At 33.2% G+C, this 69,590-nt stretch overlaps 4 protein-coding genes and 1 long non-coding RNA gene across 5 annotated transcripts; 1 reads left to right on the top strand and 4 right to left on the bottom strand.

Moving 5' to 3' along the window:
- Positions 1-5,613: 5,613 nt before the first annotated feature.
- On the top strand, positions 5,614-7,328 carry LOC112781164 (large ribosomal subunit protein eL6z-like). Its single transcript, XM_025824536.3, has 4 exons — positions 5,614-5,941; positions 6,214-6,320; positions 6,745-6,926; positions 7,015-7,328. Exons 1-4 carry the CDS (start codon positions 5,682-5,684, stop codon positions 7,168-7,170), a joined length of 705 nt encoding a protein of 234 aa, XP_025680321.1. The 5' UTR covers positions 5,614-5,681; the 3' UTR covers positions 7,171-7,328.
- Positions 7,329-31,934: 24,606 nt separating this feature from the next.
- Positions 31,935-34,639, bottom strand: LOC112791223 (uncharacterized). The gene is made up of 3 exons (XM_025833959.3): positions 34,164-34,639; positions 33,087-33,347; positions 31,935-32,146 (listed from the first exon to the last, which is right to left on the bottom strand). Exons 1-3 carry the CDS (start codon positions 34,179-34,181, stop codon positions 32,099-32,101), a joined length of 327 nt encoding a protein of 108 aa, XP_025689744.1. The 5' UTR covers positions 34,182-34,639; the 3' UTR covers positions 31,935-32,098.
- Positions 34,640-42,323: 7,684 nt separating this feature from the next.
- On the bottom strand, positions 42,324-43,624 carry LOC112771264 (uncharacterized). The gene is made up of 2 exons (XR_011880297.1): positions 43,214-43,624; positions 42,324-42,801 (listed from the first exon to the last, which is right to left on the bottom strand). It is a non-coding gene; the product is annotated as an uncharacterized lncRNA (long non-coding RNA).
- A 755-nt stretch (positions 43,625-44,379) lies between these two features.
- On the bottom strand, positions 44,380-47,575 carry LOC112791222 (small GTPase LIP1). The gene is made up of 7 exons (XM_025833957.3): positions 46,937-47,575; positions 46,282-46,373; positions 46,044-46,185; positions 45,594-45,898; positions 45,165-45,218; positions 44,889-45,073; positions 44,380-44,800 (listed from the first exon to the last, which is right to left on the bottom strand). Exons 1-7 carry the CDS (start codon positions 47,019-47,021, stop codon positions 44,605-44,607), a joined length of 1,059 nt encoding a protein of 352 aa, XP_025689742.1. The 5' UTR covers positions 47,022-47,575; the 3' UTR covers positions 44,380-44,604.
- An 8,990-nt stretch (positions 47,576-56,565) lies between these two features.
- LOC112791221 (probable WRKY transcription factor 51) lies at positions 56,566-59,159 on the bottom strand. Its single transcript, XM_029297155.2, has 3 exons — positions 58,716-59,159; positions 58,467-58,613; positions 56,566-57,129 (listed from the first exon to the last, which is right to left on the bottom strand). The coding sequence occupies exons 1-3, from the start codon at positions 58,991-58,993 to the stop codon at positions 57,000-57,002; spliced, it is 555 nt and encodes a 184-aa protein (XP_029152988.1). The 5' UTR covers positions 58,994-59,159; the 3' UTR covers positions 56,566-56,999.
- Between the last annotated feature and the right edge of the window lie 10,431 nt (positions 59,160-69,590).

Here is a 69,590-nt window from a genome sequence, read left to right as displayed (position 1 = left end):
AAATTATGTGTATTATAGCTTGAACTTGTGATTATTGGATATTGTTGGTGATTGTTAGTGCTTGATTGGAGTTGATTGGAGGCTTGGATTGTGGTAGAAAGCTCACATTGTGCTCAATTGGGGTTTTGGAACATATTGGGAATCGGTCAAGGTATGATTTTGGTTTCCTCTATCTAGTATATAATATTTCTGGACACTTAGGCTAGTGACCTATAGGACATGATTGAATTAAATTGGTTGTTGGAAATTGTGGGATGATAATGTGTGGTAATTTGATGATTTGGAATTGTTGATGAATTGATGAGTTTTGGCTATTTTGATTAATTATGATGTAATGTTGATAAAGTGATATTGAAGAGTGAAATGGAGGTTGAATGAGTTTAATTATGATGATTGATAATGATATGATGGTGATGAATGATTGTGTGGATTGAAAAATGATTCAGTATGATATATGTGATGTTGAGGTTGATGATATGGTAATGTGGGTGGAAATTTTGAATAAGGGGTGAATTATGACAAAAAAAAAGGGTAGATTTTGATGTAAAATTGAGTTTGGAAGGGTTTTGGTTTGATTTTGGTTGAGGATTGTGGAAAATTGAACTTTGTGAACTTTTGGTAAAATTAAAATTTTGGTGAACTTCCATGAATAATATCTTGAGCTACCTTGCTTGAAATTCAATGCTTTTTATACCAAATGAAAAATGATTGAACAAGCTTTAAAATGGTTTAAGTTTTGTGGAAATCCAATTTTGGTAGAGGAAGATATGATTGTGAAAAGTTTGGTGTCAAAATCTGAAATTCTGCAATGTTGCAGAATTTTGTGATTTCTGGTATGTGCGCACGCACAGCCTTGTGCGTACGCACACACAGGGGAATGCCTTCTGTTTAGAGCGCTAGCACAATCTGTGCGCGCACATAACCAATGGAGTTTTACAACTTGTACGCACACACAGCCCTGTGCGCACGTACACGTTGGGAAGGGCAGTCTGTTGAGGGCGTTACACAGCGAGCGAACAGAATTGTGAAATTTTGTACTTGTGCGTACCCACACCTCTATGCGTACGCACACTTTCTGAAAATCTCTTTGGGCGTGCGCACGCACACCCCTGTGCGTACGCACATGCCCTGTTTTACAACTCAAACTTTGTTTTTAAACTATTTCACCTTTTCAACAAGCTTGTACACTTCTGAGACACTATTTTAAGACTCTTGGGCTTAATTTTGGGTATCAAAACATGGGGAAGGTCCTAGAAGAGTTAAATTGGTATTATTTTAAAAAGTTAGAGAACGAAGGCTTAGGTTTTTGGTGTACTGAGGATAGGTTTGGTGGAGTGAGAAGGAAGAATGGCATATGAATTGAGAAATTGATGAACTACTGAGTTTGGAATGAAAAATTTAAACTGACAGTGGTTGAAATGAGCCGAGGATTCAGATTGAAACGATGGATCCATGATATACTAAAAATGTTTTTCTAAAAACCACTGAATTATTGTTTTATACTGAGATTGTTGAGACGCTATGTGTCCGGCAGGGACGGCTGTTGGATCCCACCTGTCGAGGTGGCAGCGGCGGCGTAAGGGCAGTGGTTCGTCCCGCTTGCGTTGAGATATGAGGTCGGTGGCAAGAGTATCCCGCTTGCATCCCTTCGAATCAATAGAGTGTGCAGGCACAAAATCCTGGGCGGTGTGGCGAACACCATATCTCGGGAGTTCCCAATGATGATTCCGAAGGGCGACATCTCCATGGAGATGTGTTGGGTTGGCAGTTGAACCGACAATGTGATATCACAGCCAATAAGACAGGCATTCATCATGTGCATCTTCTATCTGTTTGTTTGCCTTGCCGACTTGTAATTGTTTGCCTAATTGTATAACATGCCTAATTGCTACTTGAATTACTTGCCTCACATGCCAATACTTGTGTTTTACTTGCATTGTACATAATTGTACTTTCTACTGGGACTGAGGAGGCTCGGAAGGCGGTGGCAACGAGATCGTACAGATGATAGGTTGGTGAAGGATGTGGGACAGCGGATAACTGTTAGACTAGAAAATCCCTTAAGTTAGATTGCCCCTTAAGTTATGTTAAACTTTTAAGTTATATTAGGGTTTTATTTATGTTTTAATGTTTTAGTTATGTCTTAAGATGAATTTTGTGATGAATATGAAGTTTAGGATTGCCTTTGGCGTCTCAGAATCTTATATCTTACATCACTAGGCACTGTTACCATACTGAGAACCTCCGATTCTCATACCATATTCTGTTGTTGTTTTTCAGATGCAGGTCGCAATCCACCTCGGTGAGTTACTCTGATGGTGACAGAAGTGGAGGATCATGGATACTTTTTGGAGTCCTTTTTTTTATTCTGTTTACATATCTCTCACTTTTGTATCTTGCTTTTGCCTAGAGGCTTGTATTGAGAGAGAAAAACTTGTAAAAGCTATTTTAAACTTCAGATTCTGTTTTGTCTGTATATATGACTAGCCGGCTTAAACTCCACGAGCCCTGGCTAGGTTCTTATACTATCATACTCTTATCTTTTGTTATATTATATCTGTTTCTTGTGCTTTAAGTTAGAAGCTCGTTAGTACGTTTTGCGCTTTTAAATCCTGTTTTGTACTATATCCTTCATCGGGCTCCTAGACTATATTAATTCTTCCTATATATTATATGTATGATCTTAGTACTGTCGTAACCTTTGATTAACCTTTGCTTTACGATGCGAGGTAAGGCTTAGGCTAATTAGGGTGTTACAAGTAATGGCTATCGTTATGTTCAGTGATTCACAAATCTTAACATCCCAATTTAACGGAGAATATCAGACAAGAAATTTGTTGTTACAATAGTACTTGAAAAAGGTACAACAAGAGGTACAATTATTTGACTCCTTTCTTATCAAACATGTGCCAAAGGAACAAAACACACAAGTTGATGTGTTATCTTAACTGACAAGTACTAAGTCCGGAAGTGGAAATCGTAGTTTGATACAAGTGGTTCTTACAGAGCCTTCTGTAACAAAACCCGATATCACGATTTCACACTCTTCCGGTGTTAGTGCTTGGATGGACCCTATATGCACGTACTTAGATCATGAAATTTTACCTGGTAACGTTAAGGAAGCTAAGAAATTGCGATTTAAAGCAGCTAAGTATACCATGATACATGAACAGTTATACAAAAGAGGGGTGTTCCAGTCACTGTTAAAGTGTTTAAATCCTCAACAAACAATATATGTGTTACAAAAAAATTATGAAGGCTGTTGTGGACATCATTTGGGGGGTAAATCGTTAGCTCATAAGGTAATTCGAGCGGGATATTATTGGTCTACCCTTATCAAGGATGCCATGGAATATGTGAAGAGGTGTGAAAAATGCCAACTACACGGAAACCTTCATCAAGCACCCCTCACAAACTTGTATCCATTATTCCGACAAGGCCATTTGCCAAGTGGGGCATGAATTTGTTGGGACCCTTTCCGCAAGGGCCTGACCAAGTGAAATGTCTCATAGTAGCTATAGATTATTTTACAAAATGAATTGAAGCCATGTCACTATCAAGTATCAACTTGGCTCAATGTCGTAAGTTTATTTGGGGGAGGTTATTATGAGGTTTGGAATTCCAGAGGCCGTGGTTACAGATAATACAAGTCAGTTTTTAGATTCCAAGTTTTGAGAACTGTTAACCAGGTTAGGAATTCGGCAAATATTCGCCTTGATTGAGCACCCACAAGCAAATGGACAAGTTGAAGCTAGAAAGAAAGTAATCCTAAAAAAGTTAGAAAAATGATTAGACGAGTCTTCAGGTTCATGGGCTAACGAGTTATGGTCAGTGCTATGGTTATATCGAACCACAGCTCAATTTTCTACCAAAGAGACACCCTTTAGACTCACCTATGGTGAGGAAGTAGTTATCCCAGTAGAAGTTGGTGAATTTAGTCCGAGAATGCTCTCAGGGAGTTCGGAAACTCATGAAAGCATGGTTTTGATTGATGAGATAAGAGCTACAGCTAAGTCAGCTAAACAAGCCTTGAAGCAAATGGTAGCCAAACGATATAATAATAAAGTCCGATAAAGGAATTTTCAGGTTGGAGACTTAGTACTGTACTGAAACAGGCTGAGGCCAAAACCTTGGGAACTTAGGAGAAGCTAGCTACAGCTTGGAAGGGGCCCTTTAGGGTGAAGGAAGTTCTAGAAAAAAGAGACATACAGGTTAGAAACCTTGAATGCCACTGTGATTTCGAGAAGCTGAAATGTAGTTCATTTGAAAATTCGATAAAATTATAAGGACCTACAAAATAATTTTTTTTAAAAAATTAAAAACAGGGCTTAAAGCTTAAATCCACATATAAAAACAAACTAGATAGAAACTAATTAAGATAGCTCCTCTCTCATTTGGTAACTTTCGAAAAAGGTTTATCTCATAACAAAATATTTCAATATTTTTTTTACTAAACAATAAACACATTTATTATCCTCTTTATAAATCTATACAAAAATAACATATTATCTATACATAAAAAGTTATTTAATAATATAAAATATATATTAAAATATAAAATACATATTAAAAATAAATTGAATAATACATATATTAATACACAAATACATAATAATTGATTCAATGGTTAATTTTTAGTATATACATAACATTTTTTGTTGACAAAATATATTTCATCTTATCAGGTTGAATTCGGTATGTGCGTTAGGAACCGGAGTGTGGTAGTTGTAGAGACATATGTGTAATGATATTTTTAATACTGAAAATTATTGAACAGATCACAAGGTGGTTACTCTCATGAGAAGAACAATCACAGATCTAAGGTTATATATGAACATATCTACTTCTTTTAGTATCTTTAGAAATCGTTTGTCTTGGAAACCTCCTATAAGTAATAACTTTAAAGTTAATTGTGATACTAGTTTGTTTACTGATTTGAGTTTGGCTAGATTTAGTTGTCTTATTAAAAATTCTAATGGGATTGGATTGCGGGTTGTTCTGATAGCTTTCCTCCCTGGTCTATCATCCGATGTGAGTTTTTTTACAGTTTGGAGGGTTTTATTTTAGCTTGGAATTGCAGATTGAGAGACATAATGTGTGAAACGAATTATCTGGATATTCTTCATCTTTTGTATGACTCTCGTGATGGGTGTAAATCTTAAATTGTTGATTTAGTAAACAAGATTTAGAAGCTGCTTTCAAGACCCTAATACGTGTAATTTGATTGGATATGTAAGGAAGCAAATAAAACTGCAGATGAAATGGCTAGATATGGAGTTAGAAGTAATCCCAATCATGTTATTTGGTTTGTACTTTATGAAGCTTTCCTGTAATTCATTTTGACTGATTTAGGATAGGTGTTTTGCTTTGTGTTTTTCTTTGTTGTTTAGACACCAAAATAATTCAGTGTGTGTGGATTTTTTTGGGGTCTTGTGTGTGGATTCATTTACTTAGTAAGATTTTTGGTCAGAAGATTTGTTTTAAATAGTACATAGATAAATGAAAACAGGCCATGGGCTGGAGGTACTAGACCCTTTGAGTTTCGGGTTAAAGCCCATTAGAGAGAGAGGCGTTTTATTACTACACAGAAGAGGGTACGTAGAGTTTCATTTGCGTCTGCGTTGAAAAAAAAACTAAAACTAGGGTTTGTTGCAGCAAGCGCGAGCGGGAGTGGAGCAGCAATGGCGCCGAAGCAGAGAACAGCGAGGAAGGTGAGCCAGAACCCCGAACTGATTAGGGGAATCGGAAAGTACTCGAGGTCCAAGATGTACCACAAGAGGGGACTCTGGGCCATCAAGGCCAAAAAAGGCGGCGTTTTACCTCGCCACGATCCCAAACCTAAGCCTCAAGCACCTTCTCAGAAGCCTGCCAAATTTTATCTTGCTGATGACGTCAAAAAACCCTTTGTCAACAAGCACAAGCCCAAACCTACCAAGCTCAGGTGCCTTTTCCGTTATCAATTTCGTTTGGATATGATTTCGTTTACTTTTCTTTGTTTCGTTCATTTTTGGTTTTGTTTATTAATTAATTAGGATCTGGATTAAGCTTTAGCCATTTTATTTTCATGAGTAGTGTACATTTCAGATTGCTCGTGATACAATGCACTCTTATATTACATGTTCTAATTTATTATTAGCTTTTTATTTATAAAAAACTATTTTGGAGCTTGTGACAATACAATTTTTTTTTTGGGTATTGTTTATGTGAGTTCAGGGCTAGCATTACTCCTAGAACAGTGCTGATTCTTCTAGCCGGCAGATTTAAGGGAAAGAGGGTAGTGTTCCTGAAGCAGCTTCCTTCGGGCTTGCTTCTTGTTACTGGTTAGTTATGTATTAATCTTTTTTTTATTTTCTGTTTGCATGATATGCTTTTGTTAATTGCAATGCTTCATATCTTGTGGTCATGAGTTGGTACTGCATTCTGTTTTATTTCTCAGTTATTTATTGGGATTTTACTGAGTGATAAATAATTGGTTTATGAGGGCTTTTTTGTTTCCCTACATTTACATGCTTCAGTTTAAAAATTGGTCTAACTGCTGTCATTTATCATTATCGCTTTTCTTTTTATTTTTTAAATCCCTGCATTTGGACTTGGATGTTGGTGCAAATGTTGTTTGTTATATAGTGTGTGCTTTGGCTTCAGACTTTTGATGCCTACTGATTTCAAGATTGAAGGGCACATGGGTGTACTGATTAGGTTCTAGGTGTAGTTCACTATCTTATGTATTTTTGCTTGTCCCTTCAGGCCCTTTCAAAATCAATGGAGTGCCTTTGAGACGTGTGAACCAATCCTACGTCATTGGTACATCAACCAAAGTAGATGTCTCTGGTGTTAATGTGGATAAATTTGATGACAAATATTTTGCAAAGGAAGCTAAGAAGAAGAAGAAAAAGGAAGAGGGAGAGTTCTTTGAATCAGAGAAAGAGGTTGGATTGCTTGCTGACTTTTCACATGTTATTCTCATTTCTCAATTGATTGTGTCCGCTGATTCTGCTATTCTTTTTGGTGATTCAGGAGAAGAAAGTGCTGCCCCAGGAGAAGAAAGATAATCAGAAAATGGTGGACTCTGCTTTGTTAAAAGCCATTGAAAGCGTTCCAGATTTGAAGGCATATATTGGTGCTAGGTTTTCCCTCAAGCAAGGCATGAAGCCTCATGAGCTAGTTTTTTAAAAGCGTTTTACACTTGTTTTTATCATATTCTGTTTTTTATTAAATTTTTGTCCTAATAGTTTTGTTGCTATAATTTTATTTCTGGTAGACTAATGAAGAACACGGTTATTTTTGTTAGGCAAAATATTTCGGGAATGTTTATTCAAGTATTCAACCAATTTTACTCTTGCGTGTAAACTTCATTTAAGTGGAACCATTAATTAGGATTTTAAAAGTTGTGATTTTTATACCTAGATTAATTGCTATAATGAGTTTTGGTTATGATACAGTTAGATTTTAAGATTGGTTTTTCTCCTTTTCTCTTTTTTCCAGACACGTTCACCTTTCTAGTGTTTCCGCTAAAATAGAAACTGTCGTGTATCAGGAAAGAGATGATCATCTTTATATGCATCATTACTTTTAAATCTAAGGTGTTTATCGAACATTAGTATTAATGGATGAGATTAAGTCATTAATAATTTATAAATAGTTACAATTAGACTATAATAGAAGTTTAATTACAATAAGGGGAGTCTTTTATGTTTGGATCTTTTATGTTTGGATGTAATTTTGTTTTGGTCTTTAAAGGTTAAAGTATCTTATTTGAATTTAAAAAAGTTTCATTTAGATTTAATGTAGTTTTACCGTAATGTCAAATTAAATAACAAAATGTCTATATGACAACAATACAAAAACAAGGTGGATAATTTAGATAAAAATTACAAGCTCTAGAGGCACAAAATCAACTGTAGATTCGTCAATATATTTATTTATCATTCTTCTTACAATTTAAATGAAATATTTTTTATCGAGAATGTTAAATAAATGTATTCATGTATCCACGGTTGATTTTGTGCCTCTAGAGTTTGTACTTGTTCTACAGATTATTGACCTTATTCTTGTAATGTTGTTATGTAGGACATTCCGTTAATTATTTAACTTTGATCTCACGATAGGACTACATTGAAGCTAAATGAAATTTTTTGGATTCAAATAGGACACTTTAAACCTTAAGGACCAAAACAAGATTACGCCCAAACGTAAGGGACCAATTTAGTACTTTACCCTTACAATAAACTTTTAACATTTTCCCACTTGGCCTAAGTGTAATTACATTTTCACATGTTATATAATTGTTTCAATATGGTAAAATATTTTGCGAGTTATGGTAGTCATGTATTAAATATGAAACGCATTTCCTTCCATATACTACAACCACTAGTATCTTACTACACAAGCTACATATATAACAATTTTATATCGGTCCCATAAAGTTTTTAAATCATTATGTTATAACATATAAAAATAATATTACTTTAACTAGAAACAACAAACTATCAAGTTCAGTAAACACATAAGTAAACATAATGAGCTCAGAGTGTTAGTATCATTCAAAAGAACCAAGACCCATTCTATGTACATCTTCCTTAAATATCTTTGGTTGCAATTCTTTAGTCAATGGATCAGCAATCATAAGTTCCGTTCTAACATATTCTCTGGACACTCTTTATTTTTGAACTTTCTCCTTAACGTCAAAGTACTTTATTTTCATATGCTTGGCACCTTTAGAGTTTCTATCATTTTTGGAGAAAAATATTGCTATAGAATTATCACAATAAATTTTCAATTGTCTAGCAATTGAGTTAACAATGCCAAGTCCTGAAATAAAATTTCACTGCCATAAAGCTCGATTTGTAACTTCAAAATAAGCTACAAATTCAGCCACTATAGTAAATGTTGCCTCAACACTTTGTCTAGAGCTTTTTCATGATATGACAGCTTCTCCAAATAAGAATAAGTAGCCAAATGTAGACTTTCTTGTGTCAACACTTCCACCAAAATCTGAATCTGAATAACGAGTTACTTCTAATTAGCTAGATCTTTTGTACACGAGCATATAATTCTTTGTACCTTGAAGATACCTTAAAACCTTCTTTGCAGCTCTCCAATAATCCATTCTAGCATTACTTTGATACCTTTCAAGTATTCCTACTACAAAGCTAATGTCCAGTATTGTGCAGGTCTGCACATATATAAGACTACCCACTACAAAACTATATGGAATTGCTTCCATTTGCTTTCGTTCTATATTATTTTTTGGGCATTGCGTAAGACTAATTTATCCCCTTTTTAAATTGGTGCAATTCTTGCGGAACACTTTTTCATATTGAACGTCTCTAGAACCTCATTTATATAGGCCTTGTGAGACAATCCTAATAATTCTTGTGATTTATAACGGAAAATTTCAATTCCTATCACATAGGATGCCTCTCCCATATCTTTCATTTTAAAGTTTCTAGAAAGATATTATTTAGTCTTTCGCAACATTTTCATATCATTTGTTGGAAGCAAAATATCATCAACATATAAGACTAATGAACTTATGTAACACCCTAATATTCAAATCCTTATGCTCGAGTCATAAGTCAATGATATTACGGTGGTACGACTCTCAGGTGGATTTTTAATATATAAACATAGGTAATTTCGAAAGGAGTATTAATCGAGGAGCCTGAAAAGAGTAGAAATAAAATCGCAAAGACGTATCACTCACGATTCGACAACGAAAAGATAAAACGTGAAGCCGAAAGCGATATACGGACAAGGCATAACGGAGATTAAGAGATAGATAACAGATAGATATATATAACATAAGTAAATAGCCACTAGTCGCGACCCGCGAAGTTTAGGCCGGCTAGGGTACAGTATGAAAGTAGTTGACAACAGAACATCCTAATCCCTCCCAAAGGAAACATAAGAGCCTCTATAGGCAAGTTCCAAAAGAGTTCAACACATAATATAATATCTTCAAAACAAAGGTGGAGAGATTCTAAGCAAAACACAAAGTAGAGAAAATAAAGATCTTCGCCGGCTCTCAGACGAACCACAGCTCACTTCTGAGCACCTGGACCTGTATCTGAAAAACAAGAGATATATACGGAATGAGAACCCCGAGCCCATGGGTTCCCAGTACGGTAAAAGTGCCAAATAAATACAATGCACTGCAATAAAAACTCACTAAGCATCCTAAACTCCTTTTCACCAAGTATCCAGCCTAGATTCTCACTAATCCATAAATAGGCATCTGTCGTAAGGGGATACTAAATCTAGTTCATGTTACACATGTTTCCCAACTCGCTGATTCTTACACGAATCAGACTCAGAATCATAAGCAAAACCATCACCAGTTGTTCTGTCTCAGCAACTCTATATCAATACATCATACCCTCGTCTGGAGCTAGTGAAATCACATCACTGCGTCTACCCAGGGGACTCAAATTATCTCATTCAAAAATCATCATCATCATGCAATCGCATTATCAATTCATCTCATCAAGAACAGCCACCAACATCCACCGACACCAACATGAGGGATCTCTCAGTTGTACAAACACAAGCAATACAGACAAGTAATACACAAATAAGGTACAAGTAGAACAAGTAGCACGTAATCAGGTAACATAGCATGTATGATATAGAAATCCAAAACAAATACCCAAACAATTCAAACATATGCAAATGATGTATGCCTGCCCTATGGCTGATAATATCATCTGTCGGTTATATAGCCAACCCGACATGTCCTGGTAGCTAACCATTGGACAAAAACACCCCTTGCGGAGCAAGTAGGTTTGAGCTACAACCCCCTTGCTACTACCCGCTCAACCCAGAGCCAGTGGAACAACCACTACTGCGGCTACTACCCAGGCGGGTGTTTAAAAGCTCAACCTGGAGCGAGTGGATTCACTACTACTGCCGCTACTACCCAGGCGTCACAATCTCTGACCTGGAGCAAGTGGGACGAACCACAACCCTTGCTACTGCCCAGGTATCTTAAGCATTAACCCGGAGCAAGCGGGACGGACCACAACCCTTGCTACTGCCCAGGTATCTCAAACATATATTCATTCAATCTCAATTCATATTGTCAATCCTCATTGTTATCAGATCTCAAACATTAACCTGGAGCAAGTGGGACGAACCACAACCCTTGCTACTACCCAGGTATCACAAATACATTTATTCAAAACTCCATAATTAACTCATTTATCATAAACATCCTTTTCCGTCTCATACCCGGAGCAAGTGGACAACGCCACTGCCTACTACCCGGGGTTACACACCACATTTCAACATCTTCCACTATTATCCATTTAACACATTCATTCATTAATCATATATGCAATTATTCTCAGCCATAATCAATAATGGCTTTGCCATGACCTGGCAATAACTCAGCCATCCGGCTCATGGTCCAATCAAGAACCAGCCATTTGTCAATAAATATAGCCCTTCGGCTCATGGCATACACGGTACTCCCACCGTCATCCTCCATATCTCATATAATCATCGTTGATCATCATTGATCATAACTTTTCCCCTTGCTTCACTCACAAGTTACCACACCCCCTAGCTCCTTTCTCATTGCTAGGCATATCATAATGATTTAATACATAAGGGGTGAGATCGGAGGCTTAGAAGTATGAGATTTGGCTTTTAATACTCAAAAATCAACTTTGGGATGAAAACAGGGCCACGCGTACGCGTACTCCACGCGCACGCGTGGATGGCCACAAAACTCATCGGCGCATACGCGCCATTCACGCGGACGCGCGGATTGAAAAATAGATAACGACGCGTACGCGTCAGCCACGCGTACGCGTGGGTACACTTGCGCCCCAGGCACAAGACTGGCACAACTCTGGCACAACTCTCGGGAAAATGGCTGGGCAATGGGTGTAGCGCATCGACGCGCACGCGCACACCACGCGCACGCGTGGATGGTGCCTTCTCGAAGAACGACGCGTACGCGCCAAGTGCGCCTACGCGTGGAGGGTCATTCTGCTAAAAATTTTCTAAGTTAAAAGCTGCAGAATTTACAGATTCAACCCCCAATCTTCCGACAGACATAACTCTCTCATTTTAAATCGCTTTTCACCCGTTCTTCGAACGACATGGACATCCCGGGTCCAATTTCATTTCTAAACAGATTTGGCACAAAACAAAGATCCGTAGTCCAAGTTATGTCCCGTCAAAGTATGCCCAAAAACCATATTTTTCATACAAAACCACAAAGTGCCATTTTCAAAACAAGTCATTTTCAACTCTTTTCAAAATCAACCAAAACATGCCAATTTTAACCCTTTTTGAAATCAATCAAAATATGCCAAAATCAACATCAAGCCTCCTCAACTCATACATTAATACTTTACCACGATTCACAGAACCGCCATATGACCATTTTTACCCATTTCAACAAATGGCGAAATTACAACACATTAACATGTCATACATCCTTCCCCATCCCAATTTCCAACAATACTATTTCCAATCGGTCATCATTATACATAATCAATATCATACTCACTATCACGTGGTTTCACCCACAAATCAACCTTAATCATTCCTCAAGCATATATCACAACATACATATCTCTCATGCATCATCATATCCTCAAGGCATCAATAATCGTAATTACATATATGACCACATAATATATCTCAACCAAAACCAAATATACCTCATCTACATAATTTCACCCAAAATTACCAAATTTCATACTTCAACTCCTCAAACCTTATTATTCAATAACCAACCCAATCATTCATACATTCATTATTTAAAACTCATCCAATCACTTGTGTCATCATACAATGCACATATCAACTTACCTTCCTTACCTCTTCTCGGCCTCCGGCCCAAAATTCACGGCCTCCGGCCCAATTTCACAATTTAAAAGCATAAACCACAAATCAATACTCATTACCCCATACATTCAATTCTCAATACACCAAACATACAAGGCCACACAATTCTCAACCCAATCATTAATTCACATTACATACCAACTATGCATATTAGCATCAACCATTTACACAATCCAAACTTAATCCTAGGGGCATCTAGCCTAGGAATTCTCATCACACCACACGGTACTTAAATGAAACTTAAACCGTACCTCTTGTAGCCAAATCAATTGAGCCTCTTCTTTGGGAGTCTTCACCAACCTTAGCTCCAAACCTCACCAAAGCTCCTCAAGCAACACCAATCTCCCAATTGTGCACCAAAACCATCAAATGCACTAACATAACCAATATTACATACATACATTAACCTAGGGCTCATAAAGATGATAAATCACAAGGGTTTGAGCACTTCTTACCTCAGCCCATATGAAGTAGGGATAGAACCCACTTAGAATCCATGTTGGAGTATCCCTAAACACCCAAAATCACAAGATTTCAATACTAACTTCCCAAAAACGTGTAACAGTGGGGAATTTCGAAAACTGGGTAGAGATGAATGGAATACTCACCACAAAACTTAAATAGAATTGTAGAGGATGAGAAGAGCGACGCGTGACCGCAAACGGCTCGTCAATCGGAGCTCCGTAGCTCAAGTTATGGTGGTTTGAAGATCAAAGAGAGTTAGGTTTTCTCTCTTCTCTTCTCTCTTCTCAATTCAGCGCCCCACACACCTTCTTTAGGGCAAAATGAGCTGAAATGCTCATAACTAATGTTTATATATGTTGGGTCTTGGGCCCACTTAGGCCCGGTTCACTTATTTTTGTCCGTTTGCCCAATTTTGGACCAAAACCTTTAAGATTAGCACTCTAAATCGCACTTCAAATATTTCTACCTCTCCTAATTATAATCCCTCATTTCTTAATCTTATTTACTCATAATCAATTTTCTCAGCTGCAGTACCAGACAGGTCTCAGCCGGTACTGCCGGTCAAAATTCCACTGCGCGCTTTTACGCAGAAAACTATGTCTTCTGACTCGGAAAAATTCACTGAATCCAAAAATCATATTTAAATCATCAAATTCCAATTGCCAAATATTCCAACCATATTCGCTCCTACTTAACTCATTATTTAATTAATTTCGGTTAGACCGGGTATTACAACTTACTCCCATTAGCTTTTCGGTATATGCATACATCAACAACATTTTCTTCAAGATCAAAAGAAAGAATGGTATTATTCAACTTAATATACCATTATCAATATACCATTATCGTGAGGTTTGTTTCAATCCATATATTGATTTCTTAAGTTTACATACCATATGACTTTTTTCTTCATTTGGAAAACTTTCAAGTTGATCCATATAAACTTCTTCATCAAGATCACCATTCAGAAAGACAGTTTTTACATCGATTTGATGTAACTCTAAGTCATAATGAGCCATAAGTACTATAATGATACGCAATGAATCTTTCTTAGAAATAGGTGAAAAGGTTTCTTTATAATCAATACTATTTTTTTGTGTAAATTCCTTGGCAACAAGTCTAACTTTATATTATTCAATACTGCTGTTTGAGTCTCACTTAATTTTGAAGACCTATTTACAACAGATTTAGCATCCACTGGCAATTCAACAATATCCCAAACTCTATTAATTTCCATAAATTTTAGCTCTTTTTTCATGGCATCAATTCATTTTTCTAAATCATCATTATTTATAACTTGTGTAAATGAAACTGGATCTTTAGATATTCCAATGTCTTCTTCTTGTAAATAATTCTCATAATAGTTTAGAATAGCTGACTTTGTTTTTCTTTGAGATCTCCTCAATGGTATTTCTAGAGACTCATTTCTTTATAATATTTGTAAGTTAGTTTTTTTATTTGGAATATTATCATTCAAATTTTGTTCGTCACTACTAATGTGTTCAACAATAGTTGAAACAACTCTTTAAGTAGGTGTGAATAAAGAAACACTAACATATATAGAAACATTAACTTTAATTTTTTTTATTTTTACATTTTGATGATTTTCACTCCCACTAACTTCACCATTTTTAAAGAATTTGGCATTACCAGTTTTTACCATTCTTGGACTATGATTTGGATAATAAAAATATACCCTTTAGACTTTTTTGGAAAGCCAATAAAATAGCCACTCATTGTTCGAGAATCTATTTTTTTCTTCTAGATTAATTCTTTAGAATAGTTTTATTAGGAATTCTATTTAGCAAATACACAACAGTCTTTAATGTATACATTCACAAGAATTTGGGTAAAAAAAATTGCTCGTAATAATTCTAACCATATCCATTAACGTTGATTACGCCTTTCTGCCACACCATTTTGTTGCGGTGTGTATAACATTGTGTATTGTGCACATATATTATGTCTTTCTAGAAGTTTTGCAAATGGGCCAGGACATTATCTTGTTTCATTATGTTTTTCATAATATTCACCGCCTCTATCTGACCTAACAACTTTCACCTTTTTGTCTAATTGTCTTTCAACTTCTTTAATATAAATTTCAATAGCATCAACCTCTTGAAACTTTTCTTTAAGCAAATAGACATATCCATAATGTGAAAAGTCATCAATAAAAATAATAAAATATTTTTCTCCACCAATAAATGAAGCATCAAAAGGTCCGCATACATCAGTGTGTATAATTTCAAGAAGTTGTCTTGTTGCACCTTTCTTTTTTGTTTGGTTTGTTTTTTCTTAATATAATTAACACATAAGCCATGATCAATAAAATTTAGATTTTGTAAAATCTCATTCTTTACTAATCTTTTCTTTCTTTCTTTGGATATGTAACCCAAGCATTGATGCCACAAAAAGGCAGAATTTTCTTTAGGCATATTTAGTCTAAATATGTTATTCTGGCACTCAATCAAAAAATTGATCAAGAAGTTTTAATCTGTATAAGCCATCAATTAGAACAACATAACCAACAATATCAGAATTTCTAAATAAATTAAAACAACCATGTTCACCATTAAAAGAAAAATCACAATTATCCAACTTTAAAAGAGAAATTAAATTCCTAGACGTTGAAGGTATATAAAGAGTCTTAGGTAAATTTAAATGAAAGTGTGTAGCCAACACCAAACGATAAATTTCCTATTCTTTCAATGTTTTCACACGATTTTTCATGTAGAGAAACATCTTACTTTGACTTGTGGTTTGAATAGTAAGGACTCGCTGCATTATATTAGATACATGAGTTGTAGCACCAAAATCAAGCCACAAAAAATTATGAAGAATATCAATTAAATTTAATTCATAAGTACATACATATGTTTCAAATATACATTTCTTTTCGAACCATATTTTACGTTTAGAACCATCTTTTTGAAAATATCCTTTCTTCCTATAAAAATGATACTATTTTGCATTAGCCTGTCATTTCTTCTTAAAATTCTTGGGCTGTCTTTAATTTCTTTTCTTATTTGCCAGCTTCTTGAACCAAGTTGACAGAATGACCACTACAGTTTTTAAATCTATTTTTTTCCTGTATATTTTTCAATCAATTCATTAACGTCCTATTTTTTCTTCATAATATTCTAATTAATTTGAAAAACTCCAGAAGATAGTGAATTCAGAATGAACTGCATCATAAGGAGTCATCAACTATTATACCCAATGATTTTAATTTTGCAGTAATATTAGTCATCTCAATAGTATACTCTCATATGCTCTTAGACCCATCAAACTTCATGGCCGTGAGTTGTGACATTAATATATACTAGCGAGTGACTCACCAATAGAACAGAAGCGCTCTTCCACAAACGCAAGATATTCTTTAGCACTTTTTGTTTGTGGAAGGGTAGTCATTCGAATGAATATAAGACTCAATCTATTAAAACGTTGCTATGTCTTAAGTGCATACTTCTCATCCTCATCATTATCATAAGTGACAATAGATTTTTCTTTCAAAAGTGAAAATCAAGTTCCAAAAGATCTAAATAGAATTTCACTTGCTCACTTCATTAAAAAAAATTTAAGCCATTAAAGATGGTAAGAAAGGAAGCTTGTGAATGAATTGAAATAGTAATTTAATCGTACAATGCTTATATTAATTTTAATTTTATCATCTATTCAAATTACAGAACATAACAAAGTATATTATAGTTCATCTTTGGGTAAAATTCTATAATATACTAACATACAAATAAATGTCATATTTATCATACTTGAAGATTGAAATTCTCTGTGAAATACATATATCATTTTTGAACAATATATATATATATTTGACTCAAGAATAATAAATTTTCTCTTTCAAATAATAGGAAAGATTTTTATTTGGATAAATCTAATTCTAAAATTAATTAACATATTATTAACTGTATTGGCATTTTATATTATAACTTGGTCACTTTGATATACACAAGTAATAAATAATCAAAATAAATTTAATACTATAAATAAAATATTTATATATTTTTATAAAACTAGAGTACATCATGTACTCAAAATAAATTCATAGTTGTCATCAAGACTAAACATGAATTCAATATTAAATTTATACATGAGTATAATTTATGGTCAAATTAAAATTTTCAAAAGAAAATATGTAGAACATATACAACCACAAATATCCAATTTTGATGGCTTGAAAAACTGAAATCTACTAAATTAAAATTCTACTATACATAATTAATCAAAAAACACCGTGGACATCATAATTTTTTTTGGTGGAAAAAGTGGGTCAAAGACCCGAAAACGAAACACAAAACTAAAACTACTTTCTTATTCTAGGAACACTCGAGTAATCTAATAGTAAAGTGTGATGAATATCTGAAGGGGCTATATCAAAGATGTGGAGGCCAGTAGGTAGATCGTGGTCTTTTCTAGCAAGAGGTCTGCTATTGCAGTGTGAGTCCAATCAACCTTATGAAGATGTCTGTCTGGTAAGTAGTTTATTATCTTCAACAAAGGCAGAGCATGGGTGAGAAGATGGGCATGATAAATCTCACTGCTGTCAACAAATCAAATTCAATAATGAGTTGTTCAAACCCATTTGCAATGGCTATTTGTAGACTTTTGATAACACCCTAAAATTTAGCATGGTTTATGGAGCAACTTTTAACATTGTACGCAAAACCAACGATATATCTGGACATATGGTCTCTAAACACTCACCGGCAGGTGGCATTATTATTATGAACAATGAGAACCATCAACATTCAACTTGAGGTAATGATGCAAAGGAGGATACCAATGGATGAGTCGATCACCAGTCATAGCCTATTTCTTTAGTGGCAGTTTGGATGCATTAAAAATTTTCATACTCCAAACTTTAATGGAATCAATTGCTGCTTTAGGTAGAGTAATCTTATTATCGGATATCAGTTTGTTTTGATAGAACCATAGGGAAGATAAGGCTATACCGAAGAGGCATGACCAGTCCTCTTTTCTAGTAGTGTTCCTGATGATCCAATTATGAAGGTCTAAGTTAAAAAAAATCATGGTTCAGGCCGTGCTCAAAAAGGATCTACCAGACTAGCTTCGTGAATGGGCAGTTGTAGAGAACGTGCAGGGTATCTTCCTCTCTTCTATGGCATCTCGGACAGTCTGACATATTTGAGAGGTGTCTTTTATGCTGTTCTACATTCGTTAGAATGGCATCATTAGTCCTCAACCAAAGAAACATATGACCGCACTCCAGATTTTTCCACTTCCAGATGAGTTTAAAAATTTGCTTCGGGGGAGGTTGGACAGCAACAATATACTAGTAAGCTATTTTCAAGCTGAAGCATCCATCATGCGTGTTTTTCCATGCAATTCAGTTAGCTTCTTTCCAAGGGGAAGGTGGAGCCATGGCCAAAATCTTCTTAATCACCGTGTCTGGCAGCCATTCCTCTATTTTTCTTGCATCCCAAGACCCTGAAATGGTAAGACAATCCATGAGTGAAGCCTCTAAATCCACATTAGAAATTACTAGGGAATTGCACTGACATAGGCTCCCCATGTTGGCACCCAATTATGAGTCCAGAATTTTATTTGAGACCCATCTCATATCCACCATATAGAATTCTTCTCCACATCTTTCCATGTAGCTCCGATCCCCTTCTAGAGTTTGGACATGCAGTTTTTCCTAGAAACTCTTACTAAAAGATCATTCCCACATCTATATTTGGATATGAGTATTCTAACTCACAAGAAATCTTTTTTCTCAACGAAGCCCCAACCAAGTTTCATCATGAAAGCATGGTTGACATCCTTCGCATGACGGATTCCAAGGCCTCTCGCGCTTTTAAGGTTGCTAACCTTTTTCTAGCTCATAAAGTGAACTTTCTTTTTCTATTATATTTCTCCCCACAAGAAATTTCTACATTTACGATCAACCAACTCATAAGTATATGAAGGTAAAGCAGTTTGCATAGTATAACTAGGAAGAGAGGATAGGATAGACTTCACCAGTGTCCGGAGGCCAGCAAGGGAGAGAGTAGAAGCTTTCCATTTGTTGAGCCTTGAGTTCATTTTATTAATGACATCACTATACGTGTCCTTATTAACTCTCGAATGTAACAGGGGGACTCCAAGATATTTTTCTAAATCACCCGTTCGAAAAAAATGCAGGTCATTGCTGATCTCACTCCTGACATTATGGTCAACATTATTAGAGAAAAATATTCGAGTTTTGTCATTGTTAACTTTTTGTCTGGAACTCCTACAGAACTCCTCCAAAATCTTACTGATGACCTCTGGTTGACACATATCAGCCTCGAAAAAGGGGATAAGATCGTTTGCAAAGCATAAATGAGAAAGTTCAAGCCCATCCCTTTTCAACTAGATAGGTTTCTAAAAGCCATGTTCGCAAGCCGCACTAATTAGCTGGGACAGCCTATCGATGCACAGGACAAAGATGTAGGGTGAGATTGGGTCTCCTTGTCGAAATCCTCTGGTAGGAGTGAATTCGTCCAAGGCTTTCCCATTTCAAAGAACCCTCATCCTTGTAGTAGCGATACAGTAATAAATTAATTCAATACAGTGAGCCGGTAACCCAATATCCAATAGCATATCCTTGGTAAAATTCTATTTCAGCCTATCATAAGCTTTCTCAAAATCAATCTTTATTTCCATCCAGCCTTTAGTGCCCTTTTGTGTCTCATGGAGTGAATAACTTCTTGGGATATGATAATATTATCGAAACTGTGTCTCCCAGGGACGAAGTTGCATTGTGTTGGTTTGACCAATTTTTCCATCACAATTCTGAGTCTATTGGCAAGAATTTTAGTGATAATCTTGTATGACACATTACACAGACTAATCGGCCTCATTTGCTTCAAGTTAGTGATCGTATCAACCCTAGAAATTCGCATCAACATTTAGTGATCTCAATATCTTTAGGATTGTTGAAGATCCTTCCCACTATGTTGCACACATCAGAACCCACTAGATTTCACTTGGTTTGATAGAACAGAGCTTGAATACCATCTTTGCTTGGCACTTTAAGATTACCTATGCTAAACACCGAGTTTTTGATATCCTGAACAGAAAGAACACAGCTAAGAAAGTCAACATCAGTAGTGGATAGGGCAGGAAAGGAATTTTTAAGAATAAAAGGAATATCTGGAAGATTGTCAAATCAAAGATTAGAGAAGAAATACTTAGCCATGTCCTGAAGGATGGAAGTATTCAAGATCTAGGCACCCTCATCATTTTGAAGCAAGATAATTTTGTTTCTTCTTCTTTTGGCCATAGTGGTTCCATGGAAGTACTTGGTATTTCTGTCTTCCATTTCCAACCACTTCCACCGAGATTTTTGGAACCAAAGAATTTCTTCCTGATTAAAGATCTCTTTGTACTCCTTCCACAACTGGGTCTGAAACTCATCGATAAAATTGTTGTTATCGTTAGATAAGGAGGCCGTGATACCCTTAAGTCTTCTTAAGATTTTGTTCTTACTTCTCTGAATATTTTTGAACACAGAATAATTCTAATCTTTAAGAGACTTCTGGAACTCCTTAGTCCCATTAGGCCATGAATTTTGCACTTTCCAGTTAGTGGAGACCATATTGTGTAAAATCAGGGTGGGTGAACCATGCTGCGAGAAAACAGAACGGACGACGACCTATATTCGGAGAAGGAAGGGGAGACAACTGAAGGAGAAGAGGGGTGTGATCAGACTTTAACATAGGAAGGTGCTTGATTCTGGCCTCAAAAAATAAAATCTGCCGGTCAAGGTTACCAAGCCCTCGGTCAAGTCTTTCCATCAGGTTGCCTCTTTTCCAAGTGAAGGGTCAACCAGAGTAACCAAGGTCAATAAGTCCACACTCCATAACACAATTTTGAAAGTCAGAGCATGGCATTAAATTCCCCAATTAAGTACCAAGGACGATTGATCCCGGAAAATAAGGTTTGAATATGGTCCCAAAGATCACAATGGGTATTTCTCTGAGGGTTGTCATAGACAGTAGTAAGATTTCACACATCAGAGTTTCTCCCAGCGACTTTCATGTGAATATACTGCTTATGATGATGAAGAATATCTACTTTCCAATTATCCGTATCCCACAGACACCAAATCTCTCCGGAGAAGCCAACAGCTTCTTCCACAAAACATCCATCAAACCCCAAATTCTTTCTGATCTTGTACCCCTTATCGCCACTGATATGAGTTTTCAAAAAGATGAGGAAGGTAATATCATGCTCTTTCTTGAGATCACGAATGAGAAAGGAGAAGGATTTACTCCTCGCACCTCTACAATTCCACAGTACAAGATTCATTAAAAAAGTTTGTAAAACAAATTGGTCACCAGAGACCAAAACTTGCTTGGGGGCAAACCTCCACTCCTCTAAACCAGCCTTGTCAATTTCGACTTGCATATCTTCCTTTTCATCCCAGTGTTACTATTCATGGCTTCATTCGGGAGTTTCTCTTCCTGTTTCTCCTCAATAAGACCTTCCTTCGATATCCCAATCACCACGTTTTTACGCCGAGAAAGGGGTTTGGTTAAGGAAGCTATTTTTGACCACAAAAGAATCAAGGACATTATTAGCTATTTTAGAGACCTCATATGCTTCTCTTTGTTCACGCTCAAGTCTTCTCAAATCTTTCAGCATCTCTCATTCCCGAAATTCTATCTCTTCATTTCTAGAAGCAGAGCATTTGGGTTGGGTGTCCTTCTTCTCTGGCTCGGTGCAACAAGGGTGGAAACCACAAACTTACCTTTATTTTTAGTGGTAATATTAGAGGAGCTTGGGCTATATTTCATTTTTGGGTCTTTCCTTTGGGTCTGAAGATTCTTACCTACCCCTGGCTCAATGATCTTTTTATGAATACGGTTTACAGTAATTTGGACTTTTTTAGCCTTTTTTGTTTCAACTCTATTAGGCTCATTTTTGCATGTTGATAGGCAGTGACGAACCAAGAAAATTTTAGAAGTGGGGGCAAAAATATATACACTAAAATAAATTTTGTTAAATATTATTAATTATATAAATAAATAAAAATTAAAAAGTTAATAAACACTTTTATTCTTAAAATACTATTTATTATATATAATTTATAAAAATTAATTTTTTATTTCTAAAACTTGAACTTAAAATATTTTAATTAAATTATAGATGACTTGTTATCTTAACTATTTTTTTTATACACATTTAATAATAAAAGACTGACTCAATTGATACATTAGTAACTAGTGATACACTAGTATAATTTAAAACTAGAATTATATATAAATACTAAAAAAATTAAATATGTATATAAAAGCATGTTTATATAAAATAATATAACCTTAATTTACAATTTTTTTTCTTTTTTTTCTTTTTAAAATAATCAAATTTGTTATATATTTTTTTAATTTAATTTTGATATAATGTTAGATGAAAAAATTTATTCATTTGTTTAATTATGTATTGTAATTAAAATATTTTGTCTTTACTATTTTCAAAAATAAAAAATATATTCTAAATTAGTAAATTAATTTATTTATTTTAAAATTTTATATGCAACACAGGTACATATAATAAAACAAAAGATAAAAAATAAATAATAAAGATGAATAAATTGAGAATAAAATAAAATATATAAAGTCATGAAGAGAAATATTAGATTAATACCTAAACTATAATTGTTTGAATTAAAATTTGTAATTGAAAATATCAAAAAGAAAATTAATGAAATTAGAAGATACATAGAGTTATAAAAAGTTATAGAAAAAAAATATGGAGAATTTAAAATTTATCTTTTGATGAACAGAAAATGACTACTAGATAAGGAATAAAAAAATATTAAAAATATAAAAATAAAAAAAGAGTGTAAAAGAATAAAAGAGTGACCATACAAAAATTAAATTTAATTAGTTAAATAATAGTAAAAATAATAAAAAAATAAAAAAATAAATTTATAACTTTAGCCAATTGAGTATAATTTATTTAACGTGGAGTCATTTAAAATTTAAAATAAAGATACATTATTATATATAACTATTTTTTTTTAAATGAAAACCAGTGGGGGCAAGTGCCCCCTCATGGCCCTTACTGGGTCCGTGCCTGTTGATAGGAGTAGATCATTCCTCATGCATAAATTTTGCATTTAAATCTTTAGCATTCACCGAATCATCTTGATAAAGAGCATTAAATCTGGATCCTTTCTCATTTGAGGGGACAATAATAGCGTTATCTCTTTCTAATTCAGGTTGATCATCCTTAACTATAGTAAGACCTTTAAATCCCGTCTTACCTTTTTCAACCTTCTTTTTATATTGTTTTCGTACACTACAAGAAAAAGTAAAATTTGTAATAAAAAAATTGTTACAAAAAATTGAAATTTTGAAACAAAAGAATTTTGTAATAAAAAAAAGGGATCGTTGCAGTATGTCCCATTACAAAAAAATTTTGTAATAAAAAATGGAACTGTTACAATTCAAAGTGATATTTTGTAACAAATTTTTCTGATACAAAAAACCAGAAGTCGTTATAAAAGTGATAATAAATTTTGATCTTCAAAATATTTTTTGTGACAATCTAATTTTTTCTATCATAAAATTTTGTTACAAAATATAACTTGATTTTGTAACAATTTTTTAATACAAATTGCATGCATAATTTATTAAATTATTTTTTAAATTAATTATTTTACTAAGCAAGTCTACATTTATATAATATGTAAAAACATACATAATTCAAACATGTCTCATTTTGCTAAAATTGTTTTAAAACAAAATAACATTAGTGAGTACATTGATTAGGTCTACAAGTTATATTTCTTGCACAAGTTCAACCAAAAGTTAAAAGTTCTAACATAAATTAGTGTCTCTATGAATCAAAATATTCTTGAGCCCTCAAGGTAGCATGTGGTCACCATTTTAGCACTCCTGTAAATAAGAAAAACCGAAACAAAAAATTAGAAACAAGATATAACACTAATTATAATTTTTTCCATTAAGTTTTATCCAAAATGTTTAGAAAAATTTTGGCAGAACCTCTCCTAAAACTTGGATATTTCCACCATCTACGGTTCTAACAAAAACAACCAATTCACAACTTATTTTTCAGCCAATACACAACCAAATTTATTAAACCAAACAATAGGACATTTGTCATTTCTCATCCATGACATAAGTAAAATGTGATAAATAGATCCATATACAAATTAAACTATACTAATAATATAGGAATCATCTAGGAATATGTATTAACATCATAAGCAATTTTAGGAGTAGCTTTAGTTGTCTAGTTTCTTTCATTGTCAAAGCGCGCTATGAAAGAGTTCATCAATGACTTGTTGAGCTTCCAATTGAGCTTTCATTTGAGCTAATTCTTCTTCTTGCCGTGTTTGTTTCTCTTCAAGTTTTTCTTTGAGTATATCTATTTCCTTTGTTAGCACCTCACAATCTTGCATTGTCTCTTGAAGTTGTGCTTGAATCCTTAACTTAGATTTTGAAGCCTTTATGCCATAACTTGCAACACTTTTCTCACCTCTCACAAATAAAAATAGTTCATTTGGAGTGATAGGATTTTTCGAATCATAGAATTCATTGATCATACAGCTAATATCATCCTGCACAATCTAATTTGTGATTTGAAAATAAAGATAAAATTTAACTTCCGTGCAACAGTAAAAGGAAAAGGTTAGTAATATTACATCAATTTGTTTAGCTTTTTCATTGACCCATTTTCAGTTATTCTTTCGATGAGTAATTTGCCACAATTCTTGAATGTCAAGCTCGACACCAGTTCTAGGAGGGCGCTGCAAATTTTTTAAAGTTTAAAATATCACATGTAGTTAAGTGCAAACGTGACATAGCAAAAAATATAACACCAAATTAAAACTTCAAGACTATTTACCTGATCACGTCTAACAACTTAAAATGATCTTCGACCAGCAATATGTGGTAAAACATGATGCTTTCTATTATCTTTGTTTCTTAAACTTTTTTCCTATAGAAGACCAAACTCACAAAAGACAAAAGGAGTTAAGTTATAATTATTTCATTGACCTAAAATAGCAAAACAATATAAGAACACCTCAATGGTTGTCACATTGAATTTTGTGACAAATTAATTTTTTGTTACAAAATAATTGGAATTTTTGAAATAAAAAAAATTGTTACAAAATATTTTGAATTTTTACAACTTATTTTTTTTTGTTACAAAATATTACAATATTTTGTAACAAAACACCATCTCGTTACAAAAACTAACATAATTTGTAACAAAATAAAATAGGTTGTTACAAAATATTATCATGTTTTATAACAACTTGTTTCCTTTGTTACAAAACATTATTCTTATGTAACAATCACTCATTATTATTACAAAAGACTATTTTTTTGTAACAATTTTAAATTTGATACAAATTTTTTGTTACAAATGTTCCATTTTCTTGTAGTGGTACCATCATCTACGGCCCAAAGCTTGGGGGATCTTGGTTGATTTTTTTGGCATGATTCGGAATAGGTTCACCATGATCTTTGCCCTAATCCTCGGGTTCCTCATTATTCTGGTAGGTCTCTGCTCCACCCTTACCACTGTGGTAATGTCCTCTTGGTGTTCTCATTGCATAGTGGTGATTCTAGACACAAATAAGCTATATGGCCGTATTTTTCACATCCAAAACAAATCAAATGGAGACCTTCATATTCTATGTTGAGTTTACTCTCGAGAACCGAGATATTGGGAACTAGTTACTTTGAGAGATCTATTTCTACATATATTCTTGCGAATTTATCTCGAAAATGAATCGACGTAGTCTGATCAATTTTGAGCATAGTACCAATCATCGATATGAAATGCCATAAGAACCGATGGTTGTATAACTCAATCGAGAGTTTAGGAATCTGGATCCAGGCTGCTATCTTCTTAACTGCTTTCTCATATTCGAGGAAGAAAGGCCTTTATCTCTGCACGATAAGATAGTGCCCTGTTATCATTCAGGGACCTCCAAGGAGAGCATGAGAATAGTCTTTTTCATCTAAAAAGTGAACAAGAAAGTAATCACAGTTCATATGAATTACATTCATCGTAACTTTCCTTACCCAATCACATTTAAAGCGTTGTTCCACGTACCCAAGCGCCATCCTCTTCCCAATAATTTTTACTATAAGCGCAGCGTGCCACAGTTTACACAATTCATCAAATTCTTCTTTAGACACAAGAATGACCGAACACAGGTCAAAAGGTGTTTTCTCTCCTACCCAGCCTTTCTCCTCTTTGTACCATCAATCCTCAGGGTTAGACGCCTCTTCATCGATATCTTCCAGTGTTACACCTAGAGTTTCCACTGAGGGACCAGTCATTTTCAGCAAGGAGTCTTTATAAGATGCCTCAAGGGCAACGTTGGTTTCTGGGGTGTCATCAACTGATATATCAATGCCTTCCACTGGTTGGTTGAGATCGACGTTATCTCTAGATTTCACTTTCTTTATACTTCGGAGCAGCAAATCATCTTCTTGCGGGAATGCCCTAGGAGAGCGTTCCTCAATAGCCATTCTCCCAATATTATTGACACAAAAAAATTATATTTCCTATCACTTAGTTACTAGTTACTACAACAAATGTTATTATTTTATAGACATCATAATTAGACCAGAGAAAATCACATACTTTCAAAATCTGACTCTGATACCACATGTAAACTTAATTTAAGCGGAAGCATTGATTAGGAACTTAAAAATTGTGATTTTCATACCTGAATTAGTTACCATATGAGTTTTGGTTATGATAGAGTTGGACTTTAAGATTGGTTTCTTTCTATTTCTCTTTCTTTCAGACGTTCATCAGGATGGCAGATTTTCTAGTGTTTTCAGTTAGATAGAAACGATAAAACGTCGTGTATATTGTGCAGAGAAAGAACCATCTTTATATGTGTCATTATATTTAAATCTAATGCGTCCATCAAACATTAGCATTAACAAATGAGATTAAATTATTAATAATTTATAAATAATTACAATTAAGCTACAATAGAAGTTTAAATTACAATAAACTTCCAAAATTGCTAACATCTAATTGATTTTATAAATTTTAGCTACTTGATGAGGCAAAATGTATATATAAATCAATTGGAGGCCAATATTATACATATCTACCAAAACGAAAAACCTCGAAGCAGTGGACGAAATGTACTACTAATTTGCAGCATTGACGATCGGATTTTCTATCGGTAAAGAAATTCACAAATAAGTTCGCGTTGCAAGTATAGCTTCTAAACCAACAGAGAACCCTTTCGTACAAAAGTTTTGTTTGTCACTTAAGCAAACCCAATAAAAATAATTAACCGAAGTATTCAAACTTTGGGTCGTCTTCTCAAGGAATTGCAGGGAAGTATGATTTATTATTGGTTAGAGAAAATAATATTTTTGGGTTTTTGAAAGGTTGAATGAGAAAAATAAATTGCAGGGAATTAAATCAATAGCAAAGAAAAACTCTTGGCGAAGTATGAAAACTGGAAGTCCTATCCTAGTTATCCTTATCAATGGTGATGAGAGTTGTATTATTGCTCCCACTAAGTCAATCTCTAACTATGAAGGTCAGTCAAGTGGATAAATTAATTTAACACCTAAAGTCCTAGTCAACTCCTAAGGAAAGACTAAAGTTATAGGAATCTAAATCAATCAGCAAGGACATCAATTATCAATCACGATGAGTTTGACAACTCAAGAGTTACCAATTAATCAACCAAAGTCAAGAATGTAGAAAGCTAAATGAAAATCATATATCTGAAAATACCTCAAATTATATTAGTTAAGAAAATCCTAACATGAAAAGTTCATAAACCAATTTGGCAACATAAACCAAATACAAATAAAAGCATTGGAATAAATAAAATCATAAAAGGAATTAAAGTAAAGGAACATTGAACCTGATATGAAAAAATCATAGCCTAATCCTAATAGAAATCCTAAATCCTAATCCTAATCCTAAATCCTAAGAGAGAGGAGAGAGCCTCTCTCTCTAAAAACTACATCTAAATTATGAAAAGTGAAAAATGAGTCCTCTCTGTTGTTTAATTATGAATGGACGCATTCCTCCATTTTATAGTCTCTAATATGTGTTTTTTGGGTCGAGAACTGGGTCAAAAACAGTCTAAAATTCGGTGGTTATGAAATCAAACACGCTGATTTTCGTCACTGCGACGCGTCCGCGTGGAGCACGCGTTCGCGTCATCTAGCTGTACGGTCACTATGACATATTATATATCAAATCGAAACCCCGGATGTTAGCTTTCCAACTCAACTAGAACCGCCTCATGTAAATCTCTGTAACTCAAGTTATGACCGTTTGAGTGCGTAGAGGTCAGGCTGGACAGCTTAGCAACTTCTTCAACTTCTTGTATTCCTTCCACTTTTGCATACTTCATTTCAATCCTCTGAGCCATTCCTACCATGCAATCTCTGAAAACACTTAACACACATATCAAGGCATCGAGTGGTAATAAGAGATGATTAAAATACACAAATTAAAGACTCTAGGAAGCAAGTTTTTAATCATAGAACAAATTCTGGGAAGGAATTGTAAAACCATGCAAATAGCATAAATAAGTGTGCAAAGGCTTGATAAAAACCACTCAATTGAGTACTACTATAGTATTTCAAAATAAAGTACTACTACAATAGTATTTTAATTTGACACAATAAGAATAACAATGAATTCACAAAACCTATCATCTAACTATAATATCAGTAGATTTTAACACTAGTATCAAAACAAATAACCTTAATCACAATACTAGCATTGAACTAGATCAAGCAGATTAATAAATTTTTAGTAAAATTTATATTTATATTAATAATGATACATAACTAAAATATAATTAATTCAAAAATAGAGAATATAAAATTGAATTAAATTAGATATCTATAAAATTATATAATTGAATGTATACTATATAATTACTATTTGTCATACGTAATAATGAAAAGCATAATGGCTGAGTGGCAAGGGGAAGATGCTTGATAAACCACTATTTTATGGTTTATCTTATGCTCAATTGAGTGGTTTTTATCAAGTCTTTGCACACTTATTCATACTATTTGCATGGTTTTACAATTCCTTCCCAAAATTTGTTTTATGATTGAAAACTTGCTTCCTAGAGTCTTTAATTTGTGTATTTTAATCATCTCTTGTTACCATTCGATGTCTTGATATGTGTGTTAAGTGTTTTTAGAAATTACAGGGTAGGAATGACTCAGAGTATGGAAAGGAAGCATGCAAAAGTGGAAGGAATACAAGAAGTTAAAGAAGTTGCTAAGCTGTCCAGCCTGACCTCTACGCACTCAAACGGTCATAACTTGAGCTATAGAGGTCCAAATGAGGCGGTTTCAGTTGCTTTGGAAAGCTAACATCCGGGGCTTCGATTTGATATATAATTTGTCATAGTGACCATACAGCTAGATGACGCAAACGCGTGCTCCACGCGGACACGTTGCAGTGACAAAAATCAGTGTGTTTGATTTCATAACCACCGAATTTTGGGCTGTTTTTGATCCAGTTCTCGACCCAGAAAACACATATTATAGGCTATAAAGTGGGGGAATGCGTCCATTCATAGTTGAACAACAGAGAGGACTCATTTTTCACTTTTCATAATTTAGATGTAGTTTTTAGAGAAAGAGGCTCTCTCCTCTCTCTTAGGATTTAGGATTATCATTAGGATTATGATTTCTATTAGGATTAGGCTATGATTTCTTCATATCAGGTTCAATGTTCCTTTACTTTAATTCCTTTCATGCTTTTATTTATTCCAATGCTTTTATTTGTATTTGGTTTATGTTGCCAAATTGGCTTATGAACTTTTCATGTTAGGATTTTCTTAATTAATATAATTTGAGGTATTTTCAGATATATGATTTTCATTTAACTTTCTACATTCTTGGCTTTGGTTGATTAATTGGTAACTCAATTGAGCATAAGATAAACCATAAAATACTATTGTAGTAGTACTATTGTTAGTAAAGATATGTATTTCAAATTTTAGTTTTAAGTTTTTGCTATTTTATATTTTTTATTTACGTGAGATTGGTTTTATCGATTTAACTAGTGATTTGTCGATTCAACTAATAAATTAGTAAACTAGTAACTTGACTGGTTTGATTACCGATTCGATTTTGACAACTATGATATAAAGAATTTGTTTTGGTGTTTCGTCGGGTTGATAAAAAAATATTAAACTCGATACATCAAATTTACAGAAATGAACAAGGGTTAATTATTAATGCGCTTCCGTTGAAGTCTTGGCTTTTGAATATTAATATGAATACTTAGTTTAATGATCTGATCATTTGAATTTTTGCCCACTTAAATTGCGAGCGCGATTGTATCATACTTTGATGTATGCATAAAGATTTTGAGGAGTAATTTTGACGCTACAAATCTACTTTCTTATTATTTTTTTACCAACATTTCTACTAAACTTTTTTTTTATATTGACATTTCTACTAATTTTATTCCTGAATCTGAGTGAATAACTATTCTTGTTAGTTTTTACTTTTTAGTCAAAGTAGGTTTTCTATTTGAGCATTTAGCTCGGGATCCAACTACTTTCTAGCCGGATTGGAGATAGTTTGTAACCAATTAGCCTCAACAATCAAGCTACTCTTTGAACTCCCCCCTTAGTTTCCTAAAAGAAAAGAACACAAACCTAGGCGCATGCAAGGTTGATTCTATAAACACACTATTTTCATAAAATGTTAATTCCTCCTTCCTCGTGATGATATTATCCGTATCTACTTGTTGAAGCTGTCATGTACTAACAGGAATATGTTGCCTGTCGTTATCTAGAAGCACGAGCTTCCTCATCAATATATCATTTCTTGAAAATAACTGTTGAAAGGAACCCTCGATTATAACTTTCCATTACTAACTGATCAAAGATCATATTAGATCAAACTTCAATATCACTTGTAAATCCAATTGAGCGTGTTGGTTGTAGGGTGATTACAACATTAAATGGGCTAGTTGTTACAATTAAGGTACTTAAGTAATTGGGACTGCCCAAGTTAGGCATTCTGAAGCTGCCGACTTTGGTGAGAATTAATTAAAAATGCTTTTCTTTTTCATTTTCTACACTGTTAAGTGTTAACTAGGATTTCCTGCAAGGGAGATGGTGGCCCATCATAATCAGTATACTTGTGTTTTGGGGCGGTTCACATTTTGTCACACTCACGTGGTATGGTAGAATAACAATGTTAGGATCAATAATTGTTGCAAAATTGAGTTTGAAGTTGTAAAGCCCTCTAACATTGATTTAGTTGTCTCCACGAAAATGGAACTGTTCAGGCTCCACTCACTTGAATGTTTGAGATTTGCCATACGACAGCTTCAATATTAAATATCAGTAACATGCAGCTGAGATGTGTTCCTCTTTAATCCTCCATCTTATGGATAAAATTTTCCAACGATTAATAGCATTTTTTTGTTTGGCTTCCTGGTAGGAACTTTAAAACTATGGTCTCATGAAAAATCTTGAGGAGCCAAGTTAAAAGGAAAGTTGTTAAGGTCGAGACTCGAAGAGTATACGAGTTTGTTTATCATATTTAATATTGTGCTTTTCATCATGGGAATCTTAAACATGCTTATTATCTTAATCTCTGATTATATTAACTGCCGTAGGCTGAAAAGTAAAGATTTTATTTTTCTAAAATCAAGTACAATGGCCAAATAATTATCACCAAACTAAGCAGAAGAATAACCCATGCCTGTTCAGAAAATCTTTAGAAAGCAGGAGCAAAGGTTGTACACGCTAAGCCTTCACACAACAGTTGAAGTAGCTAAGGAAGCTTCTCCTTGTCTGTCACAAAAAGAAAAAGACGTTAAGAGATTACATTATGTAGCACTTAATAAGCAAGACTTTAGAAACACATATATCACAGATCATTTAACACATCCGCCAAAGACATTTTATAAATGATCAATCCATCACAGTATACATTTTATATAATTTAATGGACTCTTACCCATGAAAACTGCCCCAAACATTCACTGCATGTGCAGCAACTCGAATCGCGCGATGCTTAGGTATCCTACATCTACATCTATATATAATTTATATACATCCTTCACTTTACACATCTATCATAACACATAATTATGGGTCCCATGTAATACTCCCTTCATTTAATAACATAAATAATATAAACTCTGCTTTCATTGGCTGGAAAGATATTTCTCTTCACCACATTATTATTCACTACTTTCCGCCCTGTTTGTCATTTGTGTTCATTATTTGAATTCAATCAATTACCTGATTCCGTCGTAAAGCATTTTTTTTATGATATACTGTATCTACCAATACCAGTTCCAAATATAAATCAGTAATGATGATTGGAGGTACCGCTAGGTTCATACTTAGACAGTAAGCAATAAAAGGAGCTTAGAAAACATCAATTTGATTTTTCAATAAAGGAAAAATATAAATTCATGTATTTCGGTAAAGACACCAATGTCAACTCATGTATCAACCAAACGTGTATTAAAATTCAAATAGAAAACTGGCTTATTCTTATCATGGTTAACATAATTAGAAAATTAATTACCTTCATCAGGATATATCCAAAGTATAATCCTTCCTCTCAGAATATAAAATAAACTTAACAAGCTAATGTATGTATGTATGTAATGTAACCATCAATTTTTAACAATATCTAATAGTAATTTCATCTACACTTGCCATAGCTACAAATTCAGAAATACTTTAAGGATTAAGAGATTAAGATGGGCAAGAATCTTACAGTTGGAGAGTGAGAACTGTTTTGATGGTAGTGAGGGTGCTGATGCTCGTTGTGGCTATGGCCAGTAGTGTTTTCTAAAGTGGCAGCGGTGGTGTTTGGGTTAATGAACTCGTCTTCGTTACCAAGACTTGCCCTTGAAATGTTAGTCTTGTTCTGCTTCCTTGTTTCTCTGATCTTTGAGAAATCTAATGAGTAATCGGGAACTTGCCCCTTCTGATCCCAGTCCCCAAATTGCGGCACTGATATCCATGCCGCATTTTTCTACATTCACAAATCACAACCATCTTAGTCAAAATCACAGTGATATTTAATAATATGTTAGAGGTTTTAACAGCAACGTTCTAGTTATTTAGATTGCAGTCAAATTTCAATCAACTAAGAACAATACAAATATCGTCGTCATAAATTGCGGGAGAAGAACGAATCCTAGCAACAAATTTGACTGTTTCTTCTTTTTATTTTTATTTTTTTCATTACTTGTACGGCTAAAACACCGATATCGTCATTCAACAGTTTGAAGAAACAGAACAAAATTGATTTATTATTACTCTGAGCCGGAAAGGAAATATGAAATTCTATAGTAATCGAACTCCTGTCCACCTTTACCAACGGTTTAAAGCGGTCAACCAAATATTCTAAAAAAAATCTTGAAAAATAAACAGCAGAAAGCAACAAAGAATACAGAATTACGATGCCTTAGGTAATTAATCTTTTTTTTTTTCAAAAAATTAAAAAAATCTTGTGTCTGGTATTACCTAGCTAACAAATAACAATTTTCTCTGAAATAGTGATTGATATTAAGCTTTTAAAAAACAATATATTGATGAATTTGTAAATTAGGAGAAGAAAAAGAAAAAGAAGTCTGTTCCTTCTGGTTCTCGTTCATGTAATACTTTGTTTCATGAATAAACGGAGCACGAAAGAAAAGAAACTCCTGCTATATAATCAGCAGATTCCATATGCGTATATGCAGAGAGAAAAATCAGTTTCAAGTGAACACAGTATATACGTAGTTCATGCAAATCTCGGAGAGAGAGAGAGAGAGAGAGAGAGAGAGAGAGAGAGAGAGAGGCAAACCTCTTTACGAGTATCCATAAGAGTGGATTTCAGATCTTGAATTAGATAGAGCGACTAGTTTGGAACCAAGAAATTAAGAGCAGTAATATGAATATATTTTGTTAGTTACAGAGGGAAGTAGCTTGTGAGGCAGCTATAATGTAATAGGAAACCAAGAAGGAAATAGAAACTACAAAGAGATGTCCCCGGGTTCGGGTTCGGGTTCGGGTTCGGGCGGTGGTGACTTGTGAGTTGTGAATTATGATGTGATGCTGCAGCAGCGAAGAAGACCTCTACTGATCCTTACTGCACTGTCTTTCTGTTATTATTTCCAACTTTATATGAGAGATTAAATCCCATCTTAAACTTATTAAGTCTTAATATAACAACGTAACGTTTCTTCTGTCGCTTTGTCACTGCATTTTGCCCACTGCCACTCGTCAACACGCTATGCTTACCAAGCACACGCCACTTTCCTATTTGTTTTTTTTTTAAACAAAGAAAGTTCAACACAATAAAGATAAATAGACATATTAAACAACCATAAAAACAAAACCAAACACTAAAGTGGTTAATCCCCTGTAATCTCCGACATAATCATCAACAACCAAAATATCAATACTAGCCCACTTCTTATAGCTCATAAACGTTTTGTTTTGAACGACTTCAACACCTGTTTTTCTATTGTTGAAAATTCTATCATTACGTTCCATTCAAATATTTCAAATCACTGCAAAGAATCTAATCAGCCACTTTTTCTTCTCCTCTTTTCTATTAAGCATGCTAGTTCAACTCTTAAACAGATTTTTAATGGTTCCTGAGACTGCCCAATCTCTAAAAAAATCCCTCAACTACACGCACCACATCTGCCAAGTAAACTAACAAAAAAGAAACAGATGATGAACAGATTCTAACTCTTTTTTACACGGGACACAATATATTGTCACTCTGCTGGATGACACCCAATCTATTTAATCTCTCTTTAGTATTTACCCGACCAATTAGAACAAACCATCTAAAAAGCTCTATTCTTGGAGGTACCAACCCTTTCCAAATAACACTTGTGAAATTATATCTTGTAATCTCTTGTGAAAGAGTCTTCGATTGCAATACTTGCATCAAAGAGTTAATAAAAAACTATTTTTATTATCAAATTTTTAAACAAGATTATCCTGTCTATTAACTGATAGCTTCAATGACCTTAATCTCTCATGAAGTTGATAAACAAATTCCAATTCTCATTGAAATAATTCTCATTTACATTTATTTATTACTTAATTATTTGACTCAATTTTAAATTCTTCTTTTACTCAATGATATTATGTAAGTATTTTTATAATGCTTTTTCCGATTAAGGGTGACTCATGACTCCTCCCTTTATTTATTTAAATCATATAACAAAGTAATAGACACAAATATAAAAAATGTTAGGGTGCATGGTATCATCAATGGACTTTGTTCTTGTTAGTGGGCTCCCTTTCGGCGTGTTGCCTTTATTACTCGGATACCCTGAATCACCCATTCATGCTCACTGCGCTGGCTTAACACTTCGGGATATTCTCCCTACTTTTAAATTTGCGTTTTAGCTTTATGGATTTATATGTGTCAGCAACGCTTTATTTGTTTGAGTGGAAAATAAATGAAAAAAAAAAGGAGAGAAAGAAATTAGAAGAAAAACAACTATTTTTTATTATTTAGTTAAATAGAAAACTCAAAAAAAAAAGTGAATAATGTAAAAAATAGGTGGTATCTATTGAACTTTTTTTCTTCCAATATTGGATAAAAAAAATAAAATTATCTTTTTATAATATTATATATATTTTTCTCATTTTTTTATTTAAATATATTAAAAAAATAAAAATTTATTCAATTTCTTCCTTTTTGTTCTTTCTTTTTTACTTCCTTTCTCTTTATTTTTTTTTTCTATCAACCACTAAAAAGAATAAAAATTTATTTAATTTCTTTTTTTCCTCTTATTTCTTTTTTTATTTTTTTTTATTTCTTTCCTGCCAACCACCCCACCCCTTGAATTGATTATTGATCATCAATATATTTCTTTAGTATTACTGATCAATGAATAAATTTTGATCAAATATGACATGCTTGACTATTATATCAGGATCACGATGGAATTGATATAGGATGTATTCTGATCTATAACAACAAAACTGAAAAGTCATGCCCACACATTGACAAATTAAAAGAGGATAACCTAAAATTTGTTTAGGTGAGTTTTTCAGAAAAAAAATAAAATAAGTAATTTTTTAAATTTTTTTAAAAAAATTAATTTTATGTTTGAATATTTTATATAAAAATATTTTTATTTAATAATTATATTTAGATACAATAGTATAAAAATATTTTTTATTTATTTATTATATTAAAAATATTTTTTAAATAATTTTTTTAAAAATATGAATTGTAATTTTTAAAAAATATATATTTTTTTTTACTTTTTTTAAAATTTTGTCAAATATATTAAAAAATAAAAAATATTTTTCATTGAAAAATATCTTTTTCTAACAATTTAATAACACCAAAACAAACTCTAATTAAGCTTCAAATCTAATTGACATACCTCTATTTTTTTCATATTTAATTATATCTGAAATATAATATTAAGATAAGTTATTCATGAATATACCTTATATAATAAAACTTCATATTTTTTTGTTATTTATGTTAATACTAAGAATTTATAAAATAAAGAAATTCACAAAGTACTTATATTTAATAAAGAAAAGATATCGTATGCAGTAAACAAATAACTCAATGTCTATAAAAAAAAATGAACTAAACTATTTTAAAGTGGATTTTATATATATTCACTAAAGTGGATTTTATATATATTCACTAAATGTTGTCAAAATAATAATAATAATAATGATAATAATAATAATATAATATTAAAAATGTTAACAAATAATTCTTTAACTATTTTAGATAAATTTAATAGACAAAAAGTCAAAAATAAAAAAATATTATATTAAAAACATTGTATAAGAAAGAATTAAGAATTATTTGAAAGATATATATAATGTTTGTAAAGATATCATAAAAAGTAATTATTAAAAATATATGATATATTAAATATTATAATTATTGACAAATTTTATCATAATTAATTATTAAATTTTAACAAATTTAATTATTTAATACATAATATTTTTTTAAAAATACATCAATATGTGTCAACATGCATGCTACCTTTATAAATGATAAAACAAAACACCATATATAATATTCATAGAAATATAAGAAATAATTGTGATAACTTTTAAAAGGATATAAAATAAAATATTAGAATTATTAATTTATAAAAATATAAAAAAGAATCATAATAATTATTAAAAAATATGAAATAAAATATTAGAATTAATATCAAATTTTAACATAATTAAATGTTAATTTATGTATGATTAATTATATAATATTTTTTTGATCTTGCTAGGAAGACAATGGATTATTTGTATAATGTGTACAATGGGTTATTGAGTTACAAAATAAGCATCTTTCATATTATCTAAAATAATCATCAAAGTACTAGGAATAATAAACATCTTCCCAAAAGATTAAATTGATTTTGGGGTTCACCAAGAATCGAACTCTTGACTTTTCGAATTTAGCACTCTAATACTATGTCATGATACCACTCATTCTAAAAACTTTAACTAATAAAAAAAAATAATACTAAAAGTATATATCGTATAAATATTTCATTGGTCTCTCGTACTTTACCCTTTTTAAAACATAGTTGACAAAAAGGAGGTATTTAAATTGATACTAAAATGTGCTACATCAATGTGCTAATAGTGAGAACGTAACCTGTCATATAATTAGTATTATTGATTATTGATGATTGACTCATTATAATATAAGAAATAATGATAATAATAATTACGCAAAAGATATAACATAAAATATTTGAAGTTTTGACAAATCTCATCAACATAGGTAATTATTAAATATTAATTTGTGTATGATTAATTATATAACTCTTTTTTTTATAAAATAGTTGAGAAAAAAATAAATGCAACCTGTTATCAGAATGTGTCACATTAACATACATGTTTGGCACTAGAATATAATTTGTTGTAGAATAATATAATATCAAGATGATAATGATGATTGACAAATTTTACTATAATTAATCATTAAAGGTTAACAAATATAATTATTTAATACATAGTATTTTTTTAAAAATAGCATCAACATATAGATTAGCACCAGAATGTGCCATGCTAGCATATTTACTTTAAACTTTACACTCATAAATGTTAGGTTTAATTATTCTGTTGGTCTCAACTAGATTTTTATATATTTTTTTTTAATTGAGTCCTTACACAGTTATATTATTTTTAATTTTGTAATTAAGTCATTTTTATACTAAAAATATTAAAATTAATCAAATATTTTTTCTAAAATACATACAATCAAAGATCTAATTAGATTTTTAATTATGAATACCTTTAATTTATGAAAAAGTATTTAATTAACGCTAATATTTTTTACACTAGAAAAGACCTAATTATAAAATTAAAAGTAATGTAGAAATTCAATTAAAAAAATATAAGAACCTAATTACAAATTTGATAAAATTATAGGAACCAATAGAATAATTAAACCTAAATATTAAAATAAAAGACTATATATAACATTTATAGAAATATAAAAAGGAATCGTGATAATTTAAAAAAATATATAAAATAAAATATTATAATGATTGATTTATAGAAAAATAAAAAGTTATGATAATTACTAAAAAATATGAGATAAAATATTATTATTATTTTTAAATTTTAATATAATTAATCATTAAATGTTAATTTGCATATAATTAATTATATAATTATTTTTAAAAAAATAGTTAAGAAGAGAGAGATATTGAAACTCATACCAAAACATATCACTAAAATATTATCTGTTGTAGAATTAGAATTATTGATTATTGACTCATTAAAATATAAAAAAGAATTATAATAATTAATTAATTATTAAAAATATAAAATAAAATATTAAAATTATTGATAAATTTTAACATAAAGAATTATTCAATATTAATTTATGTATGATTGATTATATATATCTTTTAAAAAAAATAGTTGAAAAAAATAATATATACAAATTGATACTAGAAAGTCTAGAATACTCCACAACAGTATGTTTAATGGCAGAATGTAATCTATTAACTATTATAGAATAATATAATGATAATGATTATTCAAATATTTATCGATATAAATAGGTATTTAGTTAATTGGTTTTGGAGAGTTCCTTTCTCGTGTCAACCGAAGTTGTGACAGTTCAGAAGGACGTTAAGCACAGAAAGGAACTTCACTCTAGTAGAAACTGACTCTCAGCACATGCTCAAAATTCAAAAAGAGAAATTGCAAGAATCTCCCATATTCGAATCCCTTTTGCAAAAGATATGTCGTTTCTGTTTTTCGTCCAGATATTTAAAAAAAAAAATAGTTCGCTGAAATTGGCAAAATTTACATTGATGACAACCAACATGGTATTTGATTCTTCCTTATTGATAAGGTGCGAAAATTAATAAGATCAGTGAATTCTCACCATGAAAGGCCAAAATCTTTACAAATATTGAATTTGCATGGGCCGGATTGAACAAGTCTAACTAACACTAGCAGCCACCATGCATTGACATGAAATAATATTCATTAAAGATTCCATTAGTGAGAAATTTAATAATAAATAAATATTACGATGGAAAAGGAAGTTCTAACTAGATCTTAATTCCTTGAGAAGTTTTACACAATATTCCTGTGATGAAATTGATGTTATTTATGCTAGGTCAATACACCTCTTATCATGGGATTATCCAATACTACAAAAACCTGAGGAGTGTGTGTACACAATGTTTGTTATGGTGAAATACTAGTGGGGTGGGGTTTTAATACCTTTTGGGCTTCAATTCAACTACGGGATCTACTTGTATTATACTACTATTTAAAATTTGTTTGAGTAGTACATAATAATCCATCCGAATACTAGGATAATAAATATCTTTTCAAAAAGCTTAAAATAATTTTGGAGTTTACCAAAAATCGAACTTTTGACTTTTCAGATCTATAATTCTAATACTATATTATGATATCACTCATCCCAAAAATTTCAGCTGATGGAAAAAAGGTAACACTAATAATTATATCTCTAATACTTTCTAAACCTCCATTATACATATTGTACCAATATTCCATTGGCTCCTCGTACTTTTCTTAAAAAATTTTATTTATCTCTATTAAATTATTAAATTTGATTTCATAATAATTTTTTATTCAATTTTTGATACTTGATAGTTAATTTGAGAACTTTATATTAAATATACATTATAATAATCAAATTTAAATGAGATTGGTGTTTTCTTAGAAATCGACTCAAAAAAATATTATTTATTCATTAGTGTTTCTCTTTTTGAAATTAGTTTTAGTTTTTTCATAACTACACTAATTGAATAAACCTTTTTTACTATAAATATCACTAAGATCAGAGTTTGGCTTAGTTTGATAAAACTTTTACTTTTCAAAAGTAACTTATAAAAGCTAATTTTTAAAAGATGGTTTTTTAAAAATTGTAGCATTTATGTTTGGTAAATCAAATTAAAAATAGCTTTCAATAAATATAAGCAACAACAATTGTGTTTGGTAAAATACGTTTTAAAATTTAAAAATATTATAATAGATGTAAATGTAAGCGTTAAATACTTAAATTTAAAAATTAGTTAATATATGAGGTTATATTAGACTTTTAAATTTTGAAAAATACAAACGAACTTTGAAAAGCTACCTTAGGTGCTTTCAAACACATGGTCTTTTTTATTTACCAAATACAAAATGAGGAGTTTGAGTTTTTAAAAAACACAATCACCTTTTCAAAAAGTTTTATCAAACCAAGCCTTACTTGTATGAGAAGTAAATTTTTAAATTATTGTTTAATGACATATATATATATATATAAAAGAGACAATTTTGATTATATTATCAAGAAAAAGATTATTCTTTTTAAAATATAAAATATAAAAAAATAAAATTTAATATTAAATATTATTATTTTATTATTTTAATATTTTAATTTATAATTAAATATTTTAAAGATTAATTATATTTTGCGATAACAAAATATTTATATAAATATTTATCATATATTTGTATATAAATATATATTATTTAACTTAATTTTAATGTATATTTTATATTTTAAAATTTATTATATATAAATGATTATTTTTTATGTAAATATAATATTTTTATTATAAAAATTATCATATTTATATATTTTTGCCTCTACTATTAAAATTTTATGGATCGTGACTGAATTCGTATGTTAGGTAAGATGGTCCTGCACCCCTTGTAGGTGGGGAAAGATAACAGAAATAGCTTTGCAGTTTTCATGGTTAGTAATAGTTGATCCACATTTACCAGAAGACCCAAATATAATTCAATTAGATACTTGGCCCCATGCCCCTGCTATATCAATTTTTCTCTGACTTGAGAAATTTTATAGATGTGAAAATAAGATGAGGACATGGAATTGAAGAATGTGACGCAAACCCATGAGCATAAGCCAGTGAGCGTACACCACAAATCCCATATTATCCCCAAAATCCTTATCTTTATTCTGATTTTATTCAATCATTATATTATACATTAAATAATTTATGGGCAAAATAGATTCCACTGGCAAAATGATTGTTAATATGATAAAAGGAAAATATTGGAGGTTAAATTTGTTAAAAAAAATAAAAATAAAAATAAAATAAAAAATCAACTATAACATAAATCAACTCAAATCAATCTTTTGTATTTCTAATTTTAAAATTCAAGAATTAGGTTAGTGAAGAGTTATTTTTTTTATAACAGATTTTCTATTTTTTAACTAATTGATTCTAATTAGTTAGAATCCTAGTTAGTTTCTAGCGGAACCCGAAAAAATAAATATAAAATTGGCTAAATTCAATTACAAAGTGTTGTAACGAAAAAATATTGGTCATTTAATATCTCTTTTGATAGAAAAATATTATTTTTATATTAAGTCCCTATTGTTATAATCTCATCTCTGATATGTATTTATGTGGAAATTCACCGAAGCTACTCAACAGCAGTTTGGATCATTTGCAGGGTAACAGCCTAGTTTGGAAGCAAAAACTTTCATGAAAAGACGCTCTTAATAATGCCACCAATTTTTTGATACTGCACATGAGATGTAATGATTGTTTATGTTTTGTCATAAAAAACAAGTGATATAATATTTGTTGGAGATAAGGTTGAATGTTCTTTTCTATTCTTCAATATCTGAATATCTATGCACCTTACTCTTTCCAAACATTTAGCCTAATTACCTAGTTGGAGCAATAATGTAAGAAAGCAAAGAAAATGAAAGTTACTTTCACATAGCTTCCTATCACCTTCACAAACCAGTATATACTTGTGAGATTTTGCATCAGAGTTCCGCTTGAGATTCTTTCTCAGAGTCAGTTTGTGTAACCTTTACTGTTGTCTTATGAATAGCTTCTCCGACCACTTTTGCTGCTGATCTTGCACTTTCCTTAACAGTTTCTTTGCTTGTGTCAAAACTCTTCTCAGCTGCATCCATCATTGTTCCTTTGACACTATCAGCTCCTCTATCAGCCCCACCCCTAAAGCTGACCACCAAAACATGTATACATACCATTGATTTTATATGGAAACATACTATTTACTTAGATGATCACAAATCTGATATCTCACAATCACAAGAATAATGGTAAACTTTATAAATGGTAGAGTTCATTTTTTCTGTGTGTAAACAGAGATATTCTTACATAAATACAAATTTAATAATTCATTTTGAAGTGCATTTACAATAAAAATGGATCCCCATCTAACTTTAGTTTAATATACATTTATTATTTATAGACCCCACCAAGTATTGTATGTGTGCCTAAGAATAAAGCACCAAATTTGTGTTTACAGGAAAATTGTGTTAATCTGATATGTTAAATTTGTGGTCACACAAAAATTTCTGTGCGTATAAAGATATAATAATCTAAAGGGTGTCTAAAGAACCGAGCTTACTCAAGATCTGGTGGGGAAAACTGCATCTGCAAGTCATGTATGACGGTTTTGATTTTCTCCCATGAACTTTCTTGGGATTTTCTAAATAAAGAAATGGTGTCCATTACTATCCTGGAGAGAAGTGGTTTTTCAGGGTAGTTGTTTTGATTAATATGTTGGCTACCTTCATCAGGGGCTATAGGCTGAAAGTGAAGAATGAATGGGACACAGAACAGAAGAAAGAATAAAAGGGAGGTTCCGTTGAATCTATCCATCTCAATATGTAATGAAATCTTCAAGGTTTGAGAGAGGGAGGGAGGAATGACAATGTATGTGGCTGGTTTGCGGTTTCTGCATTTTGAACCCGTTCAAGCTACGTGGCCTTCGCATCTTGCATGTAGTGATTCGTTGGTTCTTGAATACTTCAAACATAATTATCTTTTGGCATCCATGTATTATAAATAAAATAATAAGTCACTCAATGCATTGAATATTTATCATTTTTTTATGAATTTAATCATTTTTGGCAGTATAAAATTACATTAGCAATGCAGTGAAATTAATCTCTTTGCAAATTAAGAAATTAGATATTCTCAATTTTTTTCTCATTTAAAGAGATAAAGTGTAATCTCTCATCATACATTTTATAAATAGGACTAAGAAAAAATATGAAGAGAAAATATTAAAAAGTTAAAAAGATCACACTTTACACTCTCAATTGAAAAAGAATTGAGAGGATTTAATCCTATCTTTATATCGTTCTTAACATTATGTTAAAATTCTATATATCTAAATAACATTTACCTATCCACAAGAACCCCTCCAAAGTTTTGGTGGGTGGTGTAGATCAATAACCTCACCCTAACAATTTTGTGGAAATTAAACTTCTACTGACAATTAAAAATGGCTTTCGTGTTTACATGCACTCTTCATGAAGAACATCTCCATTACTTATTTATATTCGTCAGGTATGAAAACTGCTTGAACGGATTTTAAAAGTTTCACAAAGTTGATCATGTTCATAAATCAAACCCAAATTACTCAGATTTCTTTAGCATGCGATTAAGCATCAATAAACTAAAGTTCTTTCAAAGGCCAACTTAAAACTTGGGAAACAAAAGATCCACTCATTCGCAAAAAAGGTACGGAGTATTGTTGTCGTTTCCAACTATAGGGAAAGATAGGTATGACATAACAGGAATAGACCATTTATCATATAATTCTTCCCAAACTTTGATCAAGTAGCTCCTCCTTCCCACTGAGGAAAGGCCTCTAAAAATAATGAATGAATCAATAGAAAAGTTACAAGAGGAACAAAGAATTTAAAGAAACATACAAACTTCATTCAATGCAAGAATACACATCACTGTATTATCAAGGACAGAAGGACTGATAACCAAATATAGATATCTTCAGACATTAATATCGGAGCGCTTTGTCCTCATTGCAGCATTGATTTCGGAGGAGCCAGACAAAGAAAATCTAGGGAAACTATAGTTTTCAGTGACGGAAACTGGCTGTTGAGGATAAAGAGTAGGCGGTGGAGTTAGGTTCCTTTGAGCCGGAAGGGGGGGAAGCGTGTCATACTTGTAAGGATCACTGCTTACGCTGCAGTCAACAATAAAATCTGTGAGGCCCAGGGATTAAACAAGCTTGAAGAGAGAAAAAATAATGATTTACAAGGAAAAAGAAAAACCTTGTACTATAGGACTGATCATCTTCTATAAAGTTATCATCTATTCGCTGAGGAAGTCTCTGAGCAGAAGGAATGGACCATTGATCATCATCATCATCTATACGCTGAGTGGCTCTTGGAGCAGAAGGAATGGACCAAGGTCTTGGTGCAGGCATTTCATCTGAGAAATATCTTCTCCTGATCAGCTAAAAGAAGTGGTAGTGCCAGAAAACTTAGATGACATCCAATCATGAAGGAAATAAACTAAAAGGAAACAAGATCAATAGCCATACTAACCATGAGGAAAAATTTCATCACAGCCTCTTTGTCATACCTTGCTTCTTTAGCAGCCTGCAGACATCTGGCATTAAAACCACAACTACAAGAAGAAAAATTAATTGTACAACAACTATTCAACAGAATCAAAAACCAAACATATCTTTGCACCAAATTTTATTGAATATAATTTGAGATTTCAACATTTTAATCCAGATGTTACAGCATCTCCAGTTCAAAAGTTTCTAGAGCTCAATAGAGTGGCAAGTAATTTAGAGGGACTAGTGGTTGAAACTCCAGGTTATTAGCATTAATATCAGATAAAATGTACCTGAATGTGATGGTCTATTTTAAATGGAGGAACTTAGAATCTCGAGCATAGAAAGTTAAAAAGCAACAAGTGAATCCTTCATTAAAATCGATACAGAAACTTGAAGTTGAGACACTTACAGCAATAAGGCCACCACCACCAGGAAAGGTCTCAGTCAGCGGAAGCTCCTCACTGGATGGAAGCAAACCCTGCTTCTCAACCCACTGGCGTGCAACATCAACAAGATTCCCGCTGCTTACTCTTTTACCCTCTTTTGCAGCAATATCAGCTTTGTTGCCAATAACAATATATGGAACGGGAAGGCCACCAGGGCCACCTGATCCCAAAGGAGCTGAAAATGTCCCAGTTGCCGCAATCTCAGCTGCCCACTTCTGCAAGCTAGTCTTTGTTCTTCTTTGTGAAAGATCATGGACAAAAACTACACCTGGGTATGGAAAGCAATTGGTTGGTTTTACAAGGCCAAAAGGCAAGATACTCCTCTTTGTAGAGTTCACCATACACAAATACTACTTAAAAATGTAAGCATATACATTTTTGATAACTAAAACAGTAGGAGCTTTGTTACCAACCATTTATCTGAGAATAAAACAGAGATCGGCAATCTTTGTACCGTTCATGCCCTGAGACATCCCATAGTTCAATGAAGAAATCTCTCTCAGAATCACCTTTAAGGCTACTTGAAGAGCTGCCAGCATTACCATAAGTAGTGTGCTGAAAAGCGGGGAAAATAACAGTCATTTGTATTTGGTAGAGACACCGATAAACAGAAACAAAAACATATTTTCTTGTTTAAGTATTACTAACTACCTTCACAGAAACTGTACAACCTATTGACGGTGCAGGGCGAGCAACAGGAATACCTTTAACAATCAGGTGAACTAGAGAAGTCTTTCCAACACCTGCAATGAATCAGAAACAATAATAAAGAAGGGAGCCATAAGAAGGAAATCACTTGGTTCCGAAGGTCAAACAGATAGGTCCTCAAAGCAAGCCTAAATAAATTGTCTTACTGCTTGGAGTCTTGTGTTGACCAAAAAAAAAAGAAAAAATTCCTAACATAAGGCTACAGCAATTCCCACCATCTTCTCAAACAGAATAAGATATTGATCCATTTAAAATACATGGAATACATCGTTAACTGTAAAATTGATTTCATTCATCGTGATTAGTTTTCTTAGTCTCCTACTCCCCTGATCTAAGGTTTTTCAGCAGAGCTATCACAAAGTTACGATGGATCTTTCATAGTACAAGCTCCTACCCTTAATCAGCATGACTTTTTGTTTCTCTCTCTCTCTCTTTTTTTTTTTTTTCAAAATCCACAGTACAAAACAACGTGAAAATTTCCCACCAAAACGAATGATTAGGGGAAAAAAAATTAAATTCGGAAAAGTTAACACTAAGCTACTAATAAGTGAACGCAGCAAAAGGGTATTCTATAAGAATTTAAGAATCATTCATGCACCTGAGTCACCAACAACTAGCACTCTGACCTGTCCACAGAGCACCCCACTATTCTGCTCCGTGTTCTCACGTTCCCTCCAAAACATGGTTCCCTCCAAGACCCTCTCTAGGAATCACTATCGCAATACCAAGTGCCAAAACCCCAAATGCTCTTTCTCAAGTTCCGTCAAAAGGGTTCAATCTCCCCGTAAAGCACCGATTTTTCAAAATAGGGATCCCAAATCCCGTTCCAGAATCCATGTTATGTGAGAATCACACCGAGATCCCAAACCCCATTGTTACGCATCTCTGAAAGAAAGCACCACAAATCCAAATGCGCCACCAAGAAAATCAATTACTTCGCCAATCGGATCTAATGAAAGAAGCTTCTGAAAAGGTACGGGAAAGTTCCAGAGTAAAACAATGGTCCAAGATTAGGGTTCAGGTAAAAATTGATGGAATATGCAACTTGTTCAAATTGGGAAAGAAGAAAAGAAAAAGAAAATGAAGAAAGAGCAAGGTAGTTTGTATGAGGAAGTTTGAGAATGAAAGAATCATGGAGGATGACGGTGCCACAAACTTGAAAAGGAAGATGAGATGCCATCTCGATACCAATTCGTGAAAACCACGCCACCGATAGCGCGTGAGTGCGTCAAATCTTAATAATTTCACTTTCAATTTTTAAATATAATTATATTTTATTAACGACATATTTTATATTAATAATAGAATTTAATTTTCATGTATAAAAAAATTTTATACACATAGTTAGTTATATATTATTATTATTATTATTATTATTATTATTATGTTAACAGAAATAACTAATATTTAAATTTATTATTTAAAAAAGTATTTAAATATCAAATCTAATTGAATGATTGTATGAAATATTTAATAATAATATTTAAAGAAAAAACTAAATATTAGGATTGGTGAATTAAAAAATCTCAACAAAACAATAGAATGAGTGGATTGCATGACTTTGGTCATTAATGATTGATGATATAATTTTAAAATTTTTTATTTAAATTAAATAATATAAAAAATTACGAAAATACATAAAATATAAATTAATTATCTAAATGTATAACGTATTATATTTTGAATACCGAGAGATAAATTAAAAAATAAGCAGATCTTGAGTACTGAGCATCCGTTTTGTGACACAACGACAACTAACGTATTTAGGATGCACCTGGGATATGTGTTAAACAAAGAAATGGATATTGAGCATCCAAGATACGTGTAAACGCTGAACAGTGTCTCGATATCTGAGATACATATAAATTCCTAATGCGAGTTTTCGAGATATATGTATTATGGTTTAGGTGTTTCTGCACCTTAGATATCTTGAAGAAAAATTCTATATATATCCTACTATCCTCAACCATACACTCACAATTCACAATTCAATCTTATATTTCTCTTTTGTGTTTACCTTTCAACTTTGTTCTCAGGGAGAATAATGAGTTCTTTTTTGTGGTAGTTTATCCCAACGGGATAGTAAGAAACAATGATAAAGGAGTGATTTTTTAGTCTAATTCAACTGTGATGTTGTGCACTAACCGTGTTAATATCCTACATGCACTAAAGACGGTCATACTGACCAACATGGGGGAATAGGTAACAACGAAGTTAGGCGGGTTGCATATAGATTTCTGCACGTGCTTCTGAGCGATGGATTCACCAATAGGTTATTCTGGATTGAAGGGGATCAACATGTGAAGGTAATGTTCGACATACATGCAAGGTTAATGCCACAACATGTGATGGAGTGATATGCTACGGTTTGTGACGTGGTTGTTGGTGGTAGGCCGTCGTGTTCGAGTCCTCAAGTAGTCCCGTTGGATGCAAGACTGATCTATTTCTCCCAGCCTCATGATAGTGCCAAAGAAGACGACAACGAAAGCGATTCAAATTATATTGTCAGGTCCGGGTCATCCAACGAGACTTCTTCCTCTGATGAGTATGTGCCGGAGACTCCCACTAGCGGTGGTGCTCGATTTCTCCTGCCTCCCCCTTTGCCCATTCTTCAATTATCAAAAATTTCAAGTCATTATCAAACTTTGAATTTAGATGCAATGCAGTTAGATTATCCTTTCAATGCCGGCCAAAGAGAGGATTACAACACTGATGGTGGGTTAGAATTTCGGGTTGGCCATAGGTTCAAGAACCGTGATGCTGTTCTAATGGTGGCGAGAACTATAGTATTCGAAAGAATGCGGAGTACAGAGTTTTGGAGTCAGATAAGTTTAAATACCATTATCATTGCAAGTAATTCACCAACAGTTGTCTATAGAGTCTTCGTGTGGCACTCCGTTATAACTTGAACTACTGGTATGTTTTATTTGATAGTTTTGATGAAACTAAAGCTTATTATATTAATTATGTCTTGTACTGAATGTTGACATACACGATTAATTTTGTAGGGAGGTGCGTAGGTTCGGTAGAGCACACATCTGTTTGGCACCAACCATGTTTTAGAACCATGCTCAGTTGGATAGTAGTTTGATTTGTAAGGTCCTACGTATAATAAAGACTGATATATCTGTGTCTATCCTGGTGTTGCAAAGTACGATACATCAGAGTTACCATTTCAAGCTATCATATCGAAAGGTGTGGATGGCAAAGCAAAAAGTAATTGCTCAGATTTATAGTGACTGGGAAGAGTCGTACAATAAGATACCTGACCTCTTACAAGCTTTGCAAGAATGCCTTTCAGGTATGATTCACGATTGCGTTGCTGTTTCGTATTATCACAGGGACATGGTTGACAGAGATTGGAGCTAGCTTGTTAAGGTATTTTAGACATTCCCTCCTTACGTCGAGGCGTTTAAGCACTGCAAGGAAAGTACGGTGGCATGCTATTAATTAATTGTTGTGGCTCAAGATGGTAATAACAATATTCTGCCAATAGCTTTTGCATTAGTCAAGTCTAAAACAACCGAGTCATGGTCGTTTTTCTTATCAAATTTAAGGCATCATGTTACTCCACAGCCGGGACTTCTTCTCATATCTGATAAATCACAGACCATTCGTGCTACCCTAAATGTGAAAGATTACTATGTATTCATAACACGCAACAGAAGAAAAGAAAGTAATCCTAAATATCTATTTTGTTCTTAAATTTTATTCTAATAAGATAGATTAGATTCAAATACCTATGTACGCTAGTAAAATTCACTTTCTCCTTCCATGGTTCGAAGGCGCTATGAGTATCAACACTGAAACTAACCTTTGCTGTCAACTTTTTGACCAATAGATATCTTATCTAAATTAAGAAACCTCTTTGCAACTCTTTGTACACCATATAATTATTCTCTAAGAATTAGACTTACATACATTTATGTGCGTAGACGTGAAGGAATAAAACTCTTGTGCTGGTTAATTTTTTCCTCTACTCTTGACATACATATATATAGTATAAGATTTATTTTATTGATTTTGTTCGTTACCTGAGGACCTCGGGTTCTCGACGGGTCGGGTGGTTGAGAGAAGGGGAACGGGCGAGACCCTGAGCTGATGTGGAGTGGAGACAGATACGTGCTGATGACGTCGGAGGTGGTGTGGAGCGTAGGGGTGGCCACCTGCAAGGACACTCCAACGAGCAAGTTAGTGTCCGTACAAGTTGGTAGCCAAATTAGGTAAGATGATGTGTACCTTGGGGGGAGTGCTGACCTCTCCCCTTATATACTGTGCTGGGTGGGCCTAGAGGTGACCTGACCCGCTGGCCAAAATGCTTGAGCTGTCCTTGTGCACGTGGGGAAGAGCTGGTCGCCCTAGACATCGGGTCGGGGATTTGGATCCTGCTCTGGTGAATCCGACCCGACCGGCACGCTAGGCGTGAGGTTTGGGTCGTGTTGGTGGTGCGGCCGTACGTCGGCCGGGTCGGGTGTTCGAGAGCCGACCCGTTGGGTTTCCTTCGTGTGGGAAAGTTTGGGCCTGGGTCAGAGGTGGTGCCCCGATCTGGCGACTAGTCAGACTGGGTTTGTAGCGGTCCTGTAACACATTTCAAATTTGAATCTTTCAAATTTATGAATCATGTCATAACTCAATTTAAAACAGAATCAATTAATATCTCATCCAAACTTAGAATTTAAATTTAGAAATAAAATAACTAATTATTCTCAATTCTCATTTAATCATATTATTATTATATTCTTGGTGCTAGCAAAGAATATAATAATATTTCATTTAAATTAATATAATTATTTATTTGATCAAATTAAAATAATAATTAAATAATTCTTTAGTAAAGATTAGAATACTCGTTAGTGTGTGACTCCATAGGTTCAACACTAAGCAAGTAGTAAATTAGTTATACTAAATTTACTAATCAAGGTTAGTATCTAGCAACACTCCTTAACAAACCAATAGTATGAAGTAATATATTTTTACTAAGAACCCGAGAAAAATAAAGTATAATTCATTCATCTTTCCAGCTCTTGGTTAACTCCTAAAGTATGGTTTAATTGTTAAAACTCCAACTTGTTACCATTATTATAATAAACCGTGAATGACCTAAGAAACTCATTTCTTCATTTATTTAATTTCCTTGGTCAATGTTTTATTTATCTCAGTCATTATTTACGGAACAATTTATAGACTCTCTAATTGAGCAAGATAAGGTTGCGTTTATGAAAAGCTCAGTTTCATAATATTATCCCTTTGTGCGAGCTTTTGATTGTTTGATAGAATACTTGGAGTATTACCCGTCTTTGGGGTTATTCTTTTCTTTATTTCAGGCAAAGGGTGTGTGAAAAGGGGCTTGGGTAAACTTGAGCAGTTACCCAGGCGTAGCATTTTTAGCCTGTATAAGTCTTCATTTAAGGACTTTAAAGAGATGTTTGTGAAAGTGTAAGTTAGTGAGGAGTTTTATCCTTTCTTCTTGGACTCGTTGATGAATGAAAGATTCTCTATTTTCTGGTCTCCAAAACCAAAACAGATTTTGGATTGTGAAAATAGGGTGAAGAGTGAAGAGTATTTTTTAGAATTTTTGGTATCTGTGATGTCATCATCAGAGTTGTTGTCAATTTCTAGTTTGTTGAAGCTCGAAGGAGATAGAAAGCCAATAGAGGAGTATTTAGGTAATCTAGGTTTGTATATTTGATGTTGTGATCTAGGAGTGGTTATAATATTTTTAATTTATTGTATTTGTGATTCTTCTTTCATGTGAGAAAGCTCCGATGTTGACCACTGCCAACCTGAAGGCCTTTGTTAACAAAGCTAAGAAAAAAGAGAAGGAAGGATATTTTGTTAATGTGACAAAAGACAGTGAGGTTGACGGTGCCCATTCCGTGGCCTATCAAGAGGAAAATCTAAAGAGAAAAAAGAGTGATGCGTCGTCCAGAGTTGTCGATTTGACCGAGCTGAAGGAGAATAGTGGGGTGTTCACGGCTGAGGAGGTCAACGCTGCTCATCAGAGTCAGCTGGTTCTTCATGGGTACAAGGAGGGTCCCATGAATTCTTTGTGGACCACAAGCTATCCTTTCATAGCCACTGCTGATGAGTTTGCTCAGATTGATGCTGTTGTGAAAATTGTTTACGAGGCTGGTAAGATTGGTGTGGCTTGATATTTGCAGGTGAGTTGTATTTGTGTTTTTACGTTTTTGATTCCTTGCTCTATTTGCATTTGTAAATCCAGATCTGATTTTGTTTATATTAAGGTTATTGGGGTTTCGGTTGATGTCGATTGATTGTACATCTAAATTGGACGCTATTTTGGAGGGTGATAATAGTACTGCTATAAAGAAGTTGAAGGAGTCTGTGAAGGAAAAAGACAAGAAGATAAACAAACTGAGAATGGAAGTGAAGGGTTTGAAAGAAAACTTAAAGAATATGGAGAATGAGTTGAAAAGGGTCAGAAATGAGTTGGAACTGAATGTGGCTGAGGGTGATAAGATGAAGGCGATGATTACTGAGCTGGAGAATGAAGTATTGAGTGCTTTTATACAGTGTTTTGATTGAGATATAGCATAGGTTGGAATGATTGCACTCGAGTGGATGTGACAAGATTTGATGTTACGAAGATTGTATCTAATGGTCAATTATTGGATGATGATGTGTTGGTCTAGAACCAAGATGAAAGCTATTTTGATGATATCAGTTTGTTTCTCCAAACTATATTGCTTTTGCTTTTATGATTAATGGTCATGTCCGTATAAGGACTTTTGTTTTAGGATATCTCATGTTCGTATATATTGTTTGTACGGTTATCTCCAATCTTGTACCTATGAAACACACAAAACAACTTTGTTGTTGAAGCTGGGCTCAGCAAGGGTGATGAATCTACATTTAATGATAAATTTTTGTTTGATTTCAGTGGATTTCAAATCATATAAACCCACATTTATTCACCTAAATAATATGCTTTAGTGTTTTCTCTCTAAATTGTGTCTAATTGTGAAAACATGCTATTTTGTGCTTAATTTAATCAATTTTATTCCACTTTCATGCCATTCGATGCCTTGATAATTTTGATGAGTGATTTCAGGTGTAAGAGATTGGAATGACTTAATAAGAGTGGAAGAGAAGCATGCAATTGGGAGAAAAGATGAAGAAAACAAAGGAGAATCACATAGCCATGTGTGTGTACACACAACTCTATGTGTGTACGCACAAGATAGAGATCAGCAAGTGTGCGTATGCACAACTCCTGTGCGTATGCAGCGTACGCTGCACGTGACTTCATTAAAAAGTCACGTGGATCGCAATTTGGGGGGCTTTTTGGCCCATTTTTGAAGACTTTGATCCTTATAAGGAGGGGCAAGCAACCACATACAAGGGCATACAACACCATACATTACACAACACACTTAGGAGTAGTTTTAGGTTAGATTTTCTCTCAACTTTCTTAGGGTTTTCAATTAGGGTTTTGTAGAATTTTATAGTTTCAAGTTTTGATCTTGGATTCTATCTATTTTCATTGTAAGTATTTCTTAATTTTCTCTTTTATTACACTACTTGTTCTACACTTTCTTATATTTCAATTTCCTTTATCAATACATATATAGTTTTGCAATTTTGGATTTTTAGTTGATGAATTTGATGATCCTTGATTATTATATGTTTGTTTGAGTTGCCTTTGTTGATTTAGATCATTGGTTGTTCATAGTTTCAAGTAATTTTACAATTTTGCCATGTTTTATGCCCACTATGTGTTTGATGAAATGCCAATTTTGAATATGGGGTAAATTTTCACCCCTTGACTTGGGAAAAATGAGTATATGGAATACTAGAGTTGTAATATCCGACATTTAGTGATAATTCTTGGGTTGTTAGTTGTTATTGTTTCCACTAACACTAGCTTCTTACTAAGGTAATTAGTAAGTTAACTAGGATTTGTGGATTAATAACAATTATGCTCACTTGACTTACTCTTCGATGTTAAGAGTTGACTAAGTGAGATTAATCCATCATAATTATCATAGTTGTGGTTATGGCAATGAAGGAATTCCATAACTCATCCCAATTCAAGACTTCCATTTATGTTTTGAACCGCATTTTCATCATTTTAAAGCTTTACTTGTCCATATTACATATATAGTTCTTTAAATTTTTTATTAGTTTATTAATTACAATTTTGGATTGTTCTTTAATTCCTTTAATCGTTTGCTTTCATCATTAAAAACCTCCTTTTGCATCTCACAACCAAAAATTGTGTGCTTACTGTCACTAGTTCTTAGGAAAAATGACCCGATGTTTAATTACTCTCGATTATTTGTATTAGAAATTTAAACTTTGATCGGGAGGATTACTTGTCGGTTTGGACTATGCTACCGACAAAGAAATTGTTTTGCTAAATTTCTAAACTGTCGTAATTCTCACTCATCAAAGGGTGAGTTGACAAAAAATAGATTCATTCATATATTTCTTGGTTGTTGCTAATTTTGATAATGCATCTGCTTGGGTGTTATGTTCCCGAGTTATATGTGTTATTTGAAATGAAATGAACTGAGAGATGAGGTCTTTTACCATTGTAAAGTAGTTTTCAAGTAATTAGTCTCGGACTTGAAAATGACTTGTTACTTGTTAGACGGCCAATAATGAGTCATAATATACCTGTATATGTATGATGTTTAAAGATTGAGCCGGTCTGAGCCCGGCGAGTAATGCTTTGTACTCCGCCTGGTTATTACTTGTGGGGAAAGAAAACTGGATTGATGGTTCGGTATGCAAGTCATGTTGGTTGGTGAGCAGTATCCCTGCTTCTGATCCCTCTGAGTTGGTGGCCCCATTAACACATAGGTGCCAGACACCGTCTTGTGTTGTTGGTGTTGCTAGTTCGACTATAAAGTTGACTTAAAAATTGTGCTTTTATGGCGGTCCGAGGTTTGTAAGTAATGTCAAACTCAAACTGCTAGATGGACCATTTTACCAACTGTTCGGATACCTTGGGTCTTGTTAGGATTTACCTTTTAATAACGATGGTGTTACTGTGAAAATAATGTCTCAACCTTTTTACTGTGATGACTAGCGCGTATGCTAGTTTTTCCATGGGCAAATATCTTAGCTCAGCATTTTGTAATGATTTGCTGACAAAGTATACCGGTTCTTGTTTATCCTGTATTTTTGTTACCAAAACAAAACTAACGGCATTACTAGAAACTGATAAATAAACTAATAAAGATGTACTTGGGGTTGGCTTTTGTAAAATCGGAGGTGAGGATAACGTTGTTTCTAGATTTTGAAAGGTCGTTTCCCAATCCAAGCTCCAGTTGAAACTGCGTTATTTTCGCAGTATATTGAAAAAGTGGTGAGAATGACTAGAAATAGCAGGTGAAAACCTGGATAGTGCAACCAATCTGTTGTTGAGTTGTTGCACCTCTTTTATTGTTTGTGGGCTTCGTATGTTTATTATAGCCTGACATTTTTCGAGATTCGCTTTGATGCCTTAGTAGGTGAACATAAAATCCAAAATTTTTTTTCCTTTCACGTCAAATGCATATTTTTCAGGATTCAGTCTCATCTTGTGCTGTCGTAGCTGATCAAAGATTTCTTTAATGTCGACTTTGTGGCTTTCACAGTGCTTTGTCTTTTCCACCATATCGTTAACGTAAACTTTAACATTCCTTCCAATTTATTTAGCAAATATTTTTTAGTATATTTAAATACTTTCTTCAGTCATGTCTAAATGTGCTTGAAATAGACCAAAGTTTCTCTGAACATTATATAATTATATTCCAGTATTTCACACAACATTATTGTACTTAAAAAAAACATTATTTTCACATTAAAATTTATTTTTTGAAATTTTCGACTATATTTTTAAGGGAGATATTAAACTAACTCACCCAAAAAAAAACTGTACTCACAAGGGGGATAAACAGTAAACCCTCAACCCCCAAAAAAAATTAAAAAAGTGGCTAATTTTTTTTTATATGAGACTAAGTTTGGTGTAATGCTGGGTTATGGAATTTGGGGGAGTTTTACATCGTTGTGACGGCGTTCAAGTGAAGGGAAGAAATCGGACGGTCCGATTTATTGCAGTTGAAAGGGAACACAAATCGGACCATCCGATTTGCGGTTTATGGAAGGTAGTGCATGGAAATCGGACTCACCGATTTCATGCTTTACATTCAAATTTTTGTAGGTCCAAAGAAATCGGACCAAGCGATTTCTTTACAAGTCATAAAATCGGACCAGCGATTTCCAAACCATCACACTTGCGTAAAGTACCATGTACTCTCATACTCATGTGATACTCCATCTTCTTTCCAATATGAAAAATAAAAGTGTACAAAAAGTCATGTAAAACTCTCTCTCCCTCTCTCTCTCCCCAACATATGATGACATCACAAAACTAGTAATAATAATACAATTAAGTTGACTAAACAAGGTTATGACCTTGGATCTTGTTGACCTTCTCTTGTTAGGAGCTAGGAACGTGCGCAGGCTTTGAAGTAGGGAGAGTTGCTGACATGGTAATTCACAAAATAGCCATATATGAAAGCGAAGAGGAGAGAAGACACATTAAGTAACATAGGAGAAGTGACACTAAGATGAGACACAAGCCTGATCAAAGTGCCAAATTCCTAATTAATTAAGGATCAGAAATTGAAAAACCAATTAAGGTTTAGAACTTAGTAGGTAAAAGGGCTTGCATGATTGTGTATCCCTTCATAGGTTGTTATAACATAGCTTGAGTCGTCTCTGTCCCTTTCCACCCTCTTCTTCACACCGCATCCTTCACTCGAACACTTGTAATAGTTCCTGTATGTGTCATCATCGTCAATCAATAATTCTACAAATTAAATTGATGGGACAAAATAGGCAATTAGGACAAGACATAACAAGATTTTAGTATTTTGCTTCACATTGCTTTATTACCTAGAAGACCCCATTTAATCAGTATCTTATTTTACCTCCTCCAATCATATAGTAAAAGACCTCAACTCTTTTTTTTTCGTGTATTTTTAAATAAATAAAAATTTTATAAAAAATGTGAAGACAACATTAGTCAAATAATACAATTATGATAAGTGCACGATCAGCCGCCATAAGATTCATCAAAGCATTTAGAATTTTAGATACCGGGGCACTACATGTCTACATATCCCACTGTAGGCCTAGCTATATATAGTCCACTTAACAAGTTGACCATTGTTCTTTTTTTCAGAAAAGGATAAAACAGATAATAAAAATTAGGGTGAAAAAAAAAACTTTTACGTTAACAAATGCTGATAAAGTTATTATAAATAAATTATTAATAAAGAAAATAAAAAATTAATTTTATTTTTTTATTCAACAATGATCGTTTGCATTCCTCGTTTCACATGCGAAAAAGCTATAGAGTATACAGACCACAAGATGAGTAGATGCCGTTATATACTTATATGTAACCTTTTTTCTCTCTCTCTCTCACCCCTCCCTCTTTTTTTTTTTTCCATAAAATAACAATTTAAATGAAAAATAATTTCAACAAAAAAAAGTTCTGCTAATTTGTTACAAAATGGAATGAACTTTGATATATATACACTTTCAATACCGGAAACATACATATTATTATTATTATTATACCATGGCTTTTCGTATAACAAAATCAAATAAACATTTTTATTATCAGCATGATGAATTAATTTGATTAGAGAAAAAGATAAATAAATTTCTCACTTTTTAATTTAAAAACATATAAGTTTTTTACTAATTAATTAAAAATATAAAAGTGTTTTTTATTTTTTAAAATATGAGATATTAAAAATTTTTTTGTCGAAAATAAAAAAGGATAAATAAGTCCTTTAAAAAGACTTAGATATATCATGTTTTAAAAAGTGAAAAACGTTTTTTGTATTTTTAACTAACCATAATTAATATGATAATTATATACCTTTTTTAACAATATATATCATAATATATAATGACTATATGTAGAAAAAGTTTATCATAAAACTAAAATATTATTCATATAAAAACGTTGAGAAGTATTAAATACTTAAATAAGTTGACATGTATGTTTAACTCAAGATTTTAATTGTCATATATATGAATACATTTTTACGTGATGGATAGCATCTAACATCTTAAAATTAAAAACGCCATGATTTGATTACCTTAGATTTGGAGTGTTCTTGACGGCCTTTTTTCCGTACTTCCTCCATCTGTATCCATCATCCATAACATCAAGCTCCGATTTCGTTCTAAACGCCACTCTTGAATTCACTTCTTTCTTACTTCTCTTACTCCCATTTTTGCATTTTCTGCACAACGTAACAAAGTACACTTAGTTAATACTTATTACTACATGAAAAACTAAGCAAAGCTTAATACTAAGAGAAAGAGAAAGAGAAAAGAGCACTTACATGTTATTGTTGATGCTAGAGGCTTCACCATTATTATTGGTAGTAGTGACATCGCTGAAGGTTGCCATCTCCGACGATCCATTAGTACTTTGCGATTGTGATCCACTCTCTTGATTATTATGATGATGATGATCATCAACACCATACCCATATGCATCATCATCAGCCATAAGAAAATCGGATATCATGAAATCAGACATGCTCATCATGGCAGAGTAGTCATCATCATGATGAGCACCGTAATTGGGGTTTATTGGGTTCACATAATAGTAATCCATAATATTTTTGGTGTGCGTGGTTGAAGTAGTTGAATACTCTACTCAAGTACAAATGAAAGGATAGAGCATTGAGTTTTTTATGCAAGATAGTATCTAGAAGGGATATATAAATAAATAAATGGGAAAAGTGAGTGATTTGAAAATACCCATTATGCTTTACTAACTAAGCTTGATGCTTCCAAACACCTTCGTGGAGGGATGTATTGAAGGTTCCTAACACTCACAGATATGTCTGCATCACACACTTGAAAGTCGTAGCGTCACCATAGTGACGTGGTGGTACCTATATTGAGCCTACTTGCTAAGCCAATTATATTTTAAGTGTACTTGAACATTAATATTCTAGTTATTTTAACAGTTAATTTTAATTAATATATATATTATATTTTTTTTAATTCAGATCAACGATAAAAATAATTGAAATATGGTGCTTTTAGTATATTTGAAATTATAGTATATACTATTTATTTATCTATCAATTACATACAATTAGTTGAGTTACTGTATTGCCATGTTTGATATATTTTAAATAAGATATTTTTTTACATTTGTCAGACATATGTATTTATTATATCTAATTGTGTTTTAATAAAAAAATTTTAAATATATTTAGATACACTTAAATATAATTACGTATTAATATTTTTAATTTTATTTTTAACATGTATTTTTAAAATAAATTTAAAATTAATATATATTAAAACAAAAAATATTATAAATATTTTATATAATTAAAATAAAACATTAAAAATAATTAAAATTCGTGTGTCAATATATTCTATATCGTATTCACGTATTGTGTCCTATGTTTATATCCGTATCCATATATCATAACTATTTATACTTCTAAATTTGTATCTTGTACATAAGAATATTAAAAAAAATTAATACACAACTTTTTTGTATAAATATATTTCATTATATATAATTTACAAAAAAATAATTTTTGTTATTTTAATTTAAATTATAAATAACTTATTATTTTAATTAATTCTATTTTTATTACTTTTATATATATTTAATAAATAAAGAAGAAAATTAATACGCACATCTATGCGAGTATTATATAATTGGATTAAAGTTGTGGGATTTTGGTAGCTTCTTGGAGCCAGCATTGGCAACATCTTATTATGGCATGAATTTTTATTTTTTATATTTTGGTATTATGAAATTTTATTTAATTATTTATTTGTTCGATTTTCTTATTATTATTATTATTATTATTATTATCTTGTGTCAAAGTCTTTTTACGTCGGCAAAAGCTCAAATTGAATGATTAAAAATTCTCAACTAGATACGAGTTAATTATTAATAATTGTAATCCTCATTCAAATTATAACTTTTCTAATTTTCATGGACAGGTTTAGGTTTGTGGGCTTGTGGCTGCTAGAGAGACATCGTGTAGTAAATTTGGTCGTGAATTAAACCAAGCGATAATTTAATTTATTTTTATAGAAAGAAAAAGTATAGGGTACCAATATATTATCTGTTAATTTATTGTCAACAATGATTAGTTATTATATTTTAAACACATATATAAAGAGACACATCCAAAAATATATCTATAAAGACACTTCTATTAAAATACAGTTATAAAAAATACATTTTTATTAGACACATCCACAAAGATACTTCCATTAAACAGAATTATAAATAAGAGTTGGCAGATATTGGTAAAAATGGTGTTGGTAACGTAGCGTAATTGTTACAGAAAATATTAGAAGATTAACGTCAGAAGAAAGTTCAAAGTCAACAATTTTAATTTATATTGATCAGTGTATATTTTAATTAACAGTCTAATATTTGTAGTCTAATAATTTAACTTTATATTTTAACTTATATTTTTAAATATTTATTAACTAATTACTAACAAAAAATAAAGCGTGTTAAACCTGTAATATTATCCTTAACTTTTTAGTAAGAAAAAATAAAAAATATAGTTAATTTTGTCTTAAATGTTAAATAAATGTAAGAGAAAAGGTTACTAAGTAGCTACATTTTTAATAAAGAAATGAATAATTAGTTAAAATATTATCTCAAATACAAAATAAATATAAGAAAACAAATTAATTATTTATTTTTTTTACAGTGTTTTTCTATTTTTAAATCTAATCGGGCAAAAAATTAAAGTATACATATTATATTACTCTGAAGACACACGTCTCTGTTCTTATAAAAAGATCGTCCTCTGTACATTATTTCACACACAAATGAGAAGTTAACCGCACCTTTTGTATACTAATGTATTTTTCTCATTAAAAACAACAAAGATATTAGCCTGTCAAGTCATGACTCGTGAGATTTTTTAGTCAAGTAGCTAGTCAAAGGTCCAATAGTTAGTTTTTCTTCTCATTCATTCAGTTTCATACGCACCCCTGTACTCAATACTAACCTTCAACTGAGGTAAAATACATTGCATACGAGTTCCATAAACGTGACATCCCTAAACTTATAATCAAAGAACATATAAATAAGACCATCAATCACAAGAAATCAAACTGGGCGTAATAACATCACTTCATCATGAACAATCTGACCAATGGTGAAATGGATCTGTACTTTATCTTTGATATATAGGAAGAAATGGGTTATATCTCGATTTAATCAAACAAATTTAAATACGAATAACTCCCTATAATAACAAACTTTTTTTTTGAATCTCGCCTTCAAGTCGGCCACGAATATTTCGACTCAAACTGACGAATTATTTAGCCCAAACCACTATAAATCAGGAGGTAGGCCGACGACAAAAGACAGAGAACAAAAACAACACAACAACGACTTTATACTCGTTTTTCTTAGAGATTCTTTTACTGACTTGAACGTTGAAGTTCTTTTTGCACGTACCACGCTTGGGTCCAAGTTTGCGGGATACTGCATTTCAGAAGCGAAAGCCGACGTATAATTCGAAAAAAGTATCTTTGCCAGAACATTTAGCCCCCACCATGGAGTCCAACCTCGTTTCCAGTTTGACTTAACACTCTACAGGCAGAGCACCTCCCAAATTTGGAAGGCGGATAATCGGTCCCTTCTCCGAAGAAATAATGAATTTTGAAACGCTTAAAAATTTTGTGCTCCCAATGACACTAGCACCATACAAGGGGATTGGAGATCCAAAAGTGCACGTCACAAAATTTGAATCTATGATGTTCCTTAATAGTGATTCCGACCCTATCTTGTGCCAATCTTTTTCTACATTTTTAGATGGAGCTGCTTTACTGTGGTTTTCTAATTTGTTTGCAGGGTCAATCTCTAGTTTTGTCGAATTCGCCAAGTTGTTCATAAACAACTTTGTAGCGTCAAAAATTTATGTGCGTGATTCAAACTACCTCAGCACAATCAAGCAGGGACAACATGAAAGCTTGAAAGACTATATTACACGATTCACAATGGCGGCTATGGAAATCCTAGACCTCTATCTGGAGGTACACTTACATGCAATAAAAAGTGGCTTCCGACCTAAAAAATTTCAGGAAGTAATAGCAGTGGCAAAGCAGAAGACACTGGAAGAATTCCGAGATAAAGCAACCGGACAAAAAGAAGTCTAAGAACTAAGAGAAGCTCGGAGAATGGAGAAACTACCATCCCAAAAAGAGGAAGAAAGATCGCACAGATCTCAGAACAGAGACCTCAAGTAACCTTTCAAATTAACGCCAAAATTTGATTCGTACACCAAATTCAACACCAAGAGATGCACACCTCAGCTCCAGTTGCCCAAATCGTTTTCAATGCATCTGACCTCAAGTCACAGTATCCGAACTTGGATGATCTAGTGGTGATCTCAATCTTCATGGGGGAGCTAACAATAAAAACGGTTCTCCTCGATCCATGGAGCAGTGCCGACGTATTGTTCTATTCCACATTAAAAAAGATGCAGCTTAGCAACAAAGCACTACAACCCTCAGCCGGAGAATTTGTAGGGTTCTTCGGAGAAAGAGTTCTTGTATTAGGATATGTATGGTTGAGAACGACACTAGGGGAGTCTCCGAACTCAAAAATCCTAGATATTCAATTTTTAGTTAATTGCACTAGCCCTTATAATATTATTTTGGGACGTCCGTCCCTTAACTTTTTTAGAGCTATTGTCTCTACGATTCACCTTTGTGTTAAGTTTCCTGTGCAAGACAACATAGTGGAAATAGTGCACGCTGACCACAAAGAAACTCAGCAATGCTACAATGCAGGTTTGAAGGCCATTCCAAAGGAGACTATCCCAAGAATCCATTCTGTTTACAATTTAGAGAGCATTCCGACCTTGGCCGAGTTGGATCCAAGAAGCAATAACAGTCGTCCTGCCCTAATGAAAAAGAAGACCAATTTACTAACATCGGTTCTATTTTTTCTGCAGGAACAAAACAAGATCTGATTGAAATATTAAGGTCCAATTCTGATCTTTTTGCATGGACACCTGCTACATGCCAGGAATCAACCCAAACTTCATATGGCACAACCTAGCAATCAATCCTAATGTCTAACCTATGAGACAAAAGAAGCGGAACTTGGGCACGGAGAGAAGAAATGCAACAATGGTAGAGACGCAAAAACTAATTCTCCTCATGGCTAGCCAACATGATAATGGTAAAGAAGAGCTTAAAAAAATGGTGTATGTGTGTGGACTTCACAGACCTAAATAAAGCTTGCCCGAAGGACTCTTACCCACTCCCGAACATTGATAGACTGGTAGACAACACATCGGGGTTTCAAGTGCTCAGCTTCATGGATGCCTATTCCAGCTACAACCAAATACTAATGCATCCGATGACGAGGACAAAACAGCATTCTTGACCGATCAAGGTAACTTTTGTTATAAAGTCATGTCTTTTAGGATGAAAAATGCAGGAGCAACCTATCAGCGATTAATGGGCAAGGTCTTTAAAGATCAAATTGGCCGAAATATTAAAATATATGTTGCTGACATGGTAGTCAAATCAAGCCCAGAACAACAATATAAAGCCGACCTTAGCAAAATTTTCCAACAACTCCGAAAGTGCAATATAAGGTTAAATCCAGAAAAGTGTGCATTCGGAGTACATGAAGGTAAATTTCTCAGATTTTACTAACAAACAGGGGGATAGAAGTCAACCCTGACAGATGTCAGGCCGTAATACAGATGTAATCACCTCGGTCAATCAAGAAAGTGTAGCAACTCACGGGCCTCCTAGTAGCCCTGTCATGATTCCTACCCGCAGCAGCCGCCAAGTCATATCACTTCTTCAACACCCTGAGAAAGGCCAAAAAGTTTGTTTGGACATATGAATGTGAAAAAGCCTTTACCGAATTCAAAAACCTTCTAGGTTCACCACCTATACTATAGAAACCTCAGCAAGGTAAGCTTCTTTACTTATATCTTTCAGTTTCTACTAACACAGTCAGTTCTGTACTTGTAACAGAGACAGGAGAAAAACACATCCAGTATACTTTGTCAGCAAATTCCTATAGAACACCGAGACAAGATATCCACAATAGAAAAATTGGCATTTGGTTTAATCATTACAGCTCGGCGTTTGCAACATTATTTCCAAACACACCAAATAGTAGTTCAGACTGGCCAGCTGTTACGACAAATATTGTCAAAGCTTGACCTAGCAGGATGACTCACAAAATGGTCAATAGAACTCTCTGAATTTGATATCTATTATCAATCACGAGGATCCCCCAAAGCACAAGCCTTGGCCGACTTCATTTCAGAATTCACCAGTGCAGAAAGTACAATCACAGAATGGGAACTATATATAAATGGGGCATCAAACAAAAGCGGATGTGGAGCTGGAATCCTACTCAAAGATAACATCGGGGAACATGCTAAGCAGTCAATAAAATTCCTCTTCTAAGCGACTAATAATCAAGCCGAGTACGAAGCACTGCTAGCAGGCCTAAGACTAGCATGAAAAATAGAAGTCAAAAACCTAAAGGTATGTTGTGACTCTCTCCTCGTACTGCAACAGGTAACTGGTCATTTTCAGGTACGAGATCCACTCTTATAGACATATTTAAATTTGGCAAAAGACATGATACAACATTTTCAAAACTTTGAAATATCCCATATAGCTAGAGAGCAAAACTGTAGGGCCGATATTATATCCAAGTTAGCTACATATATGATAACTGATTCATCTGACTCATTGTCTCATCTTACACTAACAGAACCAATTTTAGATATCAAATCTTTTCTAAGTGTGTCATAGGAAGAGGACTGGTGAAGCCCATTCATCCGCTATTTAAGAACCAGAGAAATACCAGAAAATGAAAAATCGCGATCATTCAGACATAAAGCCAACCACTACACTATCATGGGAGACGACCTATAAAAATGAGGGTTCTCCCAACCATTGCTCAAATGTCTTGGCCAAGATAAAGCAGAAGCTGCTATTGCCAAAGTACATGATGGCATTTGTGGCCACCACACTGAGTGTCGAAGTCTGGCCACAAGGATTTTACGCACAAGATACTATTGGCCGATGTTACGTAATGATTGTAAGAACAAAATACAGAAGTACGATGCATGCCAGAAATGTGCACCACTCATCCACAGTCCTGCCAAATTGTTGCACACTTCAGACATTAATTGGCCTTTCTTCAAATGGGGGATGGACATCCTTGGACCATTCCCAATATCACTAGGACAGGTAAAATTCCTATTAGTAGCAATTGATTACTTCACAAAATGGATAGAAGCACAACCACTTGCAAAAATAACATCAGACAAGGTACGAACACTTATTTGGAAATCCATCATATGTAGATATGGTTTGCCTAAAGAAATTGTTTCCGATAATGGTCAGCAATTCACTAATAAGAAAATTGTTTCATTTTTAACTGATCTTCACATTAAACATCGTTTTTACTCTGTCGAGCACCCACAAAGTAACGGGCTCGCAGAGGCAACCAACAAAGTTATTTTGCAGGCTTTAAAGAAAAAATTAACAGATGCTAAGGGACACTAGGTCGAGCTTATACCAGAAATATTGTGGAGTTACAACACATCACCACAATCTACTACAAATGAAACCCCGTTCCACTTAGTATAAGGCACGAACTGTATGATTCCCATAGAAGTTGGCCAAGGCTCAACCCAGACCAAATACTTCAATGAAAGCGCCAACACAGAAGCAAGATCAGCCGAGCTTGATACAATAAATGAGGAACGATGCCTAACTACACTCCGACAGAAATCTATGCCAAAGCAGTATAACAAAAGAGTATGACCAAGAATGCTAAAACAAGGAAACTTGGTGTTGAGGCAAATTCAAGAAGTTTAGAAACCTCCTGGGCATGGAAAATTAGTTGCTACTTGGGAAGGACCTTTTCGAATCTCCAATGTTGTAGAAAAAGGAGCTTATTGCCTCGAAATGCTAGATAGAACAACCTTACTCAACACTTGGAACATTTCATCATTGAGGTTTTATCATAGCTAACTTTTCTCTGTAAATAAGACCGAGTGGCCAGGCACTCTTTTTCGTGAGAACAGGATTTTTTCCCTAAAGAGAGTTTTGCTCGGACAGGTTTTAACGAAGCCGACCACTCCACACCTTTCAAAAGGCGAAAGGTCATTTTTCATATAAATAAAGCAAATTATTTTACTCTCTAAATTCCTGCATTGCTGTCTCTATATAATTACTTCATTCAAACCAACAAGACAAAAATTTAGAAAAAACATCTATAAACATGCAATTAACAGCCAAAATATTCTAAACAATCAAACCGACACCATACGTCGAACAAAACACTTCACAAAATAAATCGATTTAAGATCGATAATCAAACCAAATGTTTCAAAGAAGAAAATTTATATGTTTCAAATTACAACTATTCAAATTCTTCTTCAAAAAGGGAGGCGGGGAGAACAATTTCATCATGTTCTTCGCCATCCTCGTCTTTCACAAGCTCTCCATTGACAACGATCTTAGTAACATCAAGTCTCCCGACATCAAACTCGCGCGAAAACAACACAACCTGGCTAACAGCACGGTCAAATCCAGCAGCAAACATATCCAATTCTTCCTCTTCCAATTCATGAATATGAGAAGCCATTTCACCCTTTGTCTTATCATTTTCTTTAATTTCACCTTGAAGAAGGCAAATCTGATCTTGAAGCTTCGCAATTTTCTCCTCTCCACGTTTTATCTTAGCGGTCACATAGATGATTACATCCTCCTTCTCCTTCAGAGATTGCTCTAAGCCAATAACCTTATCAGCAACAACTTGCTGCTCTGCCCCTAACAACTCAGTCACACGGCCAACAGATAATAACCGCAAAGTCACAATCTCCATAACACATATAAACAATGACGAACACATATATAGAAGATAAATTAATGAAACAAAAAAGGTAATAACCTAGATGAACTTCCCTATCCCTTCTATACCAGTTCGGCAAGTCAGCCGCATATCCCCGGGATAATGGGAAACCTTGTCAACAAGCTCAGAAATCGGGAACTGATCACTCCAGAGAAACTGTGGATTCACCCCTTCGATAAACCCATGGAGTTTTCTCTGCCTCTCAAACACCAACCTATCACCCACATTAGCGTCCTTATCCTCCTCAGATAGGACCTCCAAAGATTTCTCTAATTCATCTCTCTTCCTCTTCAAAGATTCAGCAGGTCGGACGGTGGAATGCGCGGCATCTTCACCACCCTCCTTTACCACTCCAGAACCACTACCACCTTTTTCTTTTTTTCTTATGCAAAAAAGATTGCAATCGAGACGTATTCAGATGAGGCACCCGTCCACCTACAAACAAAAGCAACACTATGTCATGAACCAGAAATCAACAAACTAAAAATGCAGATGAATATTACCTATATAAGCTCTTAACCCTTTTCTATCATTCTCCTTTTCAAAAGTAGTAGTTCGGGAATAGACAAACATTCACTAGTAGCAAAATTTTCTATCAAAAGATCCAAAAGCAAATCTTCTTATTCACTCCTCTTTGCAGCCTTAAAAATCTGCATTGGTTCCGGGCACCAATACAGTAGAATTTTTTCTATCAACTCACTATCTAAATAAAAGGGATATTCGGTCTCTAAGGATCAAACCTTCACAAACATAGACTTGAAATTTTTTAAGAAAGATTTATATAGAAGAAAGATGGAACGTCCAGGAAAACTACTAAGAAAAACCCATAAACCCTTTCGCACCCCCTTTGATTAAAATAGGGAGAAGAAACTATTCAAAGAAAAAGGAAATTCTAAAAAATCCATCAAACATTCAAATACTCGCAAAAACGCCCAGGAATTTGGGTGTAGCTGTGAAGGAGCATAGTTAAGTTGGGTTAGAACCTTACACTCAAAATACGAAATAAAGAGTTTTAAGTACAGTTCAATAAAACAAGGAGTATACATATAAAAATACTCCCAGTCCTCCCTCCTCTCACATATCCTCTCCTCGCTAGTACAAGGGATGAACTCGACACCAACACCCGACCCATCTTTTACCAACTTCAAAGCTTTAAGTTCGTGAAGTGACTAAGCATCTCAATGATACGACGCACGGGTCTTAACATCAACATGCACCCAATGATATGGGTTTTGACTTTTCACCTCAACTACCTTTTGTTTTTCTTTTTCTTTTTCTTTTTTCCTAACCATTACCAAAGACAAACAGGATACAGACAAGGACAAGAAGACGAAATGACTAACCTCTTGAAGACATGTCATATTCACCTCTTAAGCAGAACCAAGTTGGGCTATGTGTTTGTGTCACTTCCTAAGAGAGAAACGACAATAAAGCATTATTACAATCCACTAACTTAGTGGATAGTTCAAATTTTAACCGTTTACATACCAAAAGAAAAATGAAAACAAAATTTATTATGCAATTATTTTAAGAGAAATAATTTTTTATTATAAACTCAACATTTTTATGATTGAGTTACTACTTCATGCATAGGCAGGCTGAAAATTTTTTTCGTCTCCAACAGTTTTTTTTGCATACAAAATCGTCCCTAAGTTTTAACTTGGTTTTAAAATCGTCCATACCTTAAGGACCAAAATCGTACAGGGATAGTGGCGGAAGCGTAGACAAAGGTGGATCATGAACAGCTTCATCTTCTTTCCTTTCCCTTTTTTCTTCTTCCCTTCCCCTTTTACAGGAGCAAAACACTTTTTTTCTCTTATTTTTTTATTTTATAATTTTTTTGTAATGGATAATTTGGTCCAAAATTTTAATATTTAAGTAAAAAAGATAATTTTAAAATTTGGTTTTAAAATTTAGGGACGATTTTGTATGCAAAAAAGGTTAGGGACGAAAAAATTTTTTGGCTTATACCTTGAGAACTAAAATTGTACTTAACCCTAAATTTAATAATTATTGATTCTGACAACTTGGATTTATTTTGATATATCTTCATCGGAATCTCAAAACTTGGACGCTCGAGCTTACATGCTACAAGTTGGGGTACCCATAATAGAAAATTCATGACGAAACTGAAAAATCGAAAAACAAAGAAAAATCAATCTGACATTCAAAGAATGAAAATATCAACTTTTGATTCTAAAATCATAATATGCAAACTTTGATTTAAAAAAAATGTCTAACTCCCAAACTCATAAATTTGAGGTGGTAACCTACGATTGATAGAAGTTATGGTTATAGT

The sequence above is a fragment of the Arachis hypogaea genome, chromosome 3 (genome assembly GCF_003086295.3).
Source record: "Arachis hypogaea cultivar Tifrunner chromosome 3, arahy.Tifrunner.gnm2.J5K5, whole genome shotgun sequence".
In the NCBI taxonomy this organism is placed as follows: Eukaryota; Viridiplantae; Streptophyta; class Magnoliopsida; order Fabales; family Fabaceae; genus Arachis; species Arachis hypogaea.
Note: the sequence above shows the minus strand (reverse complement) of the source record. Positions and strands in the feature narration are given on the sequence as shown.

Coding starts and splice junctions, on each gene's coding strand:
- LOC112791221 (XM_029297155.2), bottom strand. CDS start 58,993: ATGGATTACTATTATGTGAACCCAATAAACCCCAATTACGGTGCTCAT. Junction 58,614..58,715: donor TCTAGCATCAACAATAACAT/GTAAGTGCTCTT, acceptor TACGTTGTGCAG/AAAATGCAAAAATGGGAGTA. Junction 57,130..58,466: donor AAGAACACTCCAAATCTAAG/GTAATCAAATCA, acceptor TGACACATACAG/GAACTATTACAAGTGTTCGA.
- LOC112791223 (XM_025833959.3), bottom strand. Junction 32,147..33,086: donor ACAGTTCTCACTCTCCAACT/GTAAGATTCTTG, acceptor TTTTTGTGACAG/ACAAGGAGAAGCTTCCTTAG.
- LOC112781164 (XM_025824536.3), top strand. CDS start 5,682: ATGGCGCCGAAGCAGAGAACAGCGAGGAAGGTGAGCCAGAACCCCGAA. Junction 6,321..6,744: donor GGGCTTGCTTCTTGTTACTG/GTTAGTTATGTA, acceptor TTGTCCCTTCAG/GCCCTTTCAAAATCAATGGA. Junction 6,927..7,014: donor TCTTTGAATCAGAGAAAGAG/GTTGGATTGCTT, acceptor TTGGTGATTCAG/GAGAAGAAAGTGCTGCCCCA.
- LOC112791222 (XM_025833957.3), bottom strand. CDS start 47,021: ATGTTTTGGAGGGAACGTGAGAACACGGAGCAGAATAGTGGGGTGCTC. Junction 45,219..45,593: donor GTGGTGGTGGCCTTATTGCT/GTAAGTGTCTCA, acceptor AGATGTCTGCAG/GCTGCTAAAGAAGCAAGGTA. Junction 45,074..45,164: donor TGATGAAATTTTTCCTCATG/GTTAGTATGGCT, acceptor CACTTCTTTTAG/CTGATCAGGAGAAGATATTT.